Consider the following 72,089-nt stretch of genomic DNA (forward strand, 5'->3'; position numbering starts at 1 on the left):
TCAACAGACAAGAGAAAGCATCTACTTTTACTGTGGACAGTTATTTGCACACATCCCCTCCCCCCCCCCGCCGATGGAATATTCCACCCGCGGTGAGCGCCGCGGGCCAATCCAGCAGATGGGACGTTCCACGGCGGGTGGGGGGGGCGGTGCGCCGTTGGAAAAGCCCGCCCGCCTCAACGTCACCAACGGCCGTGCCCGCCGGGAGGGCGTGACTTCCGGGCGCCGAGTTCGAACCAGGAGCGGCAGCCATGACCCAGTCTGTGGTGGTGCAGGGTAAGGGGTGGCGACGACGGCGGCGCCCGCAGCGCAGCGTCCGCCCTGCCCGGGGTCTGACCTGTGCCTCTCTCCCTCGTTACAGTGGGCCAGTGCGGGAACCAGGTGGGCTGCCGCTTCTGGGACCTGGCGCTGCGGGAGCACGCCGCCGTTAACAAGGTAACGGCACCGCTCCCCCGGCCCCCTCCCACCGCAGCGGTGGCGCAGGCGCAGGGGGGCGGGCGGGGCGGGGCGAGGGGGGGAGGGAGAAGGCGTCGGCCTTCCTCTCGTGCCGAATAACGGCCGGTGGCGGCGAAGTTCGGTGTTGATTCAGCCTGGCGAAGGTCACTCCGTTACGAGCTGAACTCCCCACGGCGTTTTACGCAGTTTGGCTGGCGAACTCTGATGCAGATTTGCTTTCTCAAGTCTCTCCACCTGGAAAAGGCCTGGATATCTCCTAGAAGAGAGTGATTAGCAAGTGTGAGACAATATGTGAAGGGAGACAGCTGTTTAGTAGAGCATCTTTGACTTGCGCTGCGGTGTCACTGTCATTAAAGGCAAAAAGCACTCACGCCAAAACCCACCCTTCATTCCATGCTAGCACATGACATACATTGAAGTGGGCTGTGCTGAGCAGCTTGAAAAGAAAGATGTACTCCTCTTGCCACGGCTATAAATACACAATTTCCTGGTAAATTCTGTGCATTAACAATGATAATGGTGAACAGTCCTTTTGAATGCTTTTGAGAAGGCAATAGATGAAGTTCATATGCCTGTGGAGAGTCTCTTAGTTGTAGTGTAGACAGAGAGCAGTGACTTCCAGACTCTACTTCATCAGGTCTCCAAGACCATGGTAAATGATCTGTAAAACCATATCAACGTTAAAGTACATAAACTTGTCAGATCTCTTTTACTTACAGGATGGAACAAGAAATTTCAGCACCATCCATTAGCTCTCAGTTTGGGAATCACTGATACAGTTTAATGTGATTTTCTTTCCACAGAACTTAATGATTGTTGATATAATGGGCAGGAAACTGTCTCAGTATTTTACCAGTGACAAACTGAGTCAGCTAAGTGGCAACATTTTAATAATTGCATTGGAATCTGCAGTAAAATCCTAAGTCTTTAGCTATGAAGAAAAACTATTTGTTTAATCTTCTGCTGAGAACTTCATATCCTAATTAGATCTGCCTATCAGTTCTTATTATCAGGTTGATGTTTCAGTAAAGTACTGTTTCTCTGGTATTGACTAGAGCTATTTAGATTGAATTTAAAGGTTGGCCCTGTTTTGAGTGAGGTTTAACAGATGACTTCTAGAAGTCCCTTCCAATCTACAATACTCCATGAATAAACATTGAGAATTTCTGATGTTACAATCTTCATCTTATGTCATGTTGTTTACTTTTAGAAGGGGATATATGATGAAGCATTAAGCGGTTTCTTTAGGAACGTGGATACCAGGTAAGTTTTACTGAGAAGCTCATTTTGAGTTTAACACAGTAGATCAAGACTTCTAGTATTTGCTCTTAACCTAAATTAAAATTCTCTTTGTTTCAGGTCATATTTAATTTGTGCTAAAAAAGATTTTGCTTTTTAGTCTTTTTTTCAGAGCACTATCTGTCCCTTTCCATTTTAACTATTTTAAATGTGTTTCATTTTACCCTTTTGTTCCACCCATCCAAAAAATGGACAGTCAAGATTTGATAGCTTTTGTAATTGCCAATCATGTTTAGATTGCAAGCTGTCCGACTACTAGCTTAGCAGCATTTATTGGAGAATAGTAAGAGGAATTATGTAGAAGGTAGTAAGAAAAAGCTCTTTTTAAAGACCTGTCAGTTTTTAAATCTCTTACATGACTAGTTCATTACATAATGACTGGCAGCTACTTTTTTTTTTTTAAGGTTATCCAGTTCCCACCTTAAGAGCATTCAGTTGTCTTTTTTTTCTGTCCAATTACAGAAATCCTTGCAGTGTGTTTAAAAGAGTAAACAGTTGGCCACCTGGATGTTGCAGTGCGTTGTAATTGATTAGAAGATACTTGGCCAGCCTCTCTTCTGTAATAGGCAAGGCTGCGATACAGAATACAATTTTAACTAAAAAAAAAAGTATAGAAATAATATGTATTTGGTCTCAATTCTAACCTCTTTGAAAGAAGATACAAGTGTGTTGGGATTTAACACTGCTATTTCCTGTGAGTAGTTCCTACAACTTCTCTTTTTTTTTCATCGAGAACATTTGGTTGTAACTACATATATGTTCTTATATGGGCCACATGAAACTACCAAATTTTAATTTGACAGGTTGGCTGCAATGTAAACATCCCTTTTCTATATTAAATGATGAATGACTCATCTTACTGAATACCATAGAAGTTTCAAGGAAAGTTCCCCTAGCTGGGGGACTGTTCATATTTGTATTGAAACAGTTCTCATTTTTGAGTGTAGCCTTGAACTGTAACTTAAAGGAGAGTAGTTTAATACAAGCTTGCTCAGGTTATGGGGTTTTAGTCTTTGCTGTTGCAGTGAGTTTTGTTTTAACTTTATCAAAAAGGACTAGTTCACCTTGGAAGTCATTGCAGGCATAGAATTTATGTCGTAAAATGACAGACTTCAGTCTTCTATGTTACGCCATACTGCTTTTCAAAATAGTCCAAATGGGTTATGCAGTCCGAAACAGCTATAAACAACACTCTTACAGAACCAGAGAGACTCTTTTCTCATATAGTAATTAATAAACTGTGTAACACTGAGAATGTGTTTATGTTCATTCTTTCATGATTTAACTCTGGAGGAATTAACGATTAATCCTGAAATAATTAATGATGGAGTCGAACATCACGCTTTAACGCTGATGTTGAAGTTTCATTTGGGAGGTACTTTGGCTGCAAGTGAACTGTTTAATGGAAAGATAGTTTTATCTGTTTATTAAAGTAAAAAATGCATTTATGTCTGTAATCTTGGACAGAGTTGGCACTTAATTGATGGCTGAGATGACTTCTTTTCACACTTCAATCACTGCACTATGCATTTCTCTCTCCCTCCTTTCCTTTCCCATCAGAGAATATAAATCACAGAAACTTCAGCTGGCAACCAAATTTGTTAGTACATGTTGTAAAGGTGTGTTCTTCCTGAGCTTAAAAGCTTACTGCTTCAATCTGTAAGAGTTATCAATGCAGTGATCATTACTCTTACAGAAGCTCCACACAGGCCTGTTTGAAGATTGAAGTTATGCATCCAAAGTGCAACAAGCATCTAGATCTGTTCATGTGCTGCAGGAACATGCATTCTGTATGGTAGATGCTGCTACTGGTACCAGTTTTCTGGGAAAACAGAGAAACTAGAGCATCTAAGAAAGAAAAAACCTGAACGCCTTATCTAATAAAATCAGCAATGGCCAGAAGGCCACCTTGTTCCAACAGATTTGAAAGCAAAATATTTTATGCTGGCTCCATCAAGCTGGTTGTATGATGATAGCTATTAAAAGCAACATAGAGATCAGGTAAAATAACTACCCAAATAAGTAGTGAGTTTATGCAACAATCAGGTGTACTGATGAGTTCAAGTCTGGTAGAATTGTATAAAACAGTCTTCATATATGAGCTTTATTATTGTGTAAACTTAACTATTCAAAACATGTAAAACGATCTATGAAAAGAAGTTGTCATACCTTAAGGTGATCCATATTGCTTTACAAATAGCAAAGACTGATAGTTTAGGCAACTTAGTAACAAATGTATGGTTTTATAGGCAGAAATTTATGTTTTAAACACATTTTTAAGAATTTGACTAGTTTATAAAAAATAATATAAAAACATACTACATTAAAAAAACTTCACATTTGTTAAGTCACATACAGGCACACGCATCTACAAAAACAGACATATTCCATTTGTCAAAAACAAGTAAGTATATCTAAGAGAGATGTAGGGATTCTAAAAAATTTAGGGATTTTTCGAAGCAGTTGAGTCAGAGAAAGTTATTGAAATCATAGGCTGTCATGAAAGACCACAAAGACAATAGTTGGAAAAAAGGCAGATATTTTTTTCGCCTCTTTTGGGGGTTTGTTAGTTCTTGAAGAGAAATAGAACTTCTCTAGCTGGACTGGCTGATGCTATAGTGGTCTCTCTTAAGGAATTGCATAGGCTAGAGTAATCCACATGAGTATTGGAGGCTGCTATGAGCTGTTTACCTAAAGGAAGTTGCTTCAAGAGCCTCTGGGAGTGAGACAGTAGAAACTCCTTGAGGATTCCAGTGCAGTCCTATACTCTCTCTTCCACTTGTTCCTGCTGGCATGAGAGCACTGTAGGGAATTTCACCTGATGTTTTAGGATGTTTTTGTGGTTGAATATAAAACAGACTAAGAAATAGTTCAAGTTTTGTGTAATCTGAGGATTGACTTGCACCCAAATGAGGTAAATTGAGGGGGAAAATAGAGCCATCTTCAATACGTTTTCTTCCTGTGTTGGTATAGTTTAGCTAGACATGAACATATCATACTTTGAGTGCAGAGGCACCAGAATACAATGCATAGTCCCCCAGATTGGCTTGGTATAACCAATTCAAGAAAAATAAATGAATAAAGCTATGTCACACAGCATGATTTCTGAACTAATAAATAAAAATAAGTCAAGCAAAGTGCTCTGCTAGTGCGCTTATGTTGCTTTCATGTCCTAAGTAGTAGCATAGTGCTCTACTATCCCTGTTAAAAAGCCAGTGGTGCTACTTGGTGCATTATGTTCCGTTATATGATGCAGACATATTGCATGCTAAGATAAAAGATAATGCTTTTGGCAATGCTTGTAGACTTACTAAGAGTAGAGGCTGTATCTGAGAGTAAGCCTTCAGTGCTTATCTTTTCAGCTTGCTGATGAAATTCTGCTTAGGAGATTTCTCACTGAGACTGGGCCCTGTAATTGCTTTCTTTTAGGGCACTCTGAGTTCTTTCCTAGCAGTGTTTTATGTTTGATGTGTTTCTTTGTATGTTATATCAGTCCTTTGAACTGTAAAGATTAAGGACTGAATTTTATTCTAATATTTGTTGTCTTATTTCCTAGTATGGTCTTCAGTTTGGATTTTTTTATTTTTTTCACAGAAGTGGTGGAGATGGTCATGATGTTTCCAAAGGAAAAATCTGCTCTTTAAAAGCACGAGTAAGGCAATCTGTAAAGCTTATTCCTGTATATCGCATATTTATGTCTGACAGTGTTGGAATTTTCATAAGGCTCTTATAAATGAACATATTTTCAAAAGATACTTTGAGTAATAAAACTTCTAACAATAATTTTTGGTATAATGGAGTAATGCAGTTTGCAGCCATTCTTCTTGAATAATTCAAAGTGTAATTTTAATAACATTATTGTGGATATTACAAAGAGTTTTTGAACTTAAGAAACAACAAAGCTTTAAATATAAAAATACTTTAATTTGCTTGCTCCAAAGTATGGAGGCAAGGTATTTTTAAAAAATTTTAACAAAATTGAAATATCTGAAATGCTGTTCTGCTGAATGACTTATAGCAAAGCAATCAACGTGAATTTTGCTAGTTTATTTTCTAGATAACTACAACTGTAAAACAAGACCCTCTGGACCACAGTAGAAACAACTTACTTTTTATGTTATAAATAATTTTATATTTCTTTGTGTGATTATTTCAAATTGTGGCTTGCTTACTGACTGAATTTTAATTCTTTCTATTCTCAAAGGCACTTCTGATTGACATGGAGGAGGGTGTGGTAAATGAAATTCTACAGGGGCCATTGAGAGATGTGTTTGATAGCAAGCAGCTTATCACAGATGTTTCAGGATCAGGAAACAACTGGTGAGAAGAAATCCTTCCTAACTCTTCAGGAAGCATTTCTGGCAACTAATTAGATGGCAGTTGAACAGGAAAATTATAACAGTAGCCTTCTGGCTCATTCTACTGTACCTGGAGAGCTGCAACTTGTTACCTGTAAACTTTAGAGTTACTGTTGCCTGAAGGAGGGCTTTGAAAACAATTTAACCGAAGGATAATTCTGCTAATATATCTTTTTCTCTATTTTTCTTCCTCTTTTTGGACTCTTCTTTAAAGAACATGGTTTATATTTTTGTTTCTTTGGCATTCACCTATTCCTACTGCTCAGTCAAAACCATAATCTAGTTTGGGACTGTGCAATTAATGTAGAAAAAGAAATGAGTTATATAAACACATGTGCTTCTGATTTCTAAGCACTACAGATTCCAGTTCTGTGCATATAAGCTATGCTACAAAAAAAGAGAAATTCAGGAAACAGATGATTAACATAATAAATTCCAAATTTTCACTGAGACATTAATACATTTCTAATAATACTCAGTGCACTACAGACTGGAAAGCAAGTCATCAGCAAATAGAAGAAGTGTGGTACAAGCATTCTGTAATCTCACCATCTAACAGGAAAGTGTGTTGAAAATTATCTGTTTGGGTTTTTTTTCAATTGCCAGTAACAGCTGACTTGCATAATACTCAAATGAAGATCAGTACACGTTACATATGGATGTCCTCTTTGTTAAGGGGCATGTAACTATCATTTGATAATAACAATTTCAAATAAAATTTGATTGTCCAGCATAGCTGTTTATTTCCTTTTCATACAAAATAATAGGGCAAGCTCCAAAGCTGTGAATTTAGTGCTTGCGTTCTCAATATTAAAACCATGTCCCAACTTCCCTGTGCCATAGTGTAGTTAGTAACCATTTTGCAGCTCTCCCCCGTCAGGAGTTGCACCAGCTCTGAACTGTTAAACTACAGCATTTAAAATCTCGAATAGGAAGAGTTGGAATAAAAAGTTGGAAGATGGTTATTGGGGGAATTTCTAAGTACTTTTCTTACTTTCAGGGCTGTAGGTCACCGGCTATATGGCTGTCAGTACCGGGAAAACATTGTGGAAAAGCTGAGGAAAACTGCAGAACATTGTGACTGTCTACAGTGCTTTTTTATAATTCATTCTATGGGAGGTGGTAAGTAATTGTATGGTTAGTATGATTGCACCTGCCACAAGTGAAAGAAAAATCTAGATCTTGAAAAGATCACTGTAATCGGTATCATGCAGAATAAAAAGCTGTTAACACTGTTCAATTAAGTGGACTTGGAATTATTTTTTACTTGTTAGAACACTGAGGAGCTCCAATCATGAACTCAAGTAGGCAGTGTCAAAACAGAACAAAAGTACAGTTTACGTTATAAGACGAGACGGAGTGGATGGATCAAGACAGGTGGCAAATACAAGGAAACACTGTGGTGACACTGATCAAAAGAGGGGGCAGTGACCTCAGAACACTGGCATCATTGTCGTGATCAAGTTATTTTTAACTGTGATGAAAGATTTTTCAGGAAGGATTTGAAGGAGGCTTCTGACATTCTTAAACTGTCTTGTTTTCATTCTTTTCACAGAATTCTCTTGAATCCAGTCTAACTACTTTAATAACAAATCTGAAGGGAGAATCTTCTGCAGTGACAATTTTGTTATTGTTATCTTGTCACTAAGCCTTTCTCCCCAGAAACATGGACAAATTCAGTGTTTTGGCGTTGAGCATGTATTATAAATGATTATGGTGTGGAAATAAACACTGCAAATAGCTGTAAATATGACACAGAGTCAAATGCCTTTTTTTTTGTGTGTGTGTGTGTGTGGTCATCATCTTAATTTGAGAGACCCTGCAGATATTCTTGCTATTTTTGCAGAAAACTACTCTGTTGTTCATAGATGAACAACATTGTCAGCTGCTGAGGTTCTGTTAGCTGTTCAAGACAGAAGAACCTACAGTTTAATTCTCTGACTTACACTTTTTCTCATCAACATTAAGTTCATGTTGGAGGAAAGGGGTTACCGTATTTTTACAAGAGAATGAGCAAACTTTGTAAAGAAAAACCAATGAGAAAGTAAATTTAAATACTTGCGTGAGTAAGAGTTAGTTCAATGTTTTTAAACAAGTATTTTCCTTCAAAATTCAAATAAATGTTTTTAGAATAAGAAATAAAAGACCAAATCAGGAAAATTTTGGTTGGTTTGAACTGATGCATGTTCTAGGACTTTTTGGTTTGCAGAAATTTTTGAGATTGTATATTTCTTCCTGTGTGGTATGGTAAATAGTCAATTAAGTTTTTCCAAGACAGAAAAATAGTTTTCTGCTTAAATTTATGTGCCAGTAGCCTCCACAATCTGCTGAATACTTCGAAAAATCTTTGCATATATAACTGAGAAGTTGTATGTTTCCAGCATATGAGACTTAATGCTTATAAGAATGCTTGTGGGAAACCTTTTATCTTCTCTCATTCTGTCTTCTCATTCATAATTATTTTTAGGGACTGGATCTGGTCTTGGAACTTTTGTACTGAATTTGCTTGAGGATGAATTCCCAGAAGTATATAGATTTGTTACTTCAGTTTATCCCTCTGGTGAAGACGATGTTATTACTTCACCATATAATAGTGTTCTGGCTATGAAGGAGCTTAATGAGCATGCAGACTGTGTGCTACCAATAGAAAATGAAGTAAGAAATAATATTCTATTTCTGTCAATTTCTTTTTTATTAAACTGCATGTAAGAAGTGTTTCTTCCTTCTGTGTATTGATTTTAGAATCAAGTCTTAAAAAGCATCATTTCATAAGTCACTTGCAAGCTTTTTAAATGAATCTAGTTATCACTTAAAAGTCATTCTGTTCCTTCCACCTTCAAAAAAAAAAGTCACTCTTCCAGCATCAAAAACAGTCTAGAGTGAATTTTTTCATGTCTGTTTGAAGGTAAACAGTAAAAGACTCCTATATACTGAGGACAAGAATCTTAAAAATTATTTTAGCAATCAATTTATGTGTAGCATTGGTACAATACTGAAAGTGAAATGAATAACCCACTCCAAATTAAAATAGACTTTACTGGTAAGGAATACGAGCGTCATAGACATACCTGGCCACATAAACAACTAGACTCTTTTGAAACCAACTTTGATGACTGTCTTGAATTGCTTTTAGGTTATAAGAAAGTTGGAGAAAGTGGAATATATTTAAGGAATATATTTTTGCTTTCATGGGAATTAGAAAATTTGAAATATTCCAAAACCTTATCTTCTAAAAAGGATATTTGAATAGAATTCAAACTTCTTTCTGAGATAAGCTGTGTACATTTGTGACATACAAGGAACACACATTTAGAAACACTTCAGTCAATTGGAATTGGTCAAAAGTTGGATTTAATGGCTATCATAGTACAATGTTTGAACTAGAGCTACCATGTCCTAGTTTTTCTTTGAGTTTTAAGATTATTTGAAATAAAAAATGGAGGTACTGAGTTTGAATGCTCTATGCTCAAGACTTCTTGTATGATTTCTGGTTTTATTTTTCTCTCAAAGGCTTTGTTTGATATAGTTAATAAAATTAATCAGATGGTCAAATCGGGAAAGTTAGGATCAATTGTGAAGCAAAACAGCTTGGTAACATCAAGTGCAGGCAGTACAAAAACTCTACAGGAGAAGCCGTTTGATGCCATGAATAATATCATAGCCAACTTGCTGCTGAACCTGACCAGGTAACGTTACAGGTCATTCCTCTCTAAAAATAATGTTGATGGAGGCAGAATGCACCATAGATATTCAGGCCTATATCACCTCAAAGAATTTTGATTATTTGCAATTTGATACTAGTCTTCTCTTTTTAAGAATTAATGATTAAGCCTTGAAACATAAGGAGGTATTCAGATGTTAGTGGTGTTGCTGTAGCAGTGATAGTCCAAGAACTTAAGACAAGGTCTGTAGGCAGAAGCATTATCCTCCAATAATATTGGAATCCATGGAGATTAACCTTCCTAGGCCAAATACATCCTTTTATAAATGTCATCATACCACTGTAGCACCTAAATTGTCCACTGCTGGAAGAAACTTCTGGTGAAAAATAACTTCAGAGTATTGGTCTGCTTTTCTTAAACAGTTTGTCATAAATGTTTAAAGTCACACATTTTATTACATCTGTGCATTCAAACTGGTTTCAAGCAGTTGTGTCCACACATTGAAAAATAGTGCTAAAGGCTACAGCCAATAAACATAAGGTCTCGTTCTCCTTGCTTGAATGTTCTATTATGAGAAATGCAAAGAAATGAGAAACGCCAATGTAACTGCCCAATGTGAAAATTCAGTATTAATGGTTAAACAGTTTCACATTTCCTGAAATGATATTCTTGAATTCTGTTGTTCTACTGTTGCATTATGGAGAACAGCTGAAAAATGGATGTAATTAATGTTTGCATTACAAAAGTCATTTACTTAAATAGTTTTAAAACAGTTCTGTTATTTTTTCAGCTCTGCTAGGTTTGAGGGTTCGCTTAACATGGATCTTAATGAAATAAGCATGAATTTGGTTCCCTTTCCTCGACTTCATTACTTGGTTTCAAGCTTGACTCCTCTGTATACTTTGGCTGATGTTAACATACCTTCCAGAAGGTAGGAAGGAGAGGTTATTATGGAATTAGCAAACTGTCTTTAGATTTTAAGTTTAATTTTTAATTCTTCCATAGTTTCCATTAAAAATGCATTCTTCAGCAAATCTATGGGTATAAGTTCTGGATGTTTGAAAGGGAGGAGTTAATGAATTTTAAAAGCCTGCCATGTATTCAGATTTGTCCTGATTTTGAGAACATTCTCTGTTGCATTTCCTTCATGTTCCCATCCCTTCACAAGCACTTCTTGTGACCTCCTTAAGACATTAGCACCTAGAAGTGGATTGTTCAGCTGCATCAGCACAACATGAGGGATACTAGAGTGATGAGGGAAGAAAAAGGAGGTTAAAAAAAATGGAGGAATTGAAATTTACTTTTTAAGATCATACATCTAATGGTTTAGTCAGCAAACTCAAAATATGTTTTTATTAGCTTTGCTGAGAAATGCCTTTATTACTAGGTGATAGATAGAACTAACCACAAGTTAAGTTACGCTTTGCATTTCACTCGCAAAATACTACAAAGACAAACAAGGAATTAAACAAGACTCCTTGGGAAGTAAGGAAGTAATCTTGCTTCATTTATGAGATGCGGTGAGCCTGTTTAACAGTTCATTGTAACAATCGAAAAGGGACATCTTATCTTTCCTCCTCACAGTTTTCCAGCCACTGATTCCTTCTGCTGCTGCTTGTCAACTCTTTTGTAAGATGATTTCTCTCTCTGACATGGCAGAAAAATAACTCATTAAAATAAGTTTCTTTGCTTTTTAGAGAGTGAGATCAGGTCAGCAAAAAGTTCCAAAATGATAGAGGTAGCTTGTCTGTAGTTTGCATGTTCCCACCAGTAAGTAGTGAGAGTGGGCAGACAAATGGTAGAGAAGAGGGTGGGACTACCCTCTTTCTGTGACAGTAGGTTTTAACAATCAACTCAATCTCTCTCTTGAAACCATACTTTGAGGAGACAATAAAGTGCTAGAGGGAGGATAGCAGACTGTGGGGAAATGCACAGTCGATAGTATTTCCAAATGAGGTGGGAAGAGTAGTATATTTGAGTGTGTCTCTTTTTTTAACAGGCAGATTGTTGGGAGAAGTGATTTGAAAAAAAATAGGCCTGATAGATGCAGAGAATTTGGAACAAATGAAAATAATGGCTTAGATGTTACGGGTCCACAGAGACTTAATAGGACTCACTTGAGGAGATAAGAGAAAGAATATGGTCTACTCTGTCATCTTTTAGAGAAGGCATGCAGAATAAAATTAGAGTAAGTGGACAAACATATAGAGGCCATATTTTTCTAAAACATTAACCAAAATTAACGTAGTGATATGATTCCTTTTATGGTTCCTTGGTTATGGTTATATGGTTCCTTTTAGACAGTGAAGCAGAACAGGCATATGATCCGTTCTATAATGATCAGCGGCACTTTAATATTTTCTTGTCAGATCCTCCACAAGCAGTGAGATTGCCTGCCCAAATTTTCATATAACCAGAACTTCAGGTAGTTAAATGCAGTTAAATATTTTTTAAAATTTGTAACCATTGGCCTAATTTCTTTATTTGAGGAATTTAAGGTCTCTTTAGTCTGCCAACTTCTCTAACTTCAGACTCAACACTTGGTTGTACCATGAGAGAGAATGGAGAAATACGGTCTTTTATTAAAAAAAAATAATTCTAATACCACATGTGTAGATATAAAGATTTGAATCTTTTTTCTGTCGTTCACTATCACAGTTTAAATGTGCCTTTATTTTCAGAACTTTATTAACCTTTTAATCTCTGAAAGTGGGAGTTCTAAAGAACTTTTGTAACCTGCTTTAATAACATAACTGCTTTCTCTTGACCCAGGTTGGATCAGATGTTTTCAGATGCTTTTAGCAGAGATCATCAACTAATTCGGGCAGATCCAAAGCACAGTCTCTACCTTGCCTGTGCACTTCTTGTTCGAGGAAATGTGCAGGTTTCAGACCTTCGCAGAAATATTGAAAGGTTTGTAATATCACACAAAGTACTCGTGGTATTTATTATAGAAGCTGTTGTCAGATGTCTGCAGTGCGCTTACTTTTCATCTGAAGAATTTCAACACCAAATCATTTTATTCACAAAAATATTTTTCTTCAGAAGAGAAGAAAATGTAAATAATTTATTTTAATTAGCATAATAGTTACAGTATTCTTGAATTTCCAAACAAAGGGAACTGAGTAGATGTCCCTGAGCTGCTCCTTCCATCCTCAGAAAGCCCAACCTTCCCTAGGTCTCCTGCCAGTATTAGATCTTGGAGAAACAGGCTCTGTAGTAGATTTTTTTCTGAATGAAAGCCAGCTCTTTTTCATGTGGGTAGGGAGTCATCCTTATTTTAACAACCCTCCCTTGTTAGCACTTCATTGCTGTCACTTAGCTATCGTGGAAGACTACTACAGAAAGGACAGACACGCTTCTTGTACAAAATGAAGTTTACATGCAGGCAGCAGTGCATAGAGAAAATTTTTAAGAATCGAAAACATTTTACTACACCTAAACTGTAGGTAGACTGACTGTTCTCTCACATTAATCTGCCCCTTTCATGAGACTCAGAGTGTTTGCAGTCCCTCCCCTTTTGTAGAAATAAGTAACTTTCCTTTTCAAAAATTGATACATTTAAATTAATAAAAATTGGTATTTGTGATTTAAATTTACAATTCATAAACAATTTTAGTCTGAAGCCTAAAATGTCATATGCCAAATGCTAGTTAAAATTGGCTTTCTTAGTCCTGAAAGCTTAAAAGTCAACCTTTTGATACTGTTTGTTAGCAAAGGAAACTTAGCCTTTGTGTTCTTTACATTCCCTATGTATCTGTAAACTTCTGAATCACAGGTTAAAGCCTTCCCTGCACTTCATCTCCTGGAATCAAGAAGGGTGGAAAACTGGCTTGTGTTCAGTACCTCCTGTAGGCCATTCCCACTCACTTCTGGCTTTAGCAAATAACACCTGTGTGAAACCGACATTTATGGAACTCAAAACCAGATTCATGAAGCTCTACAAGAAAAAGGTATGGCTCTGTCACCATTATAGCATTCATACCCACTGATCATTACTATCTTGTATTATTGGTACTTAGAAGTGACAGCCCAGCCCAGCTTGTGGAATATCAAGGAATCATTTCAACAACTGCTGCATAAAAAATGAACTATTTATTTACCTGTACCTACAAGATAATACACTTATTTTCTTCAGTAGTGAGGCAGTATCTGACCGATCTACCTGGAAGTTTGTTCAGGCATCCCCCAGAAGACAGAATATGAAAAGTTCTGTGCCTAAGAAATCAATAATATCAACTGTAATCCCTTAGAGGACTGTTACTAAAGTTGTCAAGTATATTAGGAAGGGATGTCGTGAAACCAGTCTTTAAATCTACTTTCTACAATGCTCTGCACTAAAGTGCAGGCTAAATGATGCTTCCAGAACCAAATGAATTAAATCAGGTGCCAAGAAAAGATTAAAGCTGAATTTATTATTCTCATAGGCTCATCTTCACCATTATCTGCATATAGATGGGATGGAGCAAAGCTGTTTCTCTGAAGCCATATTGTCTTTGTCTGACCTAATAGAAGAGTATAATGAACTGGATGCCTCAAAAGGTGGGCCTAGAAGAGATCCATCAAGACTGAAGATAGCTGTGTAAAGAAGGAAGAACTGTTATTTTGCTTTCATTTTCCCCAAGCATTCCAACCACTTCAGTTAACCAGAATGACTTGCAGAGTGCCTGCATCTTGTCATTCCAAAATGAGATTGAGACAACTGCCTCCTCAGCTCTCTGAGTGGGGATCATTTTAAGTGATGGAACCATTCTGTACGAAAGATTTGAAAGCGTGTTGCTCTCCAGCACCTAATTGTGGAGGAACTCAGTAGAGAGGCATCATACTAACTGTAGAGTTGGCATGCCACATGCTGTGAGGACAAGAAAGGAAGGCTGTAGCAGCCCAAAATGTAGTTCTCAAAGTTTTCTCAAACTTTGAACTTAAAGTAAACTAAAGGCAGGCCCTACTTCAAAGAGCAAACACCACTACTAGTTTGTTTGTTTTTTTAATAAATTACTACGAAGAGGAGAACCCATATGCAGTTTTCAAAGATGAAAGCAAACCTCTAATGAAATTGGTTTCTTAAATTTTGCAGCATTCTAGGTGTCATTTGAGAATGCTCTAAACAGTGTTCAAAGTTTATGTTTTTGCTTCCTTTTTGTACTTAACTACAATTAGCTGTATTAGAGCATTCTCAGTTGAAATCAAAAATGGCAATACAGCAAACTCAAGAAAATGCACTTTCTTTCAAATATTATAATTGGAGTATTAATTAACATGTTATTTTAAGGATGCATATTCATGAAAGCTGTGTTGCACTTGAAAATGAATTAATACACTGTACGTTTGAATGAAACGAGCATTAGAATGAAGACCGTTTGAAGAACGAAGATTATATACTTAAAAGAATGCGAGTTAAATAGATGTTTTAATATATATAATTATTGGGGTAAGTTGACTTTTATATTACAATAAGAACTTCCACAAAATAAAATATGCAGCTATTCCTAGTTCCTTGCTTACTCTGACTGTCTTAAAACAGCAAGACAGCAGTGAACTGTTCAGATCAGAATGGACCAATACAATGAATTCTTAAAGCTCGAGTATGTATATAAGTAAGCACAATTTTGTGTATGAGGCCAGAAGAATTCAATAAAATACTGTGATAATACTTGTTGAGAGTATTTTTTAAAAGAAAGCATTTTTAAAATAGTCATTTCCTTGAAATTTTGCAGTTCTATTATTTGTAGGTGTCCCTTCTTTGTTCCTTTGCAAGTGCGTTTTTTATATTCACAGCACTATGAAAAGATCAGTTGCTGCAAAAAGCAGCCTGAGCTTTAAATTCACTTTTTGAGTGTTTGAAACAGCACTGATGCGTTCTAGCCTTGCAGATACATAGTTTTAAGTGCTATATTGATAATCAGGGATGATAGATGAGATATTACAGATTAAAATGTCTTTTTCTAACAGGTTACTTAGAGCATCTATGAATTTACATGTACTTGTCATTTTGGGCAGGGCATGTTACAGCAGGGTACAAAACTGTATTGCTGTGCTTTTTTGTTTTAATCACAAAACTTCTTGTTCTGACAGTACTAATAGCATATACATACTTCTCAGGAATGTATTTCCCCATATTGAAAAAAAAGTTTTTAAAGATGTGCTTTTATATGCATTTTGCAGTTGATATTTAACAAATAAGTATTCACATACGTAGTTTCACTATGAAGATTGCTGGGTTTTTTAGGCTAACTCTTCAGGACATGAATGTGCTGTCACCCTTGCAATTATTACTGTCAATGATGTAACTCCTTATAAAATCTTGAGTTCAGAAAATATATCTCCTGGATCACTGCAAATCCTCTGACATACGCAAGACGTTATCCACATCATCTTCCACTTGAAGGAGCCTTCATTGGGACACTCAAATTGTATAGTGATCATTTTGGACTTACTAGGTATGCAACATCTCTTGTCCAAACACACCCCACAGAAAGTTAGTTTGTAGCTTTGTGTGGTTGAACATCCGGAAAAGATTAGTTTCTCTGCTGTAGGAAGCTGGAATGTCGGTTGACATGATTTTCCTTTTGGAATCTTTAATATAAAAACAAAGAAAAGCCTAAGGTTTTTACAGATGGAAAACAACATATAAAAAAATGCAAAGTTTACATGAAAGTATCTTGAAAATTACCCCTTCTAGAAGCTGCCTTATTTTTGTATAACAGCCAACAAATACAAAATATTTCCTGAATAACTGAGCAGCAGGACAGCACCAACGCCACTTTTATTTAAATTTAATCTATTGTTTTGCTTGAAATTACACTTCTGTACTTTACTATTGAAAGCTTAAGATAAGACTGAAGCTTGTATTTCAGGAAGGTTTGTACAAAAGGGAGAAGAGTCATTTTATATGACTCTTAAAAAAAAGTCATTTTATATTAGTAAGTATTGTTAAAACATCAGTTTTTCCAATTCCTCCAATCTTTCCATTTTATATTAGGAAGTCATTTCATGTTAGAAAGTACCTTTATCGTCTTCAGTATATTAGTCTGACAAGGCTGAATGAAGCATAATCTCTTTTCTTTTTTCATTTCACATTTACTGTTTTCGTTGGTCACTCTACTGGATATGCCTATGCCACAGGTCCTGGAACAGGGTGTCCAAGGAGTTGCCTGTATTAGGCACTTTTTCTTCAGAACTAGCGGTAAGTTTCTGTAAGCTAAGACAGCAATATATAATTTATGCAGCGGAACAGCCCCAGAAGGATTAATTGAAAACGAAAGGATAAACATTTGATTTCTGTTCATGAAGATGGTTTTGTAGGTAAATCTAAAGATGAGGCACAAGCAAAGCTATACAAGAGTTTTGGCACCGAGTTCCCATTAAATTAACTGACACCAGATATTCAGATCCCAACAAGGACTATGAAATTGTATGTGTTGTATGAGCCTCCAGTTTAAAGTTACAAAAATGTAAGGCGATACCAATTTTTTGAGAAATTTTTGTGAAATGTAAGAAGAGACTTTGAAAATTAGCTTAGACCAAGCACAGCTTGAAAATAGATGTTGAAAATGTTCGTATCAGATTCCTAGTAGATACTGTTGAAGGCTTTAGATTTTGTATTGAGGAGAAAACATTTCCAGATATTACCAAAAAGCCTATTTTCTGATATATTAGAGCTTTTATTAAATTGGGTATATTTAAAAATAATAAATTTGTAAATAGTGCAATAGTTTGTGGTGAAATTCTGCAAAAAATGACTATGTGGAATCTGTGCATTTAGAGAGCACAGGCAGAATTATGGGGATACCTGGAAGATAGATAGCAGTTTAAAGATCTCATTGCAGCAAGCAAACTAAAGCCTGTCATATTTCTGAAAAATAAAGGGAAGCTAAACAGTTGTTCATACTTAGCACATTTTTTCAAATATGATCTAGGTACATTCCTATTTATATAAAATAGGTAAATAGAATGCAAAAGGAAAGCAGGAGAACAAAGCAAGAGCAGTAAAGTGAAATAAAACTTAGCAATTGTTGTCCACACTAACAAAAGAAAGATGACTTTCAAAGTAGATAGTAGTCCACTGAACCACTCATGCAAGTTACGCACAAATTTACAGTAGTTTACTTCTGCCATACTGGGAATGTGAAGGGGGAAGGCCTCATTTTAAAGCAATTTCAAGGTGCTATTCTTTAGAGGAGGAATAGGATGAAAATGAAGTTTATACTTCAGAATATTTGGGGGATAGGGCAGCTGCACGTGTCTAGTTTTTCTTTTTCCAGGTTGTCTGCTGTTTTCGAGCACCTTCATTGACACAGACCTTCTGTGTTGTGTTTATGTAGCTCAGTTGGGGTCAGCTCTGGGAATCTAGCTGGACAGCCTTGCCTCTGCTCTATTTGAGCATACAGGCCTGGTTAGCTGCCCTTCTCCGTCACCTGCATCTTGCAGAAGAAACAGTTAAGAGAGCCCTGAAGAAGGGCTCTGCTGTTTCTTGTGCCTGCATTAGTTTTAATGAAGATTCGTCTCACCATGTAAATTCTTGCACAGGGAACGAGGCAGCACAGAGCAGGCAGCTGCGGCAGGAAAGGGCCTGGATAGCTGCTTCTGGCAGTGGTGCTTTCTTAGGGTAATCAAAGTACTACAGTTTTAGTTGCAGAGCAAGAATAAGGTTAACAGGAATATGAGATGATCCTAGCAGTATTGCATAGGTAAACTGCTGTATCTTTTTGATCAGACTGAATAGAAAAGAAACTGAGAGGACTTTTGTCCTTGCAGTGACCTGAAATTTATTGAACAATCAAGCAAATTTCTACTTTCTACTGAAAGAGGCTTGCAACATGCCAATTTAGATATGTGATAACTGAGACTCCCCACCACAAAAGAAGTAAGGAAGCTCCTAGTTTGTGAAACAGTTGCACTCGAGCAACCCTCACTGGTCTATTGTGATGAGTAGTAAAAATCTGCAGAAAGATAGATTGAAGATTGCTTTGGCCAATTCTGTCACAACAAAAGCCAAAAGGCTTTTTGCTTTCATATCTGTCAGGTTTGGAGAGTAGAGTCTGAGAGCTAAGAGAATTGAGGAGTTACTGGGACAGAGCAGTCACCCTGGCAATTGCCTTAAGAGAGAGAACTAAGAAACTGCCAGTGCATGCTCTCAGCCTGGCTGCTGGAGAAAGGAGAGGAATGAGTGCCAGTGCCTTCTACTCTTCTGGAACACTAAATTAAATGAATCTCATCCACAGGAAAGTTTATCACTCTATTCAGGCACACCTGACATGAGTCTGTAACTTGTTGATTGAAGTTGCTTGAGCTGTCCAGGGCCACAGATGGATTGTCCAGACTTCTTTCTGCCCGTGACCCTGGTGCAGGGACTTGCAGCTAATTTCGGTATGAATACAGGTGTACATCCAATTGCACCACTGACACACAGGCACTTATAAAGAGGGTTAGGTTGGAAGATCTGCCCATTAAGATAATGAACTCCATTGAGCTCACATCCTACAGCTACCAGATCTGCAAATGGTAAACAACAGTTACTGACACATTATGAGCATGTGGTTTCTGCTTAGAGTGCTAAAATATGATTATCCTTTATTGATTTTTCTGCTTTCTCAGCTTCAAGTTCACAGTAGTTCAAGCACATCTTTTTTATCTGTGCCCAGTGATAGCTACAACTGCTTAACTTTGAATGAGTCATAAACATGCCTTCAAATAACAAGATTATGCACAGTGAACTGTTTTCACTGATGAATAAGCAGGTAAGATTAAAGACAGTCTCCGCACTAGTCTCCATTTCTCTGACAGAACAATAGGATGTCTAAATTTGTATAAATTGCATAGCACAGAGCTGTGCAGCACCAACAAGGATTTTTCACCCTCCTGGGGGTCCCACCCTCCCGGATTTCAAGAAGAGAATGTGAAAGAGCAACTTACATGCACACACGCCTGTTTCATACCTAGGCTTGTCTTCAGAGTAGTCACAGTAGAGGCCTTTGTGGGGGTCACAGATTTCTGCTTCATTACAGGTCTCTCCTGACTGCTTGGCACAGACCTTACAGCAGCCACAACCATCTTTTACCAAGCTTACCCCAGGGATGCAGGTTGGCACGAGTGGGCATCTGCATGGCCAGTGACAAAATTCCTTTCGCTGGTGGACTTCACTAGTTTCTGAAGGTTTTACTCCAGGCTTCACCCCTTGTGGGCTGTGGGCTTGAGCCCTGCAGCAAAACTTAAATACAGTGGGACTTTTTGAGAACTGTATACGTTATGCATAGCTGGTATAACATAAAACAAAGTTGGGATAGAAGAAAATGTGAAGTTTAAAGAAGCAACTAAGATACTTTTCATAAGGTTAGAAGATCCACAAAGTGAAGACACTGTGAGGTTTAGGTAGGAGACTGATTTCACCAGTAACTTTAATACATCAAAGTGGAATTTCAACAATTAGTCTAGTCTACTATTTATTTGAAAAAAAACAGTTCACTAATCTTTCTTTTTTCTTCTGTAGAACAAAACCTATAGCAGAGTTAAAGGTTTTACAAGGTTTAAGAAAAAGGTTTTAAAATAGATGGTAGACTTATTTTAGCTCTTCTTTCCTAAGAACCTTCTATCAAGTTAATTAACTTTGGGCTCCTTCTGCTATTTGATAGCCGACCACTGTCCTTTGTGCCACTTTTGATGGCAAAAACCTTTTGAAATAAATAACATCTTTGAGTGTTATTTTGCCTCAAAAATATGAATAGTTGTTTGGGAAGGAATATTATATTGTTTACAAATTGTCTTGTGCTAGCTGCAGAAATTGAATCTGCAAGTAATAAGGGATGCTAGTAGTTGCGTTGGGCTGAGTGTAAAGCTTCTTAAAAGCTTGTTCTGGAAACAGGCTATGTGGAAAACAGGTGTTCCAATGTATTTAGCAGCAATCAGGACTAGTTGCTTTAGGAAACTCACACTTTTTTTTTTTTTAAGTATATTAGTATTACACATTTGGCCATGTGCCAGCTATATGAGGCTATGGGACTTAAATCAGATATTTTATTTCAAAATGGATGTTTGTAGCAGAAAGTAATCTGTGTGTTTTGACCAACAAGTTTAATTTGTATTAGGAATTAAAATGTGCTTTAAACTTAGAGATATCTACATAAACAAGCTTTTTTTCTTTCTTTCTTTCTTCCAAGAAAAGGTGGTAACCTACAAATGTGAGTGTATAAAGCTTCCCAGGAGAGAAACAAAGTCAGGGAGCATCTGAAAATTTTATCTGTGGAATTATCAAATAACTCAGTCTAACTGAAAATTTTTCAAAAATCTCTTAAGGTATGATAAAAATTTAAATTTGCCTATAAAGTTTACAGGCAAAATATTTTCTAATTCTTGCTTTCCAAAGTTTTTATACCACAGTTATCCACATCACACAAGCGCACTGCATAGTTTTCCTGATCCTTTGGGCAGATGAGAAAATGAGACCATCATCTAACAACCTTTCATATGTTGTTTGTTTTCTTGCATTTTTAAGATTGAACAAAGTCTGTATGACATAAATAAATAGCAAAAGTAGGCAATGTATTATTATTTATGTTTAGTTATCTTAATCTAGCTTTAAATATTCTGAAGTAAAGTTATCCAAAATAGACTCATCTGAAAATTCTCCATTTGACATTCATCTTATTGAAGAAATAGAGGAAAAATACTCTGCTTTATAAAACCTATTTTCAAAAGAATAAAGAAACTAATTTTTAAGAAAATAAATAATGAAATTGGCCTTTGACATAGAAATACTTTCAGCAAAAGCTACCACTTAAAATTGTCTCACAAGAGACAAAACAACACAGCTTAGGCACCTTTCTAATTTGTAAAACTAGCCTGAAGTCAGCTCAGTGTATATATATCTGGAATATGAGCAGGGACAAGATGGTTACTTTCTTATACTGCATCAGACAATCATTTGTGCTTGAATTTAAAAAGAAAAAAAGCAAGGTCACTGAGAGTTTAAGCTTCTTTTAGCACTTTTTTCATAGAATTATTTTAATACACAGATTAAAGAGAAAAAAATATCAAATTAGGAGTAATGCAGTAAATAAACTGCAAATGAAATTTACTCAGGAGTAGCGAATGGTTCCTTATTCTTTATGAGGAATTTGCATCTCTGATTTTTTTTTTTTTTTTTTTTTTTGGTCATTAAGCAAATAAAAACTTTAAACCAGGAGAGGATGAGGAAGGGAGAAATTTTTTTCTTCTTTTTAATGAACTTACCTGTTGAGTACAAGGGATGATGAAGATAGTTTGAAAAAGGAGCCACTGCATGTTCCTGCACATTCAGAAGTGAAACTGAGAGATAGGGAACAGGCTGAGCTGTGTCAGAGTAAGCACTGAACACAAAGCTCTCCTCTGTCTCCCTTGCCAACCCTACTTTCCTCAGCACATGCACAAACACATACACACATTCACACTTGAAATTCTCCACTTCATACAGAACCAGCTTCACACTGACATTTTCAAGTGATCTTCTTTTCTCTATCCTGCTTTGGAATATGGGTTTTCACACCCTGCTTGATTCCATCCAGCTACTTCTGCAGATTCTTCCACACTTAATTGAGGTCAGATGGGGTGAGCATCTGATTCTTAAAATTTTGCTGCTGGAAATGTGGTGTTATTTTTAACTTGTATTCAAGTCCATAAAATTGGAATTTCTGAAATCTGAAGGGCAGAGCCCCAAATGCATGTATTTTTGTGGCAGAGAAAGCAGCATTTTTCAGAAGTTTTAACATACCATAGCAGGATGATAAGGATTAACACCTTCAGAACATATTCTATAAATAGAGATACTGTAGTATGTATACTGATAATGCATATTTTGTGCTGTTTCTTTCCATGGGGAACCAAACCCTCATGTTTCTTTTGATGGCAACCAAGTAATGAGGATACCAAAATTATAATATGCTTTTTCCTGAAGTATGTATCTTGTCTTACTGCAATGTCACCCTGCTTAAAACACAAGGCCATTCAGATTCCCTGCTTTCCTCCTCTGTAACGTTATCAAGATGACCTGCCTGATTCTTAAGCCAACAACCGAGGGTCTCCAGGATGAGAGAAGAGTTCCGTCACTGCAACACTGATGTTGGTGAGAGCCTGGGGAACACTCTTACTTTGCATTTGTCCTCATTTGATCACTTAGAGTGAAGTTCAAGAGTTATTGAAGGATGCTGCCTATTACTACCAAGGACCACATTCACACAGCAGCTTGTGCGTGGACAGAGGCAGTGGTGTGAGCATCGAATCAGGTCCAGACTGAGCAACTCTGTTTTGTTCCCGGACTCAGAGAATCAAATTCCCTTTATAATTACAAGTGAATCCTGAATGTGCTTCTAAGCTCTTAATCAGTAATCTGTACATTATTGAATAGCTGTTCTTTAGCACATCCATTTTGTCACATACTTCATTATCATGTCAAAGCAATACGAGGTATCAAGTGGGTGCCCAGATCAGTTCACTTCAGTGATGTTACTCTGTGTATCAGTGAAAGCCAAGTCTGATTCAAGCCTTGTGTTTCTCATTGAAAGCTTGTGAATGTAGCATCTTGGTTTTTCTTACTTTCAAAAATCTCTTCTGTATAGTTTCAAAACACAGCTCCTGTCATAGAATCAGGGGATAATTGAAGCTGGAAGGCTCCACAGGAGTTCTCTAGTTCAACCTCAGCTCAAGCAGGGTCAGCCACAAGATCAGACTAGGGTGCTGAGTGTTTTGTCCAGTCAGGGTCTTCAGGGTCTTGAAGATCTGCAAGAATGGCAACAGCACAACCTTTCTGGACAACCTATTAGAGTGATAATAATGAGCCATGTGGGCTGTGTAAGAAGATCTCAAGTACAGCTCTTTCTTCTGTAGATCCAATACTCTCTCACCTGGTAGAAGTGAGGAAGGGAAAAGGAAGAAGACATTCAAAACCCCTTCTCTTCTAGAACTTCAGGGTAGCACACAACATTCATCTGAAAGATGTTGCTCATTTTTGCACCCCAGAAATAAAACTCATTTGGCCAGTGAAGGGCTGGGAATGTTCTGTGTGAACTGGCAAAGAGTGGTCTGCTGTGGGTAATGGTCCTAAGTCATGGGAAACTGGAGAGGGACTTTGCTGTAGAATTATTCATTTGTTTTTTTGTGGTGTTTGTGTTGCAGTTCACCTGGAGAGCCTGTCATCCTCAGGATGAGAGGGTGAAACTTTGAATCTGGGGTTTGAGATTCATCTTTTGCTTAATGAGTATAATTAAAAATAAGCAGTAGCTGATAGAAAATATTGGGATTGGGAATGGTGGGAGAAAGATTCCTCCCTGAAGAAGACTTTCTGGCACTATAAACACATTCAAATGTGATTTTAAGTGGCTAGATTGGTACCCACATGTGCAGAGTAACCAGCGTGCTTCAGTCCAGGAAGGGCTTGCTGCTAGGAGCAAGTCTCCCTTGGCAGACAAGGTAAGCAATACTTCATTCTTCAATAAAAGATAGACAAAACAATAAGGGAAAAAAAAAAAAAAGTCTTCCGGCCTGTCTGTAACTTTCACCTGAAGATCAGTGCAAAAATCTGGCTCAAGCCATAATCCTGTTCAGAAATTCTTAGCTACCACTCGGTGGGCCTGGGACAGGTGACCAGTGATACAGCAGTTTTTTTTTTGACTTGTACAGAAGTTGAGGAAGCACATCTTTTCCCTGTGGTTTCTAGGCTTCTTTAAAGTCATGAAAACCCACGTGTTGCACCTGATTTGAGCTGTTGTGTCTCCCCCAGGCCAGCCCTTGCTGGTCTGTTGAAGCTGGAGCTGCTCTGTAGTGCAGCACTGGAAGGCATAGCACCCTGGCTTCCATTCTTGTGTACATGAACACACTAGAATACACATCTGGGGACATCAGCTCTTCTCTGCAGTGGCTGCAGCAGGAACATGCCCTCTCTGCACTCTCTCACTGTAGAGCACATTCATGTAATCTTAGTGAAAGTAGATGTTTACTCATTTCTCTCTAACAGCTATATATTTCTTTCCCTGGCTACACATACATGAAAAGGGAGGAAGGTTTTGCTTTCAGTATTGATAAGAAGGTGACCTGTTAATTGACCTCATTAGTTGCCCATTAGTAGAGAATGGGTGACTTTAGGTTGCAGAGATCAATCTTCTCAGCCATAAGCAATCTCCCTGTCACCTCCTGCCTTGGTATCCCCATCTTCTCTCTTCTGCAGTGGTCTGTCTCTCATTCCAGGCTGCTTCACCTTCTGTTTTAGAGATCTACCTATTTGTTTGTGCCTGGTGCTTCAGAATATGGGGGGGGGGGGAAGTTATCTCCTCAGGATTCATTCCTTTCTACAGTTCTGTTCTTTCCACCTTTTAGTTTTGTGCTTTACCTTCTCACTACCCCTGTGACAACACCAACATCACCATAGAAAATAGGGCCTGCATTCTTCCATGTAGTTCAGACAACCAGTATAAAGACTCTCACATCATTAGTGGTCTATGCAGATGCTAACATGATGAGCAGTGGCACAGCCCTTGTGCCTGACTGCAGTCAACATTAGTGAAATGAATTGTTGGTTTAGGTCAGTGTATTTGTCCTGAGTGAAAACTTAGACTTACTCAGACAGACCTTTATCTAAAATATATTGCAATTTATTTTTAATGACATAAAAGCTTTAGGTTGTCTCAAGATATCTTTAAAAAACTGAAACACAGGTAATGCAGAGTGCAGTCATTCTATACACAGCTTTCAAATCCTTAGTTAGCCTGTACTTCAGCAGACAGGTGTTAGGAAATTAATTGTAAAGCAGAAACAAAGTTGCTAAATTTTTTTTTTTCACATAACATTTGCATTTATGACCAAAAGCTATTGTCAAAGATTTACACATGATAAGCTTTGATGTTGCAGTCTATTTCAACCCAGGTGGTGTGTTGAAAAGATGCCTTGACTGAGCAATAGTTTTAAAAATCTCAGGGAGTAAGTAGTATTGTGAACTATGTGTTTGCAGGGGATTGGATAGTGTGATTAAAAAAGAAAGTAAGTAGTTGCCTAACAGTGGTATAGAAAAGACATAAACTTGCAAGATTCTGATGAGCAAGACAAGTTGTAAATAAGTGGCTTTGAACCTCCAGTTTCAGCTGATATCCAAGGTGCAGTAACTACTGGGATTCAGCTCTCGAAAGGAATAATATGCCTTCATTGCCTCTCATTAACAAACACATTAATTAAACTTAGCCCTCTGAAGCTTGCAGCACCTGCAAAGTTGAACCCTGAATGTGTTTGATATGGAGCCATAGATCCACACAGACGGCATTACTGACTCCTCTGCATGAATAATGCACCAATGCTTTGGCATAGCAGCAGAGTCGGTGTTTCTAGTAGTACTGGCTCTGGTTTAAATAAGTAAACACTATATATCCTTTTGCTCTCCTGTAGATCTTTAGTGATCCCACACAACTTAAAAATTAATATTATTAATGCTATGTCCAATTAGTCTGGATGCATCCCTCTTGCCAAATCTCTCCTGCAGATTTGATTACATAAAGCATCACTCATTTCCTGAACTAAACCTGCTCTGTTATTTGGTGCCATTATAATACTACCCTGAGAGGAAATGTAAATTGGTTGTATATTCAGTGATCCTATATACAGCATCCATTTCATTGGTGGTGAAAATCGTCTCCCTGTCCATGAAACAAGCCATGTCCAAGTGCTTGAGCAAGTCCATAAGATCACTATCAGAAAAACAAAATACAACATACAAAGGATAGCTATAATATGTCCCCCACAGCGTGCATCTGTTTCATTTTCCGTTGTTGTCTACATCCAAACTAATTTACAAATCTTTTCAGAACCATAACAAGCTACCCAGTTTATGAAGATATTTAGGCACTGATTTAACATGTCTAAATCCAAGTTTTTCAAAACTGACATAGGCAAGTAGGTGTCTCTATCCTATCATCCTCTAATGAGCCTTAGACTCAGAAAAGATGCCATAAAATGTATATATCCCAAGGACATATCCTGGAAATGTTTCTTTTCTTTCCATGACCATCAGCAGCATGCAAAAAGAAAGTCTTAAATTTGTTGAAGTTGAATGTTTGTCAGCAAAAAACAGGCTCAACTTTCATTTTTCCTGGTGGCAGATCTTTTTAAAATAGCATACATGCTCTCTGCCCAGCTTTGTGGGGCAGACTCTGTACAACAAATCCAGACAGACAGACTATAAAGTACAGCCCAGGAACAATGAAGGCGGAAGCAATGATAGAAATTAAGACAAACTGAGGACCCACCAAGCAAGACAGAAAAGCACTACTAGGCAGAATTAACCTATTAAATGCTAAAATTGGGCATTTCTGTACACACTGCAGTTGTTCTTCTTTCTCATTTTAATTTGATGCTGAATTTACTGTGACAGAATAAACTCAGATCAGCCAAAATAATATTTGCAAAGCAGCTTTTCTCATCGTAGTCAGGCTCTGTAGAGCAGTGAACCTGCCAGTTCCAGCCTCGGCTACCTCTCTCCCCCAGCCGCTGGTTAATGAGGCTGGACCTGCGTGCTTTGCAGAGCATGCAGACAGCTGCTTCTCAGTGGAGAAGCATCATCAAGATAAATATTTGAGCATGGCGGCTACTCCTGCGTTTCAGGAGACATGCGAACTTCCACAGAGGCTTGTATGATTCTCAAAAGGTTTCCATTGTTAATTATGAGAGGAAATCATAGAGCAGCTTCCCAAACTCCTGTGCTGTTTACACATGTAGTTTGTGTGCCAGCTAAAAAATATTCTCGATGGAAATGAAAATAAGATCCCAGCCAAGGTCTTACCCAAACTTTCCTTGAGGGGAGGGCATGGGAGAGGCACAGAAAAAGAGTTGTATTTTTTTCCCAAACCATCAGTTCGGGATTTTTTTTTATTTCACACTATGTACTGTATTAACTTTTTTAAAATGTCCTGCCTATATGTTGATATGTTCCCACTGCTATCTCCAGATTTATTTTGGCACAAGGTCATTTGAAAGACAAGCTCAGCTCTTTGGTCTAGAGGGAATGTATATGATGTTCTCTATGGACCCAAGGATGCCCATTAACCCACAGGACACGGGCTGGGTCTGGTGTATGTTTCTCACGGCAAGTGTCCTGAGGCTTGGGGCATGAGAGCAGTCTGGCAAGGGGAAAGGAGGCTGCTCCAGACCTCCTCTCCTTCCAGCTGGTACAGTCTGGTGTGAGGAAACCACTCCTCATTTCAGGACTGGTAGGACTTGCTCCTTCTTTGGAAGTCTTCATTAAAAATAGGAGCAGCTGGGGAACTGCTGGTAGAAGGCCCTAACAGCAAATGCTGGGTGGGTGCACAAGAGCTGGGGAAGGTCAAGGGCACACAAAAGCAGTCATAGCCTTCCACAGGCTCTTGTAAGAGAGAATGTCAGAGAAAGCATAAAAGAGTTCCTGCCCCAGTCCTTAGGTGTCTCTTAGGCTTAAAAAGTGAGGAAGTATGCAAGAGAAAAATTCTCTATCTCCTATCTATAAACATATGGAGAATAGTGTGAAATTTCTTTATTTTTCTACTTTATTTTTCTACTTAAGGATATTACCTCAGCATCTGTATGAGAAAGTGCACAAATCCATGGGAAACTCAGTTTAAGTCGGTTTCTTTTTCAGATTCCTGAGAAAAGCATCAAGATCTACAAAATTTCCAAGCAAAACCCCACATCACATTAAACTCTCCAGAGATTTTGCAAGCTTGTCTGGCTTGCAAGAAAATTTCGCAGAGTTCTTGCGGTAGGCTGACCATCCCAGCAATTTAGTTACATAGTTACTCCCTTTCTTTTTAATGTTTACAGCAGAATTCCTTGTAAATCATCAGGGGAAATAAAAAAATAACCACCTCTGTTGCACAGCTGTGTCCATTTACTTCATCCCAAAGCTTCATTCCAAATAATGTGTCCATCTCCACTGCACTGAAGTAATGAGGAGAGATGGCATACAGGGATCAGCTGGTAGGTTACCCAAAACTCATTTGTCATGTGGGTGGAAGGGAAGAAAAACCACAGGAACCAGTGAAGGCAGAGGTCTTCTAACTGAATGACTATGCCAGGCTTAGTGAACTCAGATCTATGGGGAAAGACCCACAGAAGGTCTCAAACATGTGAATAATATCTCTCAGATCCAAGACTCACTCATATTTTGCAGAAACAATTATTTCATTTGCAATTTCTGGTAACAACTGGTAACAAACTACCGGTAAGTACAAAAGTCTCCCTATTTTTTTCTGTAAAATTTGGGCCTCAAGGATGATGGCTCACTTTTTTGTTTTTGTTTTTGCTTTTGTTTGTTGACTCGCTATGTAATAATTCTGCCTCCATGTGCTGTGGGAGCCATGGCATTCATTGACCGCTGATGGGATGAAGCAGTGGCAGAAAAGTGAAAATAGAGGAATTCAAAAAGGAAAGGGGAAAGATACCAAAATGTGGAAGGTCTTGCAGTCAGAGTCTTCACAGGGCCGGTAGTGGGCCTAGCATGCTGCGGGTGCCCTTCCAGCCCTTTCCCTGCTTGTGCCGAAGCTTGAGGCTGAAAGCCGGCAGCTCCTTCAGTAATTTCAGCGCCTGGCGGACGCTCATTGTTTAGGATCTGCATGACCCATTGCACCAGCTCCAAATTCCTCTCTGCTTTCTCCTTTCCCTCTTTCTCTACCATTTACTTTTGCTGCCTCAGGGCCAGCCCTAGGCAGAGGCAGGGAAGGGAGCAGCCTGGCACCAACTCATGGGTCTGGATCGCTGCAGGGCTGCCGGCAGCCGCAGGCATGCCTGGGCTGAGGAGCCAAGGCTCTACACCTAACACCTCCACAGCTGGCCAGCACTTAAGAGGAAAGATGGCCATGTTAAAGGTGCAACTTCTGCCCCTTCGGTTATGTGAGAAGACACATAAAAACCCTGCACAGATAGCCAGGAGGCCTTTGGATAAAGCAGGTCTGGTCTGATACTGCTAAGTTAACAAGAAATTAGGGAAAAAATGAAAAAAAAAAAAACTTTTTCCCATGAAATTAAAAGCAAGAAAGAGGGTTTTCTTGTGTATCATCAAAAAGGACACGAAGTCCTATTTCTTCAGTCTCTTACAGACCACCTTAAATTCGTTATAGTGCTCTGTCTTGTATTAGATACAGTCCTGCCATCTGTTGGAATTTTTTTAAATTAAACTATTGTTTAATATAAGAAAAAAAATGATAGCAGTTGCTTGGTCTCTGATTTCAGCCAAATATTCTTTTGTTTTTCTAAAGGAGTTCCTAAATTGGCAGTGACCCTCACATTTCCTCTGGAGTCTAGTTAATATAGGGCCCCATCCAGATACTGTGTTTCTGCATCCTTCTCTCCACAGGGAAAAACTAGATTCAGTCATGGCAGCATCCCGGTTCTGTGGGTATTTTCTCAAATAAGGGAAAAGTTTATTCTTTTCAAGGGAAAAGATTGGGTTCTTTTTCATCCAAGACAAAGAAATCATTTTTTGTGTATATTTGTCTGGGTTACAGAGGGATTCACATTGGTGGCAAAGAACAAGATACCAAATGATCTTTTAACCTAACAAAGATAAGAAGACCCAGCGATTGATATCTCAAGTCAGATAAATTCTAATTAGACAAAAATCTTTAATAGAGGATGAATTATAATACGATATATTAAGGGAAATGATGGATCACTGCCTTTTTTGGGTGAGACTCACATTGATGTCCTTCTGTGTCTACAGGATACATCAGAGCTTGTGACTGCTGCCATCTCTGGAGAGCATTAAGCACTTTAAAGGTGAAGTTCATTTGGTCAGATGAACACTTGTCCTTAGGAGGAGGTGAATCGCATCCCAGAAGTGCTGTTTTCTCTCTAACGACCAGAACGGGAGCTCAGGATGACAGTGGTTGGAGAGGCGCACCTTTCATGTCTAGGCATCTTTCTAGTACAACTTCTTTAGCAGAGCACAAAGCCCAAAAGCTTGTCTGACTGGCTGCAATGCAAAACTGGACACTTAGATGTGCTTAGACAATTGGATAGTCCCTTCTGATCTTGCTCTCTGCGATTCTCAGATTCTGGAGTCAGCATCACACGAGTGTTGTAGGCAGAGTACAGCCTAGCACAGGGTCAGCACATGCAATCAGGGTAGCGCGTGGTCTGGATGGCCTTTAAAAGTGCTTTTGGTTCCTTGTCCTGTATGCAGGGCAATCTGAGGGCTCTGTGTCTCGTTACAGGAGAAATCAGCTGCAGCTGCTCAGTAAACCTTCACACAGCAGCTGTGCTCAGTAAAACAGCCTCTACCAACTCCTTCCTTAGCATGAACAGGGCTCCAAAACAAAAAGGGGACTTATCAGAGAGCCTCTAAACATGGAGCATGTGGAGGGAGGAAACAGTTCTAGCCTCAGAAGTATGAGTGAATTATCATCACTCTGATTCAAACCTCTGACAATTACGATTGCATTCACATTACTCATTTTGCCCCAGGTGGTTACTGCCATGACTGCCAGGTAAGTTTAGTTAAGCTTGCAACTGGTTCTTTTTTCTTATGAAAATACAAAAAGCAGGTTTTAGAAACTGCTTATTCAAGACGTTATTGCAGCTGCAGACAACAGAAGAAGACACTCCCTCAAATACTCTGGTGGAACCAGGAGTCTTTTTTTTTTTTTTTTTTTTTAGAAAAGTTGATTTATTCACAGCAGGGAACTTTGACTCTTCTGCATATTCTTGTCCAGTTTCATGCTGTAACTCTTACTGAGACATCAAAACATGGGCAAACTTCCTCAGCAAAAGCCAGCAGGCAACTGAAGGAAGCCACTAAAGATAATGCCATGTGTTTTCTGTACTATATCACAAATGACAGGAAAAGCCCATATCTAGTCTGCACTTGAGAGATTTTCCAACCCCCAAAAATTCTTTCCCTACAAAAACAGACATAAAGAACTCTTTCAAAATGTCTCAGAGAACCTTGTTTCTGCCCCAACTGCAGCTGACACAAATAAGGACCCAAGCAAAAATCTTTTCCTGAGTCATGTATGTGATTCAAACCAAGGTCATAGTGTGCTGGGAGAGAGCCTGGGGCAAACCTGCGTGGATGAGTAATGTTGTCTGATGCCTAGTCTGAGATAACAGTAGCAAAATAGCAAGAAGGTGAAATTAAGAGAACCTCAGAACATCCACTCCAACCCTTTGCCATGGGGAAAAGCGCTGTCTTTGAAAAACTAGCATGCAAATCCCAGAGGATGTATCTACGCTGGTACAGAGGGGTAAAGATCAGTTGTCAGTGAAAATCTCAATGAAGGCGCACTTAGCATTTATATTGTTTATACATAGATATGTGTGGCATGGACTTAGCCCAGCCGTGGAGGGGGCTCGAGGCAGGGACACAAAGACATGCCAGTACAGGCTGTGTAGTCACACTATCCCACTTAGTGTATGGATCCTAATGCCTGAGCTTCATGCATAACCCACAGGGTCTCCAGGTGACTGTTCAAAGCATCTGACAAATCTGGACCTCTTCCCGGTGACGGACGGACCTCCTGCTGCTCACGCTCTTGCAAATAGCCCCAGGCCCAGTTCAGGAGATAGCACAGGTCAGGGACCCCTCCCAGTAGGTAGGATCCAGTTTTGGAGCATAAGTGAATTGAGCTGTACAGGTATGAACCATGCGGTGCAAGTTGGCCTCAGGGCCAGGGCATAGTCTCTGGTCTGTTTTGTTACCAGAACAGAGACAGCCTCTAGGTGTAAAACATGCCTAATGGTGTTTCCCTGTACCACCTCCTAACAGGGTCTAGAGTAGAGTCTATCCCTTACTGTGCATTAAATCGGGAAAAAATGCTGATATTAAAAATCACTTTATTCAGCTAGTTTTGTAGTAATCTGGCAATTGACAACTTCTGCCCTCAGGTGCACACTGAATATGTGTCTACCTGACTGTCAGTTCTCTGTAGGTCTCATGGAAGTACCAAATATACCTTTAAAATATCTAGCTGGGGTCCTGCAGACAGAGTTGCCATGGCAGCACAGAGCTAAGCACATCAGGAGATCTTCACTTGCATTTTCAGAGGTGACAAACAATTTGGAGCATCTAATGGATACTTCTTTAAAACAATCTATATTTTTAAAAGTGTGGCTCGCCCCACTCTCTTAGAGCATCAACCTGAGAGCTAAAATCCCTCGCCACAGCAGAAAAGGAGTAAGCACATGGCATAAGAGGCCTATTGGGAGCAGAGACCCATTTACGCCTGGCGTGAAATCCGAGCAAGGCCCCAGGACACTGCTCAGTTGTCACTGATGGCTGGAGTAGTTCTCAGCAGCCGCGATGGTGCAGTTCTCTTAGCCTTCTGCAGATGGCTGTGATGCGAGCAATTACTACTATCAAATTACCTGGTTGTATTCTCTTTCATTGCTTTCCTTGTGATAGGCAAAATTATTGTGCTCAGATAATAAATAGCTTTTGTTGCACTTCTCCTGAATATCAATACAGCTCTGTAACATTTAGAAAAATACACAAAATGTAGGAAAATAAACAACATGGAATGCCAGTTAGTGTTTTCCTCATGCCATATGGGTGCCTAATGTTTGGCTGAAATTAAAAAGAAAGCTGAAATTAAAAAAGAAAGCTGAGAGCTTCTGCCTTCCAGGACCTCTGGCCCCAGTTTTTCAAAGAACCAGGACATGTTTTTGTCTGCACAGACCAGTTGTGCAGAGGGGCTCTTTAATGTGTTTGTGCCAAGGTATTTCCAGGGCTGGAGCCTGACCTAACAAGCACAGAAACTGGAGAAAAGTACTAAAAATGGCAGACGAAATGAATCTTGATTAGACAGATATGAAGCTGAGGCGTTCAGTGACATCAAAAGCTATTTATGACCTGTAACTTTTGTCCCTATGAGAGAGGAAGATAGGAATTGTTCTTAAACACTCGGACTAATTGAGTCTCATCAAGAACTGACGATTGGGAGAGATGTAGACATCCCCAGCCTCATCGCATTGCCCATATCATACATGTCCAGCTGTGCAGCGATGAACTGAGGGAAAGGGCAAGGGAATGCCTTCTGATTCATACCCTGAAGCAAATTCAAAATCTGAGAGAATCCTACATCCTAACATCCAATCTCACTCTGATCTTTAATTTGAATCAGATAAATCCTGAGATTTATTCTTAGCACAGAAGTTTCTTGTTGACCTACAGCATTTTTGTCTGCAAAGTACCCAGTCTGTATTTGAGGAATTCTCTTCCCTTGGGTAAGCAATTCCAACACATATCCCTGGCCTGCCTTGTTCCTAATCTGAATTTCTAAACACTTGACTATATTGTTCCTTTCCACTATTGACATACTAACTTCTATTTGAATGTGTCCCAGGCATTTATGCACAGGCCACAAGGAATTCTCCCATCCGTCTCCTCTTTCACACACCATGCGATCTGTCACATCTCCTTTTATGATATTTGGCTTCTCATTTTTTTATGGCTGGTATTTCTTCATATAGCCTTTTTATCTTTGTCTTGTGTTTTAGGTCATGCTTGCTCTTTGACGGAGCGAGCGCCTGTGCAGACAAACCCCAGGGAAGAGCCCTACCTTGTGCAAGGGGTCCCCTCTGGCTCGAGGCCCTGCAAACTGCTGATTCCCCTGAGCGACTCCTTGCTCCCAGCTTGTGCACGTCAGCTGCACAACACAACGGGAGACCACATAAGCCACAGCTTTTTTCCAGGTGCTGTGTTTTTTCCTCTAAGAAAAATTCTCTTTCCTTAAGAGGAAAAAGGAAGGAAGAGGAGCGTGTCTGAGTCATGTTTTCTTTGTTGTTGTTGTTTCTTCTCCCCTCGTTTTACTTGAGACATGTCAGTAAATTTGAAGCCATCAATGAAAGAGTGCTGTTAGCAGCCTGTGTACTTGCATCAGGGAAACTCACTGCCAGGGACTCGGACAATCATCGCTTAAGGGGTCAAATCAACACAGCATTTATTGCAGAAACAGTAACATAACAAAAGCTTCTACAGGCTTTCCACAAACTCAACATCTGTGCCCTCAGAGGAAGCTAGAGCAAGCTGTTTCCTAGGAGCCCAGAGCAGAAGTGCCCTGCAGTGCTGTGTCTGTCCCCATCGTCACCCCAAGCAGCCCCAGCACAGGCTGGCCACAGCCAGCGGCAGCGCTTGCAAAGGAGCACGTCACTGCTTCCCAGACTGGGAGTTTTCCAGATCACTTTGTTGCCATTTTCCAGGTAAACGGGTCTTCCCTGAAATTGGAGGAGGAAAGAAAAAGTCAGTTCTTTTCCTCTCGTGTCGCAGGCTGCCAGGCTTGGCTAGGCTGTCAGGACACTCTGAAAGCCCATATTCCTCAGGCTGGTTGTTTTGCCTGGCTAAAGTGTGGGCAGCAGCACTAGGAAGTGTTGCCTGCTTCGCTGGGGGGTTGGAGAGGGAAACTGGGCTGAACTGACGAAGAGGTATGTTTTGCCATCCCCTTTGTGTCCTGCCGAGACCTTTCGCATTGCAGAAATTGCTGTTTCCACAGAAGGTGTGATACCTGGCAGGAGAGTCACTGCCCCACATCCAGTGTCCAGCCCAGCACGCCCAACACTCCGTGCCTCTTGGATAGCTAATGCCATTTTGGAAACGCCAAACAGAGGAGAGGTTTTGCTCTGACAACCAGGAGAAAAAGCACAGCGAATGGGAAGGTGGCTTTACTGCAGTATTCTTGGGTGGCTACGGCTCTGAGAAGCAGCCACTGAAGGTTTAAGTGGATTTCAGCCTGCTTTTTATAGCAGCAACTGTGCCGGTGTCGCCTAATGGGGAGAGAATTTGGGTCACGAAGGGGGGGACTCTTACAGGGGAGACTTTTCTAGCAACAAGGCCATCCTGCACAGCGCTGCTTCTCGCTTGCAAAACGAGTGCTGGCGGGTAGGAGACGAGGAGGCACAACGGGCGCACCAGGCAAACGCTGCCTGCCCCAGCCCACCCCAGGGCCACAGGGACTCAGTGGTTAAAACACATGAAAGGACATTTCTTCGTTGTGGTTTGAGGCCTAATTGTTCGTTCCGCGGACAGTGCTATGGCTGGCAAGCTCCCCGCTTACTGCCGTGTTTTTGTGGTTGCTATTCTGAGTTTCAGAAGAAAGCCAAACATAAGTAAGAGGGAGCAAACAGAGGCTTACTCCTGCCCTTGGCAGACCAAGGGTTAGCTAAAGCCTTGAGCTCCCACCTACTCCTTTCCCATGACCTACTGCAGACGGTGGTATCCACCATAAAAATCAACGCCAATGGTCAACTGGAAACATCACCACACAATATTGCCATTCATAACAAGTACGTGCCATGGCTCTGACCTGTCTCATGCTGGAAACCTTGGTGCTGTCATGCTGAGAGCTTGACCAGCCAGAAAACAGTCCGAGGAACCAGGTCTGCCTGCAGGAGACGTTCAAAAGCACCATCGATCAAGGCAAGTGGCCTTCTGGCTCCCATGTAAAGCAATTCTTGGCTTCAGACAACTCCAGCTGGAAGCACAGCAGCCAAGGGCTTCTCTTTGGGGGAATTCATAGGAGAAAAGCACATACTTCTGTTGATTTAGCAGGTTGCTGTGTTCTGCCCAAGGCAGGCAGGAAAGAGGCTTTTGCGATATTTGCACCAGAGAGATGTTCAGGAGCTGAGTAAGGAAAGAAGGGAGAAGATCCAATGTGTTGGGAGACAAGAAATATTAACAATTAATGGGTAATTTTCATAGTGGAAATAGGTTAATGAAATGAGCTGTTCATCTGACCAGTGGCAGTCTGGGAAAAGATGTAGTCAACGGTGTGCTAGTTTTGCTAAGAATAGAAATGCATTTAATTTAGTTTCAGCTGTAATGTGCCACTGAAGCTGTAGAGGTTTTTCTATTGACACTACCACTGTGGTTTCAAAAAAAAAAAAAAAAAAAGCTGCTGCAAGAGCTGTTGTGTTTTAGGAGATAGTTTGTGGTATAGGTATGATAACATATATTGGAAGAATTAGCTTTTATTGAAAAAAAAACTAATTATGTTTTCTGTCTTTTCTCCCTCAGCCCTGATTCTTGTATCAGATTTCATAAATACTGAATGGCCCACATATACAAGGTATTTTATCTAGTATATTTTCAAATTTGGTGGTTAAGATAAAGACCATGGTCTGAGTTTACCAGATCTCTGTAGCTGACAGCGTTATCCATACCGGTGACACACACAGCCAACAGTGCTCTCCTCCGCCTCTGCCCCAGGCAGCAGCCGGACTTGTCCAAGACTTGCCCAGATGCTCAAGTTTAATTCCACATCATCTGTCTCCGGACAAAGATTTCTAGAAGAATCCCAAAAAGCCAAAAAATGCAGTAGCAGTTGTTCACTGAGACCTTCACCATTTCTGATGTGGATAAAGGGAGGACAGCATTTCTTCCCTGTAACTTCCCTCTCTCCAACCTTGGCTCACCCTTGCCTACACCTCAGGGGCAGGAGCCTTCTCCTTGCCTTCGGGCAGCTCCGATGTTTCTCCTGGCTGTTCCTGCAGGAATTTGGGGCACTGCGACTGGGAAGGAAGTGATGTGGCCATGGAGGGGGCCCTGGGAAGTGGCCCCCTACCCCAGCCAGGCTCTGGGAGCCCCTCTGCACTTCAGGGATCACACCATCCCCAGAAACGCTGCAGGGAACATGAGCCAGGGAGAAACAACTGCTTTCCTTGATGCTTCAATAGAAAGCCAGCAGCCTAGTTTTAGTCTTTCTGTTGAAAAACTGGACAAAATTCACTCCAGAGCATCAGCTCCAGGTTTGGGCCTTTGGGCTCTGGTTCTTTGGAGCAGGATTTCAGCCTTGGAAACATGTCCCCGCTGGGAGGAGTGGTCCCAGAGTGGTGCACGGGGGTGAGGAGCTGCACCCTCGAGGGCACCACTCAGTCCTGGCAAACCGAAGCGCTCAGCAGTCGTGGCACAAGCCTCAAAACTAATAAAGCCATTTTGAAAAACATCATAAAACAATTGTGAACATTTTTATTATTTTTCTGTTTACTAAATCTCAAGATTTCTTTTCTCAGACATCTGCTCTGCAGCCAAAGGGCTACAACTTTTTTCCAAAAATGAACGCCAAGGCTGTCAAGGAATTGTTTAATCACGGAAAGTGAGACTTTCAGAAAAAGCACAAACGTCACAAGACTTTTGATAAATGTTGGGACTGGGCATCACATACGATTTGTCATGTAAGCCTGTGGAGATGGCTTATAATCATCAAAAAAGCTCCCAGTTCTTATAAAAACTCCTGAAAAAATTCAAAACTTCCCTTTTTTCTTTTTATATTTTTCTTTTTTTGGAGAGAGATGAGCTTGGTACTGGAAGTACTTAGAGTACTTAGTATATAAAGCATTTCAGACTCTGACTATGTCAAGGAGCATTCAGAAGGAAGCAGCTTTCTGTCTATCTAGTTGGATTCAACTGGGAAAATTTGACTCTTGTCTTCAATATATTCCCTAATACAGATTTTTGAATAACATGGAGAGCAGTAAATATCAAATCAGTGTCTCCTGTCACAAGCAGTTGCCCGCTAAACACTTGTGCAGCCAGACAAACTGGTGCCATCTTCCCGTGACTTCCGTAAAGCCAAGACGTTCACCCTGGGACTCTGCCCTCCTGCTCCCTCCCATGTTAATAAATGAACTTCTTACTGCATTTGCTTAGCTATGCACAAATACGCTTTTCAGGAACACGACCATGAGAGCGGCAGTTTCTCTTCCACTCACCAGCATGCCTATTAATATGCCTAGCCTTGTTAAGCACATGAAAATCTGATTTTATCACAATAATTTGGCTTGGCGATCTCCTTCACAGGAAACACGAAAAGCGCCGCAATACCCACACGCTGCTTTCTCAAGGTTAAATATCTCACATAGTACCGCTGTCTTTGCTGCTTGCATGTAATTATATTTTCTGTGCAAGTCTGTGCGTCCCTCGTCTCACAGCATTTCATAGGGACGTACTCCTGTGGCATCCTCTTGTGCCAGCCTCTGGAAATTGTCTGTTTTCTGTGAGATTAAGCTCTTCCCTCCTAATTAAAAGAATTGCTGGAATTTGGCAAAATTAATTGAGTATATTATTAGCTAATTTATTTTCAGATAGACCTAAGGGAAAATCCAATTTTAGATGACGAAGTTCTACAGCATGTCTCCATCTTCTCCCTTCCCTTCCAGAAACGCTTTTGGGTGAGCCAAATCCTCCCACCGTTTCCTACCTGCAGCGCACCACCGCCCTTGCATGCTCACTGGAAAATCGTATGCGACCAGCCTACAAATCAGCCGACCCCGAGGAGCTGGAGCGCGAGCGACGGCGGCCCTCGCCGCCCCCCGTGCCAGCCTGCGTTTTGTAGGAACCGTTAATCAGCCGGCGGGTTGACGAGGCGTCGCCGCAGCAGCCTGCCCAGGGCAGCCCCTCGCTGCGCCGGCAGCTCCCGCCTCCGCTGACGCCCGTATCTGAATTTACAAGAATTTACGTGAGGGTTTAGTGGCTACGGCGCTCAGGAGAAACATTGTCGAGGGTAAGCAGGGCCCCGGAGATGGCGGCAGGTTGTTGCCTGCCTCCAGACTGGGGGCTACGCAATTTGATGGCTTTAGACTAGCCGGTGTTTCTCAGTTCAAGCTCTCCCGATGGCACCTTGACAACACCCCTAGCCAGAGTTTTTGTTTTTGTCGGGAGCGAACGATACTGCAGCGCTGCACCGCACCGGCACTCTTGCTCCTCAACCCGAAACGCTTCGCACGGCTGCTTCCCTTCAGCCCCCCTCGCAGGCCTGTCGCGTACCCCACCTCTGCGGCGCTCAGCACCCGAGCGGGGGGAAAGCAGCACGCCAAGGGACCCCCCACCCGCTCACGCCGGCGCACGCACGGCTTCGGAAACGTCTCGCTGTACCGGCGCACGAGAGGCCCCGCACGCACGGCAAGGTGAGGAGGGGACTGCGCGTGCGGCCTGACGGCAGGGGACGTCCCACGGTACCAACAGATTCGCTCCGGCATCGGCACAGTGATAGGGTTTTCTTTTCCTTTTTGAATTTTTGTTCGGTTATTTCAGGAAAAAAAGAAAAGAAAGAAAAAAACCCAAGCAAAGCCGGAGGACGCCGTAAACTGCACAGAAGGCCGAGGGTCCGAGGGCACGGAGATCGTCGCGCTGCTGCGCTCGGATGCTGGGAATTCAGAGCGTTCGAGACGAGGCGGGAGCTCGCCTTCAAAGGTGACGTTCAAAGCAGCTCAAACGGCGTAAGAAAGCGGTACGTAGTTAGGTACATGTACGCTCTGCATCAAAGGTCCCCTTACTAAAGGGCTGCTGAGTGTGCCGTGCGAAAGGATATAAAATAGACATTTCTGCTTAAACAAGGACTCGTTTCTGGCCTCGCTTCCTTTTCTACTCGTTCCCGCAGCTGGGGAGGTCGTATCACCCGCCTAAATTTATGACGACACAACTGTTTCTATGGTAGCGAACTATTGTCACAACCACCGAGCTCTACGATTTCACAGCTGGATTAAGGAAAAAAGAGAATCAGGCTAGAGAAGGAGGAAGGTTTTTATTCCAATGAGAGTTAGGGGAATGCAGAAGATTGCAGGCAAAGAAAATTGCTTTTTGCACAAATGTTCTTTTTTAAGTTTACCCCAGTGTGCAAGTCCCTTTTAAGGGATATAATTTGGGTAATGATCCCGCTCCTATTTAAATGCTCATAAGGCTAATGAGGAAGCTTGTCTATTTTTGGAACACTTCAGCAGTAATACTAGACGCTTTGCAGCAGGAAGCCAACGATATTGAGTTGTGTTTTCTTCACTTTCCTGTCACTCTTGACCCCCTTTTCCATGAATTTCTGCAATTTCACCATCTAGAAAGCAATTTGCAGGTGGTGTTGCCTTATTTACACCAATACATAGATGTACCAGCTACCATTCAACTTCTCATTTACCTGGTTTATGGTTTCTGTTTATTAGTTATGTTAAGATCAGTAATTACTGAGCAGAAGTACATATCAGGATGGACCAACAGAAACACAGTCATGTGCTTTTAGGAAGAGATGTTTTCCTGACATGCTCTTTCATGTGCTTACAGCTAAATTAGTACTAGCAATTAGTACCTGCATATGAAAACACAGTCAGGAAAATCTAGCTGTAGGAGACTGGAGGTGTACCGTGCTGACGTACCACCAGAAGATACCACCTAACATCAGCCCTCAGATGATGGGATCCACTCCAGTGTGGGCAAACCCCAGGCAGTCCCTGTGGACGAGAGAGTCTCGTGGCTGCATGCCACCCCTGTGGCCACAGCCCCCACATCCCAGAGCCTCTCCGGGATCAGCCAGAGGCCTGGTGACGTCCCTGGTGGCAATCACTGAGCCACCATCAACCTCCTCTCCAAGCACCCTGCAGGGCTGCTCACAGGGCAGAGGTGGTGGGCACCTCAGAGCCACCTCCCTTATCTCCCCTGAGTCATCCTACATCTCAACACCGATAACCCACTGGGTAGGACAGACAATGGGAATGGCGAGAAGAAATGCCACACTGTGAAACACATGCCGTTCCTAAAGGAATATCACTGGTGAAATGTCCAGCCTTGGCCATCATCAAAGACAGAACTCAGTGCTAGGGAAAGACTATTACTGTGCCACCTAGTGATTCCCCTGGGATTTCTACAACCTAAACAAATTAAACATAACTCGTCTTACAAGTAATTAGCACATTTCATTTCAAGAAATCCCAGCTGACTTTACCTACTAGACACTAGATTGCTACATCCTGCACTAAAGTGCACCTGAGATTTAGCTTTCTAACAAAGATTTAATCATATGCAGGTAATCTAGGTTGTTGAAATACAAAATAACAGTCAGGCAGGGTTATAGGCTGCTAAATTCCTCACTGAGCCACACCAAAATGAAAATGCTTTAGAGCATGAGGGCTGGGCTCTCGCAGATCCAACACTCTCTGCTGTTGCTCTTTTATCCATTACCCAAGTCTTAAGGCGTATTTTCTCCTTTCTTTGAATGGCATCCAAAATAAGCAGAAAGGTCACTTTGTGCAGCTCCTTCCTTCCCCTGAGACAGAAAGTTGCCTTGCTCTGTAAGCAGCAAATGCTCGGCCTGGATGCCAAAAGCTGTACACTAGAGGTCACTGCTATGATGAAAGAACACGCCAGCTAGCACGTAAACCAGGCTTTGTTTCCCCAGCTCATTATAAGGTGCCTCGTGATGAAAAGCAACAGCTAACTGAATTATAATGCACTTCATCACGTGCAAAGAATCACTGAATAAGGACTGAATAAGTCAGAGAAAAAAAGATTAAGAGATCTTCAGATGTTTGGAGAAATGGAGGAGACAGAGGAGTGGGACCATTTGTTCTGAAATACCAATTCTCTTCCATCAGTTTCAGTCAGTTTAATTGGAACTGGGAAATTATGTAGGTCTGGCACACTGGACCTATTTCCCCCCCCCCCCCCCTTTTTTTTTTTTTTTTTTTTTTTCCTTTTCTTCTCCCCTCCCTTTTTTTTCTGCAGGGGTACTACTAGGTTAGCTTATCTTGACCAAAAGCCTAACACTGCCTTCAGCTGCCCACATCCAAGATCTGCTGAACAAAGCCAGTAATAAATGGACACAGGACACTTTACTACAGTGTCAGATGGAAAAATGTGTAGTTCTCCTTTGTTATAAAGTTTGCAGTCAGACATGCAACCCAGGGGATAATTATCTGAGGATTACAGGTAGGATGCTGATGAAATAAATGTCTGTAGAGAGATTGTCACAGCTAACCTTGTGTCAGTCAGCTTAGCCCAAGGCTTCCAAAGTCTCCAGGAGTTCTCACCTTTCTATATCTTTTTGTTGCTGTAAACTCTTAATTAGTGTCTGGAACTATTTATTTAATGAGGCTTCCCACACTCAGGCAGTGGTGGCTTCTCTCTCTCGCATGGTGTTGCCAAGCAGACATGGCCAGCCTAAATTTTCAGTCTGTCTTCTGTACACTTGTGTCATAATGTTGTGATGCTATTTAAATATCTCCTTCCCAACCCCTGGCAGATTATTAATTTCACTCCTGGTCGTGCCGTGTAACCTGTCCAGGGCCTGCTTGCTGATGATTCATGCCATGTTTCCTGTTTTGTTTCCTTTATAGGAACCATGGTTCCTGATGATTTTGCACATCTTCATGTGGCACATCCTGTCCAGGGAATTTCTTATCACGGTTGTCAACAATATATTTTGTCAGCTGTTTCTCCTTATTCAGTCTTAGTTCCAGTACTTCACATCCTTGTGGCATTATTTTATCCCACTCACTTCATTTTCACGATTTTGTTCTTTCCTTATGTCGAATGACACGTGAGGCAGGAGCGTGAAAGAGGAGAGCATTTTCATGGCGGGTAGCCATTGTCTCATCTCCAAATCCCAGTTTGGCCATCTAGCCCATTTCCATGCTAACTTCTTGTGTATTCTCTAGTGTTTCAGCTTGATTAGATTTCACACATCAAGAGAGGAACGCTTACTTCACCACTACAGAAACGTGCAGTTTATACACAGATCACCCCCGCCCCTTACAGCCTTCTGCCAAGACGTTCTCCTCAATATCTGGTTTATGTATTTCTTTCATAACTGTCATCCTTCTCTTCGCTAACTTATCTTCCCTTTCTTGCCTTCTTTCTCTAGGTAGGAGCAGCTGAAGAATTTGTTTATTTCCAGTGGCAACACCGTTCACTTTTTTTTTCCCCCTTCCAGTATTTTATATGTTTTTAGGTCTTTTAGGCTTTACATCTGAACCTAAAATTTATGTTCAGCTTTCTGAAGCTGTTTCATATTACATTTTCAGGTGCAGTTTGTCCTTTGTCTGTGTCTGTTAGTTCTCCTAGGCCTTTTTCAGCAAGATAATTTCCCAGCTTTTCTACCTCTCCTTGGCTATCCATTTCCAGTTTATACACCCCAGAACCCCAAAAGGCTGGGTTGTTTCCAACATTAATCTCATTGTTATGAGTTTCTCCCAGTCCAAGAAAGAATTAGATTGAGAAAAAAATTGCAGCATTTTATTTCTAATGATATTTTATAATGATAATTTTCATTTAAGTAGCATTTTATATATAAAGCATGGAAGGTGCTAGAGAAATTTTTTGAAAGGAGCAATCTGCAACTATGAGTACTGGGAGTGATAGTATAATATTGCTTTCTGACAAAATGTCTCTGGTCATGCCTGTTATCCTTCTGACACCTCTTTATATATGAAAGTAACCCCACTATGATACCACTGAAATGCAGAGAGGCTAGAAAGAAAAGGAGAAGACCAATTCTTTTCCAGACTTTGCACAGAGTAAGAAGACTATAACATGTAGTATGTTTACACAGACCAAAGGAATTCATGTTATAGCATGGTTTTTCTCATTATTGCATAATAATGGCAAATATTTTCTAGTAAATACATAAATGTTTCCTACCCTGTTGTACATAACTGCTTCCATCTTCTGTGGAAGGAGGTCCCCAGCAACAGCTCCATGAACAGCCCATCATTGTCCTCTTTCTGACGGTCCTTCAAACATCCCCTTGCCATACTGCCTACACAAAGCCTAGAGAAGGGTAGTCAGCTGGTCTGCTGTGGCCCACATGCTGCAGCCTCCCCTTCTTGCCTTAGACTGCTAGGTATCCTACTGGGACTTTGCCCTGAAACATCTCTGTAGGCATCCCTGAAATACAAATAAATAATGAGCAAAGGAGTAGCCTCAGAGTTTCAAGCCAAGTGCTTCCTGGTCAATGGTTCCCACATTTAGAGTGCTGAGCTTGGAAGTGTTAATGTGAGTGATACCATGATTTGACTCACAAGGTCATGAGGGGAAAAGTTTGAGAATCAGTGCTTTAGACAGTAAATTTTTCTGGAAGGGACTTTCCTTCAAATTTTTTTCTAAAGCATTACTCACACTGAACTTTCTAATATGTCATAAGAAATAATGGAGACATGAAGGTTAGGTGTGTTTTAATGATTTTCATGCAATAAATACAGAATTTGATTCCACTGCTAAGCTGGGCTGCTGTACATGCTCTGAATTCACACATGCTCTTCATTCTTGCCCTCCTCCCCAGTCTAAAGTTGTGCACACACATGTTTTGTTCAGGCTGTACCCTTACTCCCATTCTTTATCTGCAAGTACTTGGGATTCTCCATCTGAGACAGATTTTGCATGTGAACATCATCAGGCTATTCTCCAAAAAGTATATTGGTAATGTGCATGTGACACCTGGGGAGGGTGGACAGTTTGCCAGGAGACCACAACAGACGTGTTTCTCAACAGACAGTGATTTGGGGAAGTTTACCCAACTAACAGGCTAAGTAGCATGGTATCATCATTCATTTTTCTAGTTCATACAATCCATCCTGTAAAGGAATGGTTTGAAAGACTCAGATAAAGCTAAAAATCAGGCCAGATTATATGGATGAGGCTACATAATATTTCACACACACATATATAAATATATATGTATGTATATACACAGTATTTTCACAATGCATATATATTACTTTTGTTGGCAGCCATCTCTCATTTGCACTAAAGAAAGTTTTAAGCATTTGCATAAAGAGAAGAGTAAATGAGTCCTAACACCCATTGCTTCATCAGGAATTTACACTGCTTGCATGAAAATACATAGTCTGCAAATTTAAATGCTATTTCTAACCAGCAGAGTAGACAGTTTCTGAAACAAGACTGAGGGAAGGATAAACAACCTAGCTAGCTTTAAGATGGAGCTGGAATGAGGTTGGCAGCATGGCTTCCTGCAAGAGCAGGGGCCTGGCCTCTGCGACCCCAGAGGTCCTCTCTAGGCCTGGGTTTCCACATCTGCATTATCCAAGTTGCACAGCGGCTAAGCCGGATCACGCTGCAGCTCTCCCCGAGCAAGGTCATGGTCTCGTTCAGTATTTGTGTGGATGAAGGTTTTTCATTGTTTTCAAGTGATGTCAAGCTGAGGGAGTAGAATTGCAAATGTATGCTAGAAACTTCATCATGTCACTTGGTTGAAGGTTTCTTGGGGCTGGGATTGAGGCATATGATGAATTTTTGGATGCTGAATGATCCATTATTAACACTCAGCATGATGACTGTTGACTGTGGAGATTTGCTTGTAGGGTTGCATTGTTTGATTGGGTTGGGTTTTTTTCCTTTCCAGGTGAACTTTTGAGAATGTCAAAGGTCTGGCCCCAGCCTCCATAAAACCTTCTTCTGTTTCTTCAGATATGATTTTGGGAAATTCTTGGAGCCCAATCCCAGAACTCCCAGACAGACCCAGAAACCCCAGAGCTAATTCCAATCGTTTGTTCCTGTATCTGGGACACGAGGCTTTGTACCACTTTTGTATTCCCCATAATCTGGGTCTGCTTAGGGGACCAATCTGTCTCCCTGGCATAAAACCTGCCATGAGGTCCATATGGCTACAGAGCACTGCCCGTTTCAGCAATACTTGTCAGCCACCTTCCTAATTAGATGGCTAGTGTGGAGCCCTTGGACAGACCTGAAACAACTAGAGAGGCCCTTTGGGCAGCAAGTTTTCTCAGAGGGGCTTTCACAACCCATTTGCAAAACTTTTTATGTTCTCCTACTAGTAGTTAGCCCAGGCTTAGTCTGTGGAGACTCCTAAGCCTCTATAACTGCAAGGGGAAGTTTTTGCAGCGCCGTGTTTTCCATTTGTGAGGGCCCCTGAGGTCTCTAAGCCTGGCTGCCATTCCGAAGGGCAACGTAGATGTCCCATGTTGCAAAGAAAACTGTGTGCATTCTCATGAAGCCTTCACTTTTGCTCTCACTTGTTATTCCTCCTTTTCTGTCCTATCTCTCCCTGGCTAAAATAGAAATGTGTTTGATTGTAAGTAAGTAAGTACGCTGTTGTGGAAAAACATATCAAAACAAGGGCAAGCTATCAGCAATGGGTAACACTAATGAAGTCTATCCATCCCAGAGGACAGGGAGGAAGTTTGTTAATTTATTTGTAAAATGTTCTGACTGGAAATAATGATCCTGTAATTAGCCGCTACGTCTGCATTGCTAGTGCCTTTATGTGCTCTTACTAGAAAGCAAAGGAAAATAGCTTCTGAGAACAGCTACTCAGTTTAAAATAAGACAGGCAAGGGAGTCATCTATTAAAAGGTGATGTGATGCAAACACAGCTGATTTTTTTTCTAGGGTTTTGCATGAAAGATCATTTTCCACAGTTTTGAGTCTGCAACTCAGGATTTGCAGAGAGAGTGAAAGGGGACCTGTGCCACTTCACCCCCCCCATGCCCATGTAGTGCAGCGTGTGTGAAAGGGCCCATGAAGTCCTCCTGCACTAATGATCACTGCCACGGTGCCACTAGGCCGGCAGAAGTGTGCATCACCCCGGGGCACGCAGGGCCCTGGGACTCCTGCTCAGCATACCACACACGCTCTGACTGGGCATGCGTTCCCTGCCCACAAGGTTTTGATAAAATTATTCAAGAAACTAGGAGCAGCAAGGAAGTACTGAGTGCCCCATATGCAGGGGCCAAGAAAAGCGAAGTTTAATGGGTTGCCCAAAGGCATTGTAGCAGCTAACTCAGTACCTCCACGGTCTCTGTGATCTTACTAGATCAATATTCTCTTTGTATTGGATTCATGTGCAGTTAAATGACTGGTAAATCATGCAATTTAAGAGAGGCACAGGTTATCCGGTGCTACATCTTGGTCACTCATTTGATGTATTTCTGTTTGAGCTGAGCTGTTGTGGGCAAAGTGCAGAACGGCTTTGCTAATGAAAGCCCCAGCTCGCAAGCCTGCCCTATGCGAACCTGCATTTCTGTGAAGTCTAAATCAAGACAATTTTTCATATCAGACGAAAGAAATTTGTGTACTACTGCCTTCATGCAGAACAGTGCAAGGAATATGTCACCTACAGGCTTTGCATGGGAAATGCTGTAGAGAAATGAACCAATTGGAAGGAGCTAATGGAGTTAATGCAGCTGATCTTTACAGCGTCTGAAGCAGATAAATAGTCTGCAGTTGAAAAACAGATTCATTTGCTAAAGTGTATTGAGTAAAAAGGCAAGGAAAGCCACCACAGGGCACAGATCTTTCATGGCAAGTTCAGGGAAGCGCAGAGCTTGAGCTATTTTGATCCTATTGTTTCCCAAGAAAACCACCTCTGCGCAGAAAACTTCTCTCAGCAGCTGCATACTGAGTATTGCTGTATCCATTACATATCGGACAAAGAGTTCCAGGTGACCATTTTCAATATTCTATATTTCAATATTGAAAGATACAATCTGAAGAATTTCATTGCCGTAGAATGAGGAATTTGAAGAATCCTTTGCCATAACAGCTGCCCAAGAAATCCTCCAGAAAAAGGTACAAGCGCAGGAATGGAGGGGAGTCAGGTCATTGGTCCTGGTGGTCTAACACATGGTTAAATTGGAAAGAAGCACAAGGAAAACTATTAATACCACTCACAAGCAATAGGGAGTGTAACATAAAACTGGGGCACAGCAACTTGCACAAGTATAGATGCCGCACAGAGACATCCATAGGAGGAGGAATAATAATAAAATGAAGTACATAAAAGAATAATTTCCCTCTTCTCAAAGTACTGGAAAAAATAAAAGCTTGGCTATCTGTAAAGATTATAACAAGTTAATCAGATGTAGATCGGGGCAGGAGCTTACAATACATAATGGACACTATCACTTTCAAAGAAAAACTGAAATATTGACACACAACCGTATTCCCAGAAGAGATTTCACTAGCGGCACTATTTCTAGCACTCTAGTTGGACAAAGATCAAAAGACAGAAAAGGACAGAAAAAAATTATCAGGCAAAAAAAAATTGCCACTGTTGCAGGATATCAATGCGTTTGGCAGAAGCAAGCTGCAAAATAGCAAGAATGTTACATCTCTTGAATTTGTGCACAATCAAGACCAAAGAGAAGATTTTAAAGGTGCAAGGGTAGGATCTTGAAGATCAATTTGAAAATGAAGTATAAGCCCAGAAGAGAACTTCCCATAGCAAATATTATTTTGAACAACTCTGCAGGTGGACGAAGTGCCAAAGAGGAATGTCACTTGAAGAACCTGATGCAGTTGATATTAACATTTTTACCAGTAGCTATAGTATTTACTCATAAAAATGGCTATATTTCTTTTTCCTTTCCTTAAAGAGTTTTAGCCCACAAGAAGTAGCCCAGTAGCTAACCAGGAGCATTTTTTCTAAAACTACAAGTAATTTATTGTTTACTATCAGTCAAGGAACAAGGCCACTAGGAAATGAAATATAGCAGCAAGATAAACAGTTTCATCTTTTTAAAGATCCAGGAAAGTCAGGACAAAAATGAACATGTTGCTTTGCAATCAGAATCTTTTGCTAAGAAAGAGCTGAACTCCAAAGAACAGCAATAATACTGGAGCAGAGAAATGAGTGCTCCAAAGAAAATGAGCCCAGAGATTTCCAATAAAGACTCATAAAACATAGACAAGTGCATGCCCCTGCCAGAGCTTCCCTGGTCTCGCAGTCATGCACAAATGGAGGCAATAGCAGCAGCAGTGGTGCACAGACAGGACTAGTAGGAATCTATGACAATTCATGGTATCCCATAAAAAGCCTAACAGCAGTAGGCAACAAATCTGCTTGTACCCAGAGAAAACCACCTTCCCACACACACTGAGTATTCAGTATCAACCTTACTGGTTTGTATTTTGTGGTTTTATTAAGGTGACACAAATAAACAACCTCCTAGCCATCGGCTGGGGACATATTATCCCAAGACTCTACTTTATTTTCCTGAACATCATATCTGTGATGAGCTTCTTTCGGATAATAGACTGTAATGTAAGTCTGAGGAATTTTGAAGGCTGGAGGGCAGTCTTCTGTTTTCAGTGTTTGCTAAACTTATTTTTAAAAACTATATGAAAAACTAAGCTAGTACTAGCTAAAGCAAACAATAGCAAAAGCCTCAGCTTGGTTTACCAAATATCTGAAACTTGTCCAAGAAATTCAGAGATCTAAATATCTATTCATAAACAGGAGGCTGGAGTCAGTTTCTAATACCCAAAACTGCTGGTTTGGACAAAGGGAACAGAGTGTGAGAGATGAAGACGATTGAGATTTTCTATTTAAATATTAGAAAGATATTTATGGTTTTCATAAGGGACTGTAACAATAAGGCCCAAGAGATACCCACAGAGCTGTGCAGGTGCCCAAAAATGGAGAATAGCCAACTACAAGCAAAATTGTAAGGCTTGATGATCACTCTGATTGATGCAGGGTGACACTGAAGGCACCACCTGAAATGCTACCACCGGGAGAGGAGGGCCCTAAACATGCCTCACATCCACCGAGAAAACCAGATGCAGAGCCATAGCCAAGACACACAGTCAGTAGGAGGCACTACCTGTAAGGACAAGAGTAATATTTTGTCCAAATACATGAAAAAATTTGACTTCAGAGGCTAAAAGGGTTACATGTCCTAATGCTCTTGCTTGGCAAGAACACCAGTGATTGTATTCTTATTTTTGTCCTATTTAAAGGAGAGAACTTGTGTGTGCTTTAAAAAGAGGATGTGTTACCCCTTCAAAATGAGCGTATGAACATGCAACCTCTACATTGCCCGTGTGTGTGGCTGCAGAGAGCAATGTGAATTAGGAAACCAGATAAATACAATATTTCATTTAATACATCTTACCTCATGTGGAAGAGCAACTTAGCCAGTTGCTCACGCTTACACAATCTTCCCAACACTACCTCACAGGTCACACACCTTCATTCCAAACATAATATTGCCTCATAATAAAACTTAGCAAAAAAATTGAAAGGTCAAAATAACAGTAACAAGTAATAAAACTCTTCTATGTATCCAATGTCTCTATTTCCAACAATCTTTCATTAAATTTCCACTTTCAATATTTGCATAAACTTTTGCAAACTGTATTAGCCTGACATTTTGAGTATGGGTGGCAGTGTTAAAAAGTTAATCCCTTTGTGCATTTTAACATCCAAACTAGACTGTATAACCAAGATATTTTATGTCTCCAGGACTTACTCTCTGCTTTCTTATGAACAGTTTCTCCTAACCTACCCCTAAGTGCCCAAGAAGGAGTTCATTTTATGGTCCAGCAGCATCAGTAGACATTTAGCCTCAGCACAGTAAGGCTAAGATGAGGGTTGGTCTGGATGATGAAGAGCTGAGTGGAGCAAGCTGGCCCTCACTGCCAACATGAAAGTTTTCTTCTGGTGAAAACCAGATTACAGAGAGCAGAAAGGGAATTGACAATGTCCAGACACTGTCATGACTGAGCTAGGAAGCCCTTCCAAGTATCACCAGCAAACACATCTTAAAATACCTTCTCATGAATCATCTTTTAGGAGCTAATTCCCAGACACTCATGGAAGTTATACCAGTGGACATTTCCAATGCATCGCCATGAAAAATGTGCCTTTAAGCAAGGCTGTGCTTAGGCTGTGTAGAAGGCTGAAGTGGAACTAGAAATGAGAGTTCGGTCTCCTGAAGACAGGCACAATATATAAACCTCCAGACTGTCATTCTTCTGCTCACTTGCTCTTCTGGGAGTTGGGGCATGGGTACATGGTTGAAAGCGAAACAAGAAATAGTGGCTTCAGGAGTCGTTGCCTCTCCCTCTGCTACTGTGCCTATTGCACACAAAATTCACAGAAGACATACTCAGGAGCCTAGGACCCATTCTCCACTATTCACCATCACCTCTCCAGCCCTGTTTAACACCTTTGGTTGCAATGCGAGTGGAGGACAACATGGGCACATATTCTCCAGTGCATGGCCCTTGGATTAACTCCTGACACCCTTGCAGCAGTCCAAGCTTCATTGCTGGGCACTGTATTGAGATGAGTCAGGATCATCCCTCTTGTCCCTGCTTTGCTCCAGTTGTGGAGCTAACTGATCCCAGCAAGGAGGTGACAGTGCACAGCTTGAACAAGAATACAGGAGACAAATGGCAGTAATATCTTATATTTCTGTACCTTTCTGCTGAGTGAACATCTGGGATGGTGGGTTAAACCCTTGACCGCCCAAAGGCAAGGTAAACCTGTTGGTTAATCCACTCTCACTGAACCCTAATACAACTTTTCCTTGTATTGAGGAAAGCTAAGGGCCCATGCCCAGGCAGTTGCAACAGATCAGTTGACAGGAATACGATTAATTTTCCGTAATTTGATTACTGCTGTCACACACATCTGTCCCCTCGCACCTGAACAACGAGCTACTTATTTCTTACAGTACCATGTAAAATGATGGTGTTTCAACAGAAAACCTAAATGCTGTGCATCCTTAATGGGTCCTGAGGCTCCTGTGATAACAAAACCAGGTAATGAATCAGATAGGAATGGAAAATTTCAGATATTATAGCTTCTACCTTTTCCAATCTAACGCAATTCCCCAGCTCTTGTTTGGCTCTCTTATGGTAGTTAACACTACTGACAGTGGTTAACTATAGTGGTTAACTATAAGAGTAGTTAACCACTCTTACGGTAGCTAACACTGACTCCAGTGAGGAACACAAAGCCCTGCAGCATTTCTGCTGCAGTCTCCTAGTTCATGCAGCTATTGTAAATCAAAAGTGCTGGAATTTCACAGCATTAAAACGGCTGACGAGCAGGTTATGCCAGAGCTACAGCTGGGGCTATACAGATGCTTAGGACATGACTCCTGCATTTTCAATAAAATAATTAATACTTTCAATTACATACTTTCTGGGAGAAAACTGAGTAGTAACTTCAGCATTCTCCTTTTGAATACAGGCTTAACCACAATGATGTTACTGCAGGAAACTTTAACACCTTTGCAAATGGGACGTTACTTTTTTCTCTGCAACAGGAGCAAGTCATAGTTTCCCTTGCATAGTCATTATGCTTTATCTGCTCTTGAAAGCACTTCGTCCATGAAACATGATACTTTATTTTCATCAAAGTGGCATGTCTGGGTTTCTCAGCGAGAGCAATGCAGGCATCATTATTTCACCGCAGCACTGGAAGGAAATGGCAAGCCAAAGCAAAAGGATGAAGAAAATATCTTACTCTCTCCTACAGGAATAGAGAGGCAGGCAGGCACCAGGGATGCACCAGGGGGAGCTAACATAGCACGAGAATCCCTTTCACCAAAAAAGAAAAAAGAAAAAAAAAAAAAAAAAAAAAAAAGGAGAGAGAGAGAGAGAACCCCTATGTACCCTTTAAATGCAAAGCCATTAAAAAACTTTAACTCTGTCATATGAGTATTAACATGTACAGCATTCTGTCATCTTTGTTTAGAAAAATGTAGACAGATCAGAAGGAGTTGGAGCCTAATAGATAGCGCCCAAGAGATGCAACACAGTTTACAGCATTAGCCTAATGTCAGCCGTTTTCGTAGCAGTGTGGTTACATATAGTGATCTGCAATTTTCAGGCATGATGAACGGAGGAACCAGCGCTCTGGAGACTGGATGAATCATATTTTCCATATTCAGCTGTAATCTGCGTAATTTCTTTATCATAGGGCAAAACGCATTACCGTCCAAGCTGCCGCGAGGTAGCAGCCGGAGGGCTCCGCTCTGCTTTTCCTCAGCAATCACTCCTGCTACCAGCAAACAGTGCTGGGTGGCCTTTGCACCACTCACGCATCCCCTGCGCTCTTCAGGGCGCTCGCATCTTGGCAGTGAGCTTTCTTCTTTCCCTTTTGCTTGTCTGCCTTCCTGTATAGGGTTCAAAGGCACTGGAGTCTCAGCTGAAAACAAAAAGCTGCCGCTCAGCTGCCCCATCCTTGTGCCCCAAGCACAGACTTGCTAGGGGAACACAGCGGGCATTTGGCGAATGCTTTGGGGATCCCCAGACTAGAGCGCCAAACCTGCCTTCTGTGTGTAGAGCTATCCCCTTCTTACCTTTACACATATGCATCTTAAAGTGGGATTCATCTCACCAAACTTTAGTTGCTTAAATCTAAACTACAGTCATCCAGTTTCCCTCTTTAGCAAAGGGACAGAAACAGGAACCTCCAATGGGCATCCTGAAATAGACGGAGTGAGTCACCAACTGAAGACATCTGTTATTACCCACTAATTAAAAACAGAGCCTAGAGGACTAACTTACACAACTATCTTCACCCAGTTAAACACGGGTGACATGAATCTTGCTCTTTGTGGTTTTGGTTCTAACTAGCTATTGAGTCCTAGGATAAGACAGTGAGATATGCATGCAGCCAGTCAAACTACTTAATCACTAGTGCAAATATGAAAATGCAAATTTTCATATGCATTTTTTTTTACTGATAGCTCCTGATTTCTGAATGATTATTTATGCATATTTAATGTTCTGAAACATTGGTTTTCTTAGGGAATATATGCAACGTCATGCAGTCTGCAGTGTGCTAGATTCTAGATTCATGTCACAAATGAATTTAAGATACATTTTGGACCAACATATCTCTCCCCTGAGGTCTCACATGGCTGAAGGAGAATATACACTTCTGGAGTTCATCAGATCCCTTAAAGCTGGTCCTCCCAACAGCTCAAGCACGTATGGATCAGTGGTAGTAACTCTCTCAGCATATCTAAGACTAAGTTAGCAGTAACATATTTCTTACCCATTGATGGTGGCATTTGTGACAGCATGGAACAAATTAAAAGGCACTAACATGGCCCTGCCTGCGTCCTGCTCCTTGCCGTTGTTTGACGTCTTCCATTGTTTCAGCTGGAAGGAGGAGCAAGTGTCAGAAAAACACATTTCTTTCACTGTAGCTCATAAAACCCCAGTATGACAAGTCTCTCTGAAATAGCCAATAAAAACTTATTTCCTCTTGCCTCCATGTGGTCATGAGTGCGTGAATAAATATAAACTGACATGTGATTTGTGTGCGTGTAAGAGTGTGAGGTACCATTTTCCTTTACATTGCCAAGATGGGGGGATGACCACAGGTCTCGCGAGGAATGGAACCATTCCCAAGTAACATAAGTCTTTCAGAAAAACACAGAATAAGCCCCGTGCAGCGTTCCAAACCACTGTGCATTCATTTTGTTTATTCCCCTTATACTATTCAAGTGCTAGTCTTCATCTTTTAAATTCCTCCGATTTTTCTCTCTCACTGAAGCACTTTAGTTACCATGGAAACAGATCTGTGGGTACAGAACTTGGTGACATCCATCGAGTGAGTGCTTCCCAGGAATATGAACACCGACCCGATGGTTGCATGTGAACGCTGCGAATAGTCTAGATTTTGCAAAAACTTGCAGGAGGCCACTGAGGGAGAAGAGGTAGCAGCTGAGGTTACTGTGAAAAAAAAACAAAATCCCACCACTGGTATGTCCTGAAGTCCCATGACTGATCCAGTGACTGACTCTATGACTCAGGGAGAAGGAAATCTCCCTGTAGCCAAGTAATGTAGCCAAGCTGCATTAAAGCCACAGGATTGTGGATCATTCCCAGGAGCAGCACTGCACAACAAGAATGACATAAGGTTACTCGTGCTCCTTTCGTGGGGAGCTTTAAAGATGTTTATGGCAGAACTGTTAGCAAAAAATAAAACTAATTAAAGCAAAAAATACTACTTACAACACACCAAAATTATCCTTAAAAGCAATTTAGCTGATTTTACAGAAAAGCCTGTTTCTTCAGGGAGAAATTCATCAATTGCATGAAGATGCCCTGGTGGTTTGGCATGTCACAGAGGAGGAGAAACTCATGGAGGGATTGAGTCCGTGCACGAGCAACTGCCCCAAGGGCGACCCCGGCTCTCGAGCACACCAAACTGGAGGGTCGTAGCACCCGATGGGCAAAAAAGCAGCCAGGAGGAGAGTGGAGAAGGTAGCAGCAGAAAGGAGCACCCGCAACCACCAGCACAGCCCTCTCTGCGGCCACTGGGAGCAGGCACGTCAGCGAACGAGGCCGAGCTGCTGGCGGCACACGCGCATGGAAGCCTGGGCTAAAACCTCACCAGAACGAGAAGCCTGTGTCTGACGAGATGCTGGGGACATTCTTCACAGCAGCAAACACTGTGTCTGGGAAGTCTCCTGCTCATGGCTTGTGTTGCTCAGACCCAGGAAACCTCTCTCCTGGTTTGCACCAGAACAAGTCACTGCTAGAGCAAAGGCTGCCAAACAAGTTTCCTGCAGGAGAGGGGCAAAACTCTCAGATTAGAGGGGTTGGCTTGGGTATGGTCTTTTTCTTTGATGCCAAAGGCGATGCCATTGCAGTTCAGCTAGGAGCTGGGCCAGCTGGCTGGCTCAGGGCAGCAGCGATCCCATTCCTATACCTGCAAGTGGAGAATGAAGGGTGCAGGCTCCCTTTCTGCCCCAGAGCTGGCTCACTGCGCAGCGAAGCAAGGAGCTCCCTCAGGGAGCACAAGCAGGAAAAGGCTCCTCCTCTTCACATCGACCGCTAAATCCAAGCTTCCAAGGCAGCTTCCCTCCAGCCAAACAGCAGCTCCTCAAAACGGTGTGGTGTCCTCCATTCTCCTTCACTTTTTCCTTGTAAAACACCCAGGGATACTCAACATGCATCAAGACAAAAAAACCATCCTGGAAGAGGGAGAAAATCAGAAGAAGATAATACAAAGGAGGAACGAGCCCAGAGACTTTAAAGGGAGAAGTCAGAAAGTAGCTGGCAGACAGTCTGCAAAGAGAGCTGAAAAAGGAGGGAGGGTGTTGAGGAGAATATGACAAGATAAAGACACAAAAGTAGAGATGAATGAGGCTAAACATTTCCTTACCTGACATCCTCTTGCTCTAAAATATCAAAATCAAACAAGACGCAAAGTGATTTCTGTAAACACATTGGCAAAGGAGAGGGCTTCTTTCCTTTCCAACCAGCTCTAACCATTTTCCAAAATCCTGACTTCCTAATTCCGTTTTGATTTTCATTTTTAGATGTGGAAGATTTAGAGCTGAAATTAAATCTGATCCAACTGCAAGCTCATTTGGAAAGTTGTGCTTTTGAAAAAAGAAATTAAGAAAGTTGGTCCCCATTGCATCTGTAGCAGACCTAAGTATGGGTAGTAAGGTAAAGAGCTACAAATTGCATTTTTTTAGGATGGGAAGTGGGACTCTCCTCAAAGACAACCATGTAATTTAACACCTTGCACTATGCTGTCACATTTTCATTTAGCAACTATGTGAAAAGTCGTCATGCCCCATTTTTAGATGGACACCTCCCTGTTCCCAAGGATCTTTATAACAAGCACGCAAATGCGCATCTATATTTAAAGCGAGCTCTTTGCAGAACCCTCAAAATTTTAGAGAGCCACAGATCTGAGACTGAATATGGACAACGTATAAAGTTACAACTTTTGTGCAGTTTGCCTAAATTTCCAGGACCTTCTCTCCCTTCCCTGGGCCTTCTCCCACCCTGCCTCTATCTGCCCCCTCCCTGCTTTCCTCGGGGACTAGCTGTGCTCAGCCTGCGTTACCAAGGGAGGGGTGGCTCTAATGCATTCCAGTTTCATTTCCCAGTGCCTAAACTGTAGGGGTTTTCCAGAGTGCTGTTATAGATCCACCTGTTGTTTGTTCAGTGAGCTCCACAGAAACATATGAACCTGTTTGACTTGACAAGGGAAAGCAAACGAACCTCTCTGCACAATGCGATTTTGCTGTCTATCTCCTTTCAGCCAAAAAGAGAGGATGGCAGGTTGAAGGAACAATTTACCTGACTGACATCTGAAGAGGAACAGAGTGAATCCCTCAAATGAAACTTTCTCTGCAGCCAAAAGGCAAAAATTCTATACTATTCCCACATTTTTCTCTATTTTCCCTCTGATTTTGTATGAAGAACAGTGATTCAAATCTGTTCTTACTTGAAATAAATTGGCCTGCCGATCCCTGACCAACACCAGTGTTTAAAATGTGACAGAGGAACAGTTCTCCAAAATTTAACAATGAGTTGATGACCCAGATGTAGAACATAACTGCCAAAAACTCGAGCTCTAAAATGTGTATATTCAAAATGAACTTTATACAAATATTGCCAGATCCAAATAATGAAGCTACAGAAATAGTCTGGGAAATTGTACTGCTGGTTTTGTTATAATCCTATGTGGTACATGCACTAAAAAGAATCAAAAAGTGAAGCAACAGCAAAAAGAGTATTTGATGGGAAATCATCTGGCTGAGATCCATGCTGGTCAGCAAGAGAATGATTGCATGTTGTAATGAGTTAGTGAACACTGGGTGGTGAAATGGAAAGGAAATAGAGCAGCAGCATCACCATATCTTTCCTAACATGGAGATGTCTCAAAATGTAGCAACACTTCTGAGATGGTAAAAAAGGAGCTCTGAAGCAAGCGCCAGGAGAGGTGACACCTGAGAGCTACAGAGTCCCAGACAGAGTGGAAAAATGCTAACAGACCTCATTGCTGACAGATTCTGTCCCTGGACAAGGCATACTGAAGGAAAAGATAGTGGAAAACCCAGAAGCAAGACATAAACAAAAGGTCAAAACCGAAAACCAAGCCAGAAAATAGATTAACAGAATGGCAGCACCTTTCTCTGATCACCTGCATTAACCAGCAAGATCTCTCCTCTATTTACCTTTGTTTTTGTGTGCTGACATGAGATCTAGACCTGGAGACAATAGGTTGTATTTTTATTAGATACAGCTTGTCAAGGCTTAAATGACATTCGTGTAGCAAAGTTAAACAGTCTTTGCCTAGGCTGAGAGAGGCTGTGACTGCTCTCTATAAATATGCTGGGTGGGGGTAGACATCAGGGAGAGGGAAGAAAGATTTAAACAGAGAAATATTTTACAATAAGAACAAATGGTTGTAAAGTGGCCAGGGCTGCGTTCAGGAGAAGTTTTTGTCTGTCAGAAGGGCGACGTTCTGCAACTGCCAGTTAGCAGCACCCGAACCAAAAACCGAACTTGTGTGATGCCAGAGGACAGTCAGCCCAAGCCAGAGACACGACGACGGCTGCCTGCACCATCACAGCCTCAGTAAGCCCCAGCAATGACCGCAGGCAATCAAAAATAATACACCGGCTGACACGTGGTAAGAGCATATTATGTGTTTGGTGGTTTTAAAGCATGCAAAGCTGTTCAGACACACTTCCCATTGCCTGGCTGATTTGCTAGGGCTCCTGGGTTGGTGGCATAGGGCTGCTAGCGCTCCTTTGGCTCCTTCTCCTCACATGCCTCTGCAGTAACATCAAAGCCTCAGCCACATCTGCTTTGGCCGGTTATGTGTTCAGTAAATCTTTCTCAAAGATCCTTATTGAAAAGCCTAGATTTCAAACAGGGCAATTGGATGTTCCTTGCAATGACATTCTCGGCAACAGTTCCTTGGAAATACTCAGGAAAAACAGCAGTTTATTTCTTATGGTGTTCAGAAACACTCATATACAGCCAGACAGATTTTTTCACTTGAACTGTAAATGATTTCACTTGAATAGTCTCTCAAACGCTCTGGGGACCATGTCCTGCCTGGGCAAGAGCCTGAGTGGAGGAAGAGGAGGGAGAAAAAGCTACAGTGAAGGCCAGGATAGAAGTTGGCATGGAAAAGATAATAAATGGGGCGTGTGAGCAGGGAGGAGATCCTAACATGCCCATAATCTGGAGCCCAGAGCACGCTGTAGGGTTAGGCAGCGTTAGACTCGTCCATCTTGGCAGACGCTCCAGCAATGACCCCAGGGCTGGGCAGGACGCGGCTGCCGCCGGACGGACTCAGAGAGCTGGGTCCCTGCTGAGCCGGAGGCGGATGCTGCGGGAGGCTCTCCGGGTCCTGGCCTAGTCCCCGCCATGCTCGCAGCCCTGTGCTCAGACTGCGGGGACCGCAGCAAGCAGATGAGACCTCGAGCTCCTGGTGCAGGGACCAGCTTGAGCTTCCCCTGCAGCCCAGCTGCGTGTGCCTGCCTGCTACTCCAGCGGGCAGCCCACAAGCTTCCTTTTCACTAGAAAAGTATTTTCAGTAATTATCTGGACCATTTACTGTAACATTTAAAAGACTATTGTGAGTTTACAGATGGACTTTCTTTTTTTGCCAAAACTTGAAGTTAAATAGAAATGTTTTGAATGATTTGTTGGGGGGAGGGGGTCTGTTCCAGCACAAATAGCTGGGTTTAGACAAACAAATGTTATGTTACTATGTAATATCTACAACACAAACAATGCAGCACTAAGCACCCAACAGCAAAACTGCCAAAAAATAAATCGCTTTTCAGTCTCCAAGCTGAGAACCAAACACAGAACATAAAGAAAGACTTCTAAAATGATCTCAGATTCAATCATTTCAGGTATTGCTGGTAGCATGAATAAAGGTCTATACATTTAAAATATAATTTTGCAATACTGAAAGCAAGCACATAGACTAGATTATAGAAGTTTCCCGAAGTGAAACCCTCTCTTTTGAAAACTAAAAGATAGTGCAAGAAATCTGAACAGCATCAGACTCCTGGGGTTTATATAGGCCTAATGTGAAGTATGAACACAGAGCATGAAAGCAATTCTGCTATAAAAAATAGCAATCTCTAAACTAAATCCTTTTGCTGATTTCCACCCAAATTCACTTCATTCTTATTTGGCAAGACCACCTCAGAAAGCAATACTATCTTAGCAGCATATTCAGTGTTAAACAAAGCTTTCATCAGATCTGTACCAACTTCCATCACAGTTACAGAGGTGCACCACAAATTAAGCTAATGGTTTAATCTTACTCAAACTGTACAATTCCAGCACGGTAGAATTTGGGACTTCTCTCAGAGGGGTGATTTGGAGACTTCCAGTGCTAGCGTCGTTCAAACGGAGAAACAAACTGTCTTTGTCATAGATTTTTCTACATCCAGTATCCACCTGCTTTCCCGACAAGCCCATCACTCTTTCTTCTAGATGCCATTTGTAAAATTTACAGTCATATTATATCTCTCTGGAAAATGACGTATCTAACTAGTGTATTTCAGCCAGTTAGTTTGCTGCATAGTACATCATAGCAACATATTCTTCATCAGCAGTGTAACTTAAAGTGAACTCAAAGTTTATCAGCCTCCCAGGCTGACTTCCTACATCCCAAATCAGAGTTCTTCACTTCTCTGATGATGCTTTCAAACAAACATGAGAGGTTATTCCTAAATATTGGATTTATACAGCAGGTCACAGTGGGATCTTGTTCATAAGAGAAATCATCATAAGAGATACAGCAAACAGAAGCTGTATCAGCTATTCTGTCAGCCTGCCTAGGCCCATCTCACCCATGGAAGAGGGTCTGGGACATCTGGGTGTACTCCCAGATGGGGATAGGAGAGTTTTGTTGCAAGGGGTTGCTTTCAGGTGGGGAGAGCTCCTGAGGTATTGCCAAGGTCAAGCTGAGAGCTTTTCCCCACTTTTTGGTCCTGGTAATCTCCAGCAAGGCACAACTGGTCCATTCTAACAGCAAAATTGGAAAAACAAGCCTTGAGCCAGTCTATGCCATTTTCTCCAAAAAACTGCCTAAAGTGCTCTAACAGGAAGTAGCTACATGTTCAGTGTGCCCTTGTATTTCCTGGCTCCATCTGATCTGGAGGCAGAAGTCCTACCAGGACACATGACAATTCACACAAGAGCAAAAACCACCTGCCCCCCTCTAATTTTGGTGATCACATACATTTCTTTTTGATCTGAGCTTTAAAACTCAATTGACCAGAACTTTCTGGAAAAGCTTCAGGATGATGAAGTCTTTTCCATACTTATTTGGATCAAGCTTCTCATTGCCACCCATGCACACGGCGTTAATCTCAGTGAAGGTGGCCCTGCCTGTAAAGGGCCCGGTGCACACACAGCCTGCAGTACCCTCTTGGCTAATCCAAAGGGCTGAGAAGCCTGTGACCATCTGCAGGAGCCTGAGTTCTTCCTGACGCTTGAACCCTTCAGGCTGTGAGCTCGGCAACCCCGACAGCGGGCAGCCAAGGCTGGCTAAAATCATTCCAGCTGACACTAGACAAAAGCGTCTATCTGAGAAGCTGATCTCTGCTGTCAGCTTCCTGTGTTTCTTAGCCCAATTCTCTCACCTCTCGCCTGCTGTGACAGTGATGTTTATTATCATGGCTCATTTTGATGGTGGTGTGTGGCTTTGTTTTCTTTTCTTTTTTTCTTTTCGCCTGTCGGCTGCAGGGGTCCTGCTGAGAGCGACAAACATCCGCCTTCATTTGTGGGGATCAAAATCTACCTTGACGTTGTATTTTTGTGAGTGGGAACAGTCCACTTCAAAGGAAAACTGACCCGTCAGAAACCGTTTCCAAGTGGCATCATTGAGTATGGAACTCTGAAGATCATCTTAGAGGTGCTAATATGATCTCTAGAAAATTGTCACGCCAAGGGAAAAGGAGCAGCTCCCTGGCTTTGGTGCCACCTGATGCCATCCTGGCCAAAGCCAGGGTGCAGCTCAGGGGAGTGCAGGCGCCAAGGACACTTCCCCACAGAAGGTAGGATGGAGGGGACCCTGCTTTGGAGAGGACAGGAGTGTTGGCACAGGGATGTGAGCTGTCCACTGCCAGTGGGCCTCAGGGTCTGCAAACCCTGCCTCAGTGTCTTTGTTTGTGGATGTACCCCAAGAACATTTAAGGTCAACTTTGCCTTCTAGCCATTTCTTCAAAACTAGTCCAAAGAGGTGCGGTGTGGCAGCGGTAAACAATTTCTAATGTATATTATTTTATAATAATTTTAAGACTCTCCTGTCATTCTCATATGAGAATGACAGCCCTCTAATCAAGTACGAGGTATGTATTCACATCCTTCAATAGAGGTTATTGGATCCCTCCCAGCAGGTCTAAAATTGCTACCTTTCTCCCCAAGCTTGCAGTAGGTGAAACTGTTTTATCTAGGGAAGAGCCTGCTTAGAATAACACTGTCTGAATAGTGATCCCAAGGAGAAGAAAGACAAAGAAAGCATGACTCAGGCAGGAGAGGTGGAAGGCGAAAGGTTCAGCCCAATCTTTCGTAGTAGAATATAAATATGAAAAGATGCCTGCAGATACTCCTGAAACTAGCTTAGAAAATGCCTTCTGGCTCTGCCGTGGGAGGCCTCCTTCTAGCTCACCCAACCACATTTCTGCCCGTCATCTACCCGTGGTCCAAGAGCCCAGCGTAAATCCCCAGTGTGGCTGCACAGGGGATGCACTGCCCATTTTTTTATCATCACCAAATCTGCACTGGTTGTGTGCAAACCTACAGAGAGAAAGAAAAACATAGGGTAAGTTACACCCATACCAGTCTGTCACGAAGTAGAACAGCAAGATGAGCAACGCTGGGACGAGATGTGACTCCATTGAAGTCACTGGGCCTCCTGGCTGCTCCTATCAGCTCTGGCTTTGAATCTGGGAGCACTGCAGATGATCTAGGCATACATAAAAACAGGGTGTGGAAGTGACCTTATCTTGTTAGCAGCTTTCCTGTTTTACATTTGCTACTGGGCTGCTTTAAACCACATCCCAAGGGCTGGGCAGGGTTAGCACAGAGCTGCTCTGCCACCTCACTCCTGCCTTCTTGGCAGGGGAGGCCCCTTCATCACTTTTTGGCCTGAATGAGTGATACCAAGAGGATCATCACAGGGCTTTGCACGGAGAACACGTCTGGTGCCAGCTCACCACCAGTTGTGCTGTTATTTATGGACTTTGTGTGTTAGTTATGGACTTTTCTGATTAAGTCACAACGGCAGTAACTTTCCACCCCAAGGTTAAATCATCACTGCATTTGAACGAGGACCGCACACACCTATTTCTGGCCATATTTTGCTTTGTTTGCCTTAGTCCAGGCAAGAGGTACGAAACTCTGACTAGTCAGTAAATCTGCTCTAACACTTGGCCATCAGCTGGCAAATGCCCAGGCAGACTCTGGGGAAGGAGGGAGCGTGCCCGGATGTGCCACTGCCAAACTGCCTGATGTTAGAGAAATGTTGCTAGCCACACAGGGGTTTTTTAACTTCTCTCCACAGATCAAAAGCCCTGTAGCCAAACTAATCCTGTTTGCCTCAGAAATACATCCGTTAGAGGAAAGATGAGACAGTACCTACTTGGGGACATCTGCTGTACAGAGCCACTTCAAAAAGAACAGCAATTTCAAGTAGACAAGGCTGAGAGTGGCAGTCTGAGTACAAATGCGCACCTTTCCCAAGCAGTTTTTTCCCTTCTGCACTTCCAGCAGGCCTTCTTGGTCACAGCCGTGTAACTCTGCAGAGAGGGGAAAGGAAAGCTGGAATTTCAGACTATTTGGTGCCATCTCTGGGAGGGGATCCTCAGCCATGTCCCTGTCTCATAATCAACTAAAAGAGCCTCATCATATCGATGCTGACTTTTTAGAGGCTCTCACTGCCACTGCCCAAACTATTTTGGTCTTTTGTGTTTATGGGTGCATGGGATCCTCGCTCAGTGGCACACAGATAACTATTGAGCCAGTGGAAAGGAGCCCGACGGAGCCTGGCAGCGGTGAGGACTTCTGTTTTTCCTGAGATGTGTGGATGTGAGCTGGCTACAGTATGGGTCAGCAATGATTCCCCCAAGGAAGGAGGGTTCTCCATGAGGAGAACTGAAGGAAGCTCGGGTTCTTCATTCAGTTATTAGACAAAACTTGGCAAATTTAAGTATGAAGCTTTTGAAGGTTTCTCTCCCCCTCCTCCACCCCTACCACCGTGTGCACATCATGCCCAGGACCTCAGAGAGGAATCAGGGCAGGAAAACAGATTGACTAGGAAATCATTCCAATGTCAACATCCTCCATCCTGGGGCCTTGCTTTCCGGGAAAAGATGTACTTTGTTTACACACACTTGTGTGGACTGGGCTTAAAGGCAAAGACCCCTCTTGTGGTTAAAAAAAAAAGGTAAAAGGTAGTCTACAGACCAACCAAATAGGGCCAGCAGAGGACTACAATGATGTATTTAGCAACAGTTCCTGCTTCCATGCAGTGGAGCAAAGACTGGGCAAAGCCCACAGCATTTCAGTGCTTAGAGAAACCCTGCGCCTGCAGCATCCTGCACCAGACTGCTTCTCTGCGAACACTGCGGGCTGCTGCACCAGCCCTCAGAGGAAGTGGTGGTGAATGATTTAGGCACAGACAGGCTGTTCAGACTGCAAGGATCTGGGCTGGGGAAACCCACAGTGGCAAGGTCCCTAACGCTTTTATGCTATCCTCCTTATTTCTACTGGAGAGGCAGAAAACTGGCTTAAACCATTGTCATCGACTTCTCCATGCTGCCAGTCCTGCTAGGGCAGAGATAGGAAACCAAACAAATGCCTTAAGGCTGAAAGCCAAACTAGTAAGGGGTGGTCATGAAGAGCAGCCAAGCAGGATCTGCTGAATTCAGCACAACTCTGTTAAACCATGGGGTAGGATCTTCCAAATGTCATTATCTTCCACCATGCCCTGTTCCTCTTCAACCTCTAGGCTGATAAAAAGTAATCCCTGAAGCAAAGTTATACAAACTATGCTCTCCCTTATTGACATATATCCTTACCCAAAAGAAAATCAATAAAATAAAAATATTCGTGACTGCCATGCTGAAATATTGCTATTTCAATAGAAGTATTATAATTTCTAAAAGGCACGAAAGTATGAATGCTTTGAGACTACATAGCACCAATAAGCAGGTTATTTTACAAGACTGAGTTGTGTATTATTTTGAAGGAAGCTTTGTCCATGACTAAAAATAAACCTAGGCCTTTTCCCTATTTGAACTTCCTTTAGATCTTTAAAGAATACAGAGGCCCAACCAAGTCATTCTCTTTGAAGGAAACATTTGAGGTCATTAACAACTTGCCTGCTGGGAAGATCTCAGATCCAGATGTCTCGTGGTAAAATTGCACAGAGCATTTGGTATCCTATTTATTCCCTCATTTACAAACCACATGCAACTTGTAAAGTCAGCACTGCATTAAGAGAAGCATGACTGGTAGTAGCTCTGCTTGCAATGGACAGGCTTTAGAGCAAAATGAAGTTCCATTGCTAAGTGAAAAGTTACTTCCAGACACAGTTCTTAATTTAAAACATCTGAAAAAATGAATGTTCTCCTTTGAGCATTTATCCAGGTCAGATGGTAGCTCCTAAATGTTCTCTGGACAAACTATCTCATTCACAGTAAGTGGCTAAATGTTTGGCTCACTTCTCTAATGCATTTAAGTGAAGAATGCTGTTGTTTTTATTAATCACCTCAGAATTCATCCAGCATCCCACATCACAGGTTTCTGTTCCATTCCTGGTTTTGACTTGCTAAAACCAGAGCACTTGTGTCATACTCTCTGACACTCCCCACACACTTCAGCAATTTCAAACTCGGATGGCTCCAGTTGCTTTCATTTTGGATAACTTCTTTACTTCCTTCAGCACCTGTCAAATCTACATCTTAAATAGGCTATCGGTCTGTATTTCTTTCTGGGACAGGTTAGAATCTCTTAACTTGTCTATATTCTGTAAACCCAAACAGACTGAAAACACAGAGGGACTGTCTGCACAGTCCTTGCTACAGTAGGTCCCCACTTCTTTCATCTAGTTACAAGACTTTAGTATATCTTCAGATGGCACCTATGTCCTTGGTCATTGTTGGTTTGAGTAGTCCCTCAAAGAAAGTGACTTGTGCCACACACTTGTGCTCTCTAGAAACTCTGACTTACAGGGCTGACGAAGTTGACATCGGTGCCAATGAATTCCAGTAAGCCCTACAGAGGAACTCTTATTAAAACATTAAAATAATCTTTCTACTATATTTGATGCTGATAATGCCTCTGTTGCAGAATAGCAATCAACTTGGAGCACCAAGCTTCAGAAAAGATGTAGAGCAATTGGAGAGAAACAGAGATGTGAGAATCCAGGAAACACGACCTGCTATGAAACATTGAATTTGATAAGTCTAACAAAAAAAAAATATGGGGAGATATTAAGAGCCTTCAAGTACCTAGAAGAGAGATGCAAAAATGGAGAAAATAACTTGTTCTTATGTTCTTTGGAGATACAAGAACAAGACAAAAAGTAATGCATTTTGATTGCACCAAGAGAGAGCAAGGGCTGGTGCTAGAGACAGTTTACTCTGGTGATAAGGACAGTAAACAGTGGAAAAGGTTGCCTAAGAGGTTGTGGAATATCCATCACTCTTGATTTCTAAGAGCAAATGTGACAGATGCAAGTTACGGATTTTCTGGTATAGCCAGGCCTGCCTTTGGGCAAGGGCTATAGACAAGATTATTCCTTAAGGTTCCTTCCAGATCTATTTGTTTAATAGCTGGTGATGCTGTGCCTCAGTTGCTATACAGAGAGGAGCAAATAATGGATTGCTACGAATAAAACTATCTCAAGGGAAGATGGGAGGGTGGAAATAAAGGTCTTAAACACTGGCAAGTTTGGGGGAGGTGGAGATGTGCCTTAGTCTTCAAAGAGCTGTCTGTTAATTTGGTTTTCCATAAATTTATCTTAGATAATCATTTCATAGAAAACATTACGAAACCTATTGACTTAAGAGAGGTCACTGAAGAGGGAAAAGTTGGTGGCTGCTGAAGTCATTTCAGACACCTCATCAAGTTTCTGATAACTGTCCCAGTCATGACCTTTATCAGAGGACGTGCATCTATTGCCTGGTTGAGAGAAGGGTAGTGCTACATTCAGGATACTTTTAAAAGAGATTCAAAGCTTAAAATAAAAATAATAATTTTTATAAAGTGGAAAAAAAAAAAAAAAAAAAGCTCCAGTAAGCTGAAATAAAGCTTAAATATTACATGTGAAAAAGAAAGAGAAAATTAAGCTTGCCATAAATATTTAGAATAGAAACGTTAGAGATGTGGTCACAGTTTAGGTTATGGAGTCTCTAGTTATCATACCTCAGGATATGCACAAGGATTTAGACAAGTGGGGCAGGGGGGAGATGACTGGGTTATGCTTCCCCTTCCCATGGAAGGAGCAATGATAAGACTGTCTGCCTTGCAAGGCCAATAGGACCATCCTTCATGATTCCAGCTAGTTTCCTTTACTTCTGTAAAATCAGCCAATACCTTTATATAAGCCTCCTAAATCTTCCTCACTGTTACTTCAATAAAATTTAAAAATGTATCCATCATATTAAAATACCTTCCCCAACAGTAGCTCATTAGCAGATTTTCCAAATTTTGACTTCACTGACACCCAAGACTTAATGAACTGTTGAGATTCAAAGCAAAGTTCAGATGAAGGGAAAATTGAGGTCTAAACCAGCAAAGATGTGAGGCAACATATTTCTAAGGTCTTCATGGCCTTTATTTCTCTGAATATTCTCAGCTGCACTAGTATAAACTGGAAGCAACTCCACTAAATATAGCAAGTGCATATCAGCGTAGTCCCACTGTGACAGTGTAATCAGTCCTGAAAGTGCTCTCATCAATTGTCATTTAGATGCTACCTTTTTGAAAGCCTCTAGCAATAATTGAGAAAAAAAGAGACGACATAAAAAAGGCACTTCACAGTTCTACTTGCTGCAAAACGTCACCTTATAAAGGAGAGAACACCTCTATGTTTCATTTAGTAGGCTGATATGCTTTCCAAATGCAGATAGCAAAGTCAATGTACTTAATAAAACACTACCATGACAAATATTGTCAGTTTGGGGATAATATGTGAAAATTGGCTGAGTAGATGAAAAAAATGACACTTGAGCTGTTATGGCAACACTGGAGATAAAGAAGTAAAGGCTTTGTTGTACCAGTCAAGATTTTCAAACGATGGGAAGTTCACTTGAAATAGCATTTAATATCTCCTCTTCCTTTCAAATATACTCAAATCTGTCAGAAATATAATCCCACGAATCTCATTCAGAAACCTAAAAAAAACTTGGAGAAATCCATCTGTATTTTGGTACTCTTTTGTAAGCCTTAAACCCAGATCTGATCAAATGAGATGGTTAGTACTTCTTCAAGCAACTTTAGATTAGAAACCTTTCTTTTCATCAGGCTTTATGAATCACTTAAGTCTCTCACAAATAACACACAACTTTGTAATTTTATCTGGCTTCAGCTGGAAAGCTGGGGAGGCTTGAGTTCCCAGCAAATGTAGTTTTAAATTCTTGGCTTCTTTGCCTGAAATTCAAAACTAGGTTTTGAGTCCATGCTGTACGAAGCAAAAGCATAATCATCAAACATATCTAATCCACAGCCTAAATCTGCCAAGTTTGCATAACAAAAAAAAAAAAAGAGAGAGAGAGAGAGAGAGAGAAAAGAAAGAACGGCTTTGTAGCTAAATGACAGCAGTAGGTAAAGATGAATGAAGAAAAGTGAATGCTGTGTGCTTGTATTGTGTGGAATAAATTACAGCATGAGTGCCTTTGAACACCCTTACCATTGATATATAAATACTTCTGATGGAGGAAAACACCCTTGGTGAAGACTAAACAGATGACTAGATTTCAGTACTCCAAAATTGCATATGAAAAACAATAAAATCGCAGATTCTTATAAATAAGTACAATTAGTCAGAATAAGTATGTATTCAATTTCTCTGTACATATTAAAGGGAAATATGCTAAAAGAGAAAACCTTTTTCAGATTAAGCCATAACATACTGAGCAAAATTACAGCATGTACAGGGAGGGCTTTCACAGGAGAAAGCCTGAACGCTATTGCAGTAGAGGACATGGGCTCTGCCAGCCCACCCCGTTTTGGAGCACAGGCTCGCCACAGAGCGTATTTCTCCTTCTTGGCCAGCAGAGATGATGATAACACCGACACTCTGTTCTCTAGCGGCAGCTCCATTCACGTAGAAGTGCAGATGGCTAATTCAATATACACTAAATGCTGGAGTCAAACATGGTGATTTAGACCTTTTTTTTCCACCATATTTTTGCCTAGTGAAGCAATTCAACAGCTTGCTGCACAGTTCAGGTGGCCAGGCCTACTCATTCATATATTTTTAAATACTGAACAGAGGCCGTTCAGGTGAACAATAAGAGGATCTGGAAAGCAGGGGACTTCTCACTCCCCTCCGTCTTTTATTAATTTTCTGCCAGGTGTCCTGGAGTATGCTGAATTTGTGCCTGAGCCACTTATTACTATTCTTGAACATTAACTTGTCAAGCTTTTCACTACTACTTTCATCACCATTCTTTTTATGCTTATGTGAATTTTTAAATATAGCATGTAAATGATGTACTTACTGGATACATGATACATCCTCAGATGGTATTTGCTGGTCATTTTCGAGCATTTCATTTGGGTTTTGACCCACTCTTGTGAACTATTTCAAGCATTGCATTCATAGCTTCATGTATCTACATTTAAACAAAAAACACCCCTGCCACAACATATTCTTTCTTTGCAAATTTAAACTGTGCTCCAAAATTGTCCTAGTGTGGATTACATCATAGTCAATCACTGATCCTTACACTGGAGATCTAAAAATTCAAAGCTGAAAAATGGCAAGTTTATAAAAGTGAGGTAATACTATTGCATTTGGAGACTTTGGTTCCAAGAAAATTTTCCTTTTTAATGCACAAGTTGTTCTAACTGCTAAGGAAGCTGCCTTGAGTAGTAATTCTGTGAAGCCCCTTTACAATTGCAGTGCGAGGATCTGTGGCGCAAGCCCAGCAAGCACATGGGAGGCCACCAGAGGAGTGGGATCTGACTCCAAAGGTATGATGAGAGCTGGCAGAGGAACAGGAGGAAAGACCCAAGGTTTGAGTCTGCAGAGGTGAGACTCTGGGAGAGGAGCACAGCTCCTGGGAAATGGCAGCAGGGACCTTCCCAAAGGGCTGTTTTTTCAATAGCCATGCTGATTGCAAAAGGGGCATGTAACAGGAATAACCAAGGAGCTATTCAAACACTGATTCCCTACATCTGTCAGGGCATGGCATGTCCTTCATGTATGTTTGCATCTCAGGTCACTATCTCATAATCTTTCCCAATTTGCAAAAGGAACGAGAGATTTTTCATGTCTTCTCTGAGAAGGCAAGGAAGGGAGGAGCTCTGGCTCTCCTTACTGCCGAGGGCATGAGATGGGGCAGGGACAGGGTCAGGCTCTCTTGCTCCGCTTAGTCTCTGGTCTTCACAACAAGCAGCACCTCCATGAAGAGCTCCCTCCACCTAACAAAGCCAGATCAGCACACATGTGGGGCCACAGTCACTGACTTCAGAGTTATTAAGGAGAACAGTGTTTAAATTCTGTTACCTGAAAACATAATGATAACGTGCCTGAACCCACAGACATCTTGCTCTGAATTGCTCAGAGTCTTGCTCTGAATTGCTGGTACATTGCATGACACATGAGGCACCTGGCAGAAATACTTGTTTGGGATCCCAAAAAAGCACAGCATCAGCAAAGTAACATACTTACTTGAAAAAAGCAGTATGATGACATGGCTCTCCCATTACAGAATAGTTCATATGATACCAACTGGGAGATCTCTGCAGTGTGCTGTATTGTATTAAGTGGTTATACCTTAAGTTTCCTGGCATCATTAAGACTGATTAGATCTTGATTCTCTACACTTAGAAGATGCGGGACATAAGAGAAGTACTGTGTAACAATAGCTTGCAAGAATAGCCCAGATTTGAAGAAGAGGCACAAACAGTATATTCTTAATTTTCTGTGCATTTGGGGACTGTTTATGGAGGGTTTCCCAGCTGTAGTATTATCAGTGATAATCTTTAGCAATGGGCATTTTGGAGAGAAAATCATCCACAAGAGATTCAGGAGAACACTGTCAGTGAGTAAACTGCATACCACATGTGGTGTAATGTAAAATACTATGTAGATTTACCTGACTGGTCATTTGTCTTGAAATTCATGAGCTGTTCACAGTAAAATCCCTTGCTCATGTTGCTGTGCTCTACCTAAGGAAGCCCTTTTTCCTACAGGAACCCCCATTACCAGTTAATGAGGCTTTTTATTCTTTTTATAGGGCTGAGAATCTGGCCCCAAGCATCCATGAAGTGCTGAAACACAAATCCCTGCAAATCAGATTGCGTTATCAAAACATCAGCTTTCACATAAGATATTCCAGAACCAGGGGATGTCAAAGTAAATTCTGCACACCTCAAAGCAGAACAAAGGAACAGACCCCAAAGAAAAAAGGGAGGCTCCTGGCTTGAGATTCAAAATTGGTTCTCAACCTCAATTTTCCATTCTTTAAATAACAAAAATATTTTTCAAAGTATGAATCTCTTGGGCACTGTCGTGTTATGTCACCAAATAATTCATTAAAGAACGTTAGCTCTACTGCTGTTTTTTGAAGTGTCAGGGATTTCTTTGCCTGAAACTGCCTGTTATTCCCAGGGATGTAGGGAAGAAAAGGGTTCTCTTTGTATTTTTCCTTCAGAGAACAATAAATTTAAAAAGAAAAATCCTTAACAGTGAGATAACAATGAGTGAAGTCATTCTAAAGGATTCTGGAGTGCTGCTAAAGTACATCGACATACATATTAGGGCAAGGCTCTGTTCCCTCCCTGTGCACAAACTGCTTGATTGCTCTCACTGCCACAGTTTGTTTCCTAATATTCAGC

At 41.3% G+C, this 72,089-nt stretch overlaps 2 protein-coding genes across 2 annotated transcripts; one reads left to right on the plus strand and one right to left on the minus strand.

Annotated features, from left to right (window-relative positions):
- Positions 1-251: 251 nt before the first annotated feature.
- Positions 252-14,623, plus strand: TUBE1 (tubulin epsilon 1). Its single transcript, XM_062570962.1, has 12 exons — positions 252-276; positions 362-435; positions 1,667-1,719; positions 5,350-5,407; positions 5,960-6,075; positions 7,114-7,235; positions 8,581-8,768; positions 9,624-9,799; positions 10,566-10,706; positions 12,548-12,688; positions 13,554-13,728; positions 14,203-14,623. Exons 1-12 carry the CDS (start codon positions 252-254, stop codon positions 14,359-14,361), a joined length of 1,428 nt encoding a protein of 475 aa, XP_062426946.1. The 3' UTR covers positions 14,362-14,623.
- Positions 14,624-16,069: 1,446 nt separating this feature from the next.
- Positions 16,070-37,279, minus strand: CCN6 (cellular communication network factor 6). Its single transcript, XM_062573072.1, has 6 exons — positions 37,170-37,279; positions 36,908-37,030; positions 19,691-19,974; positions 19,028-19,270; positions 16,783-16,976; positions 16,070-16,351 (listed from the first exon to the last, which is right to left on the minus strand). The coding sequence occupies exons 1-6, from the start codon at positions 37,277-37,279 to the stop codon at positions 16,070-16,072; spliced, it is 1,236 nt and encodes a 411-aa protein (XP_062429056.1).
- Positions 37,280-72,089: the final 34,810 nt, after the last annotated feature.

This window comes from Rhea pennata, chromosome 3, assembly GCF_028389875.1.
Source record: "Rhea pennata isolate bPtePen1 chromosome 3, bPtePen1.pri, whole genome shotgun sequence".
Lineage (NCBI taxonomy): Eukaryota > Metazoa > Chordata > Aves > Rheiformes > Rheidae > Rhea > Rhea pennata.

Excerpts from the sequence above, each read along its gene's own strand:
- TUBE1 (XM_062570962.1), top strand. The coding sequence starts at position 252 with ATGACCCAGTCTGTGGTGGTGCAGG. Across the intron at positions 5,408-5,959 it reads TCTGCTCTTTAAAAGCACGA|GCACTTCTGATTGACATGGA; the intron begins GTAAGGCAATCT and ends CTATTCTCAAAG. Across the intron at positions 9,800-10,565 it reads TTGCTGCTGAACCTGACCAG|CTCTGCTAGGTTTGAGGGTT; the intron begins GTAACGTTACAG and ends TTATTTTTTCAG.
- CCN6 (XM_062573072.1), bottom strand. The coding sequence starts at position 37,279 with ATGGCCACATCACTTCCTTCCCAGTCGCAGTGCCCCAAATTCCTGCAG. Across the intron at positions 19,271-19,690 it reads TGAAACAGGCGTGTGTGCAT|ATCTGGTAGCTGTAGGATGT; the intron begins GTAAGTTGCTCT and ends TACCATTTGCAG. Across the intron at positions 16,352-16,782 it reads ATATACTGAAGACGATAAAG|ATTCCAAAAGGAAAATCATG; the intron begins GTACTTTCTAAC and ends TTTATATTAAAG.